Source organism: Ceratotherium simum, chromosome 33 (genome assembly GCF_057802395.1).
Source record: "Ceratotherium simum simum isolate JZ-2026a chromosome 33, ASM5780239v1, whole genome shotgun sequence".
NCBI lineage: Eukaryota > Metazoa > Chordata > Mammalia > Perissodactyla > Rhinocerotidae > Ceratotherium > Ceratotherium simum.
In genome coordinates this window covers 142,403-211,980 of record NC_141932.1, presented here as the reverse complement: position 1 = coordinate 211,980, position 69,578 = coordinate 142,403, and the positions used below count along the sequence as shown (strand labels likewise).

Sequence of the window (69,578 nt, the reverse complement as noted above, 5' to 3'; positions counted from 1 at the left end):
CCACACCGTGGCCTGCTAGCCTCTGTGGCCACCCGCCCAGCCCTCCCTCTGGCCACTCCATCCCTGCTGGACTTCCCCCCTCACCTGTCCCAGGCTTCCTCCTCCCCCCAGGCCCTGGTGGCTGTAAACACGGTGTGGGGAGGGGCGGCCTGGTGTGTGTGTGTGTGTGCGCGCGCGCGCGGGCCAGACTTTTGTCCTCTCTTCTGTAAAATGGGCGACAATAAACACTCTACTTGCAGGGAGAATTCATTAATCCACAAGTTATTTATTGAGCGCCTGTCGTGTACCGAGGGATCACTGGGGGCGCCTCGGGTACAAGGAGGGACCTCACATGGCAGACGAGGTCCAGACGGCTGAGCAGAGGAGCCATCATACTGGCCGCACTGCCTCCCCCGCCACGCTCCTGGGGGCCCCAGCTCCCCAAACTTTTCTCGGTCCTCCCTAGCTCTCCTCCCCTCACCCCTGGAGAGGCGCCAGGTGCTCTGTTCTAGGGCATCTGGCCAGCCTCTCGCACTATGGTCAGAGAGGCCCCTGCCCACACCACCCCCGTCCTGGGCCATCGGGCATCCTCTTGTGCGCAGGCCGAGAGAACAAGGGCCACGGGGGGCCTCGCTGGACCCTGGGAGCGGCAGTGTCCAGATTGACAGACGGGAAAACAGGCTGGCGGGCAGCGCCGGGCGTGGATTCGAACCCGGACCAGAGAGCCTTCTGCAAAACCCCTTCTCCCCTCAACTGCACGCCCTGGACAGGCAGTCTCGGTTTTCCCTGGTCCCCGGCCCCGCAGCCGCAGTTCTCCCCTCCTCCTTAGTTCTCAGCTCCATCCTTCGCGCCCTCCTTCCTCGCCATGGCGCACCAGGCAGGGAACCCGAGGAGGAAGCGCGGACCAATCCGAGGCCGCATCGGGCTGGGGGCGGGACTGTCATTGCCATAGCAACTTGGCCCGCCTTCGCGTCGCAGCTCTGTGGGGCTGCGCGCGCATTGTACCCCTGCGCAGAGCCTAGTGGGAGGAGCTGGGAAAGCGCGCCAGAACTGATGGCCAATCGGAAGCCTGAGGCCGCCGTTGCTATGGCGTCCCCGGCACTCCTGGTGGTACAGCTGCGCGCGCATCGTATTCAGGCTGCAGTCTAGGGGAACTGGGAGACGTGCCAGAACTGGTGACCAATCAGGGGCCTGAGGCCGGCGTTGCTATGACGACCACCGGGGATTGGGAGAGCTTCCTGCAACCCCGGCTGCGGGAGGGAGGAGTGAATGGCAAAGGGAAGATCCAGACTCCTCAAATGCCTTGACCTAAGAAAAGGGGCACGTGGTGTCCTGGCGTTTGCTGCGCTTCTGCTGTACGCCAGGTCTGTGCACTGCGCAGTCTCCTCCCGCCCAGGCAGGGCTCACCCGGTGGGGGGCGATGGACGAGGAAGAAGTCATGCCTTAATGCCCCGGTGTAGGGGCTCTGACCAGCTCTCCCTGAGGCTAACACCTTTCTGGACATGAATGCTTCCACTTTAGTGGTGTGGAAAACACCACCTTGGGTATGGGACTTTTCCATAGAATCTTCCAGAAATACACTCGTTTTTATTTTTTTTCCAGTTATTTTATTGAGGTCATAATGGTTTATAACTGTGTAATTTCTGGTGTACATTATTATTTATCAGTTTCTGTATAGACTGCATCGTCCTCACCACCAATAGTCTAATTTTTATCCGTCACCATATATATATTCCCCTTTACCCATTATGCCCACCACTCAACACCCTTCCCCTCTGGTAACCTCTAATCTGTTCCCTTTATCCGTGTGTTTATCTTCCACATATGAGTGAAATCATATGGTGTTTGTCTTTGTCTGGCTTATTTCGCTTAACATCATACCCTCAAGGTCCATCCATGTTGTTGCAAATGGGATGATTTTGTCTTTTTTATGGCTGAGTAGATTCCATTATATATATATATACCACATCTCCTTTATCCATTCATCAGCTGATGGGCAATTGGATTGCTTCCACGTCTTGGCTATTGTGAGTAATGCTGCAATGAACATAGGGGTGCATAAATCTCTTTGAATTGTTGATTTCAAGTTCTTTGGATAAATACCCAGTAGTGGGATAGCTGGATTGTATGATATTTCTATTTTTAAGTTTTTGAGAAATCTCCATACTGTTTTCCATAGTGGCTGCACCAGTTTGCATTCCTACCAGCAGTGTATGAGGGTTCCTTTTTCTCCACATCCTCTCCAACATTTGTTATTTTTTTGTCTTGGTAATTATAGCCATTCTGACAGGTGTAAGGTAGTATCTCATTGTAGTTTTGCTGTTTTTTTTTTTTTTTGCTGAGGAAGATTCGCCTTGAGCTAACATCTGTGCCAGTCTTCCTCTATTTTGTACGTGGGTCACTGCCATAGTGTGGCTGATGAGTGATGTAGGTCCATGCCTGGGATCCAAACCCGTGAACTCAGGCCGCCAAAGTGGAATGCACTGAACTTAACCACTGTGCCGCAGGGCCAGCCCCTATCTCACTGTGGTTTTGATTTGCATTTTCCTAATAATTCGTGATGTTGAACATCTTTTCACATGCCTGTTGGGTGTGTGGACCAACTGGGCTCACTGGGAGTGGGGCCTGAGCTAATACCATAAATCACCGGACCACCGTAGGCCTCCACTTTACCTCCTGGGCCACAGCAGTGTTTTGAGTCCCAAGAGTTAGTGTCAGTTCAGTCCTGAGGGTCTGAGCACATCCTTTTCCCCAGTTCACCGTCACTGTAATAAACAGCTGCAGGTCCCATTGGGAAGGCTTGGAGGCAGATTTATGGTATGTACTTTTGACAACAGTGCAGGGTCCTCTCTCAAGGGGACCTGGCCTCCCCTCCAAGGTGTTTTGGGGCTGTGAATTGACTCAGGTCTGGAAACTGTGTGAGAGGCTCTGACTCTCCACTGTGACAACTAAGTCAGGCTTTTGGCACCAGACGTAGAGCTTTTCTTAGTATGTAGATCATGCACTGCTCAGGTAGGCTGCTCATGTATTTCTTTCCGAGGAACACTGTAATCAGTTAACCGCTGCCAGAGACCTCTCCAGGCTCAGGCATTCTGATTGCCTGATTCCACATTCTGCTCCCTGTTAAGGCAGATGTGCCACCTTGTAATTGGTAGTTAAGTCTGCCACTTGGCCTCTGCTACTCATGAGCCATCCCGAGGAAATCAGAGAGCCCATCTCAATGGCAGCATCTCCTGCAGTCATAGCTTCTTACAAGAGAGAGCAACCACAGGGATTTTCCAGGCTGCAGCTCCCCCTCTCACTAATATATTTCTCAATTACTTTGAAGGGAGTGTCTTCTTCTTCTTCTTTTTTTTGTGTGAGGAAGATCAGCCCTCAGCTAACATCTGATGCCGATCCTCTTTTTGCCGAGGAAGACTGGCCCTGGGCTAACATCCGTGCCCATCTCCCTCTACTTTATATGGGAGACCGCCGCAGCATGGTTTGACAAACGGTGCGTCGGTGCGAGCCCAGGATCCCAACCTGAGAACCCTCAGGCCACCAAAGCGGAGCGCGCACACTTAACTGCTGCGCCACCGGGCCGGCCCCAGGGAGTGTCTTCTGATCTTCTTGTGGAACATAGTCGGGGGATGGTGTTGTCGTTTTTATGGCTGCTGTAACAGATTACCACAAATTTAGCAGCTTGTATAACACAAATATAGTATCTTACAGTTCTATGGGTTAGAAGTCCAGCATGGGTCTCAGCGGGCTAAAATCAAGGTGTTGGTAGGGCTGCCTTCCTTCCTGGGGCTCTAGGGGAGAATCCATTTCCTTGCTCATTTAGGTTTAGAATTCAGTTCCCTGAGGTTGTAGGACTGAGGTCCCCATTTCTTTGCTGGCTGTCCACTGAGGGCCATTCCCAGCTTCTGCAGGCCACCTGCGTTCCTTGGCTCATGGTTCCCTTCCTCCATCTTCAAAGCTAGTAATGGCAGTTTGGGTCCCTTTCATGCTTTGAGTCTCTCCTACCTCTTCTTTCATTGTTACCTCACTCTCACTTACTCTTCTGCCTTTAAGGGCCCATGTGATTATGGGCCCATGTGGATAATCCAGGATAGTCTCCATTTTGAGGTCAGCTGATTAACAACCTTGATTTCATCTTCAAAATCATTTTTCCACCTAAGGTACCATATCCACATGTTCTGGGGATTAGAGCAAAGATGTGATTATTCAGCTTACCCTAGGATTATGGGTCCCATATGATAAACCCAGTCCAACATACCTATCTCCCTAAGCCTCTGGATTCCTTCTTCCATGTCATGCCTGGGAAGTGTGGGCATCTCAATCTCACTAACTTCACAATTGAGTCTAGGTTTCAGTTAAGTTGTTAAACCACCTCCGGCTGCTCAAGCTAAAACATCAAATCTGGAAATTGTGGTAAGTGCACCAATGAATTCAGCCCAATTTGTTAAATTCACTCTCCCTGACCTTTGAACCTACTCCTATCCATGTTCCCCAGGTTTCTGCTGATATATGCATATATCAGCAAAGTCTTGAAATTGCCTAGTGTGTGAGCCATTTCCTCCTGAATCGTAATATGGAACTCTTCCCCACGGAGTGTGCTGAGATTTGATCTACTTATGAGTCTACAGCAGTGGGTCTTGTGGAGAATGGGCATCTGCCTCCAGTGAGCTTATGAGGGGCTTTTAAGCGGAGGAAGGCTGGTCTCCTCAGATAGCGGAGAGCAAGCTCCTTCTGGTGAGGGAGGCTCAGAGTGACTTGGGGATTCAAGGTTGTCATTTTTGTCTGAGTCTAATCAGATGCTCCCACTCCGAGTTTCATTGTCCCATTCTCTATCAATCAATGCCCTAATTTTCACACGAGAAACTTGGCAAGACTGTGATTTAAACTGCACAACTGAATTTTGTTTTTGATTTTCAGCAACATCAGCCCTGCAGCTACAAGAAGTTCGCTTCTTTTAGGGCTGTCATGGAAGCTCTCTGTTTCTCAGACGGGCTTGAGCTGAGAGCTTCAGAACCTGCATGTACTGCGTTCCTTATGTAAGCGCTCCTGGGACTCAGGACATTGTCCACACTGCAGTCTGCAGTTGTCATTACTGCCACAAAAGTCACGTGCAGGAGCCACACGGGCTCCCAAGGCGCGTGCATCAGTTGGCACTTTATCACAATCACCCAGGGGTGATAGTTTGTTTAATAGACACCACTGCATGCCCTGGCTTACTGTCATCCTATTTCCTTCTGGCAAGGAGCTCTGCATTGTGCTCAGGCCCAAAAACATAACGAAGCCAAAAGCAAAACATAACGATTCCATCTTTGCAGGCTATCTCCTGGGACCATTCCCAGTATCAATTTCAGGCCAGTCAGCAGAGAGAAACCACATGGTGCTTTGAAGAGCACAGGGCACAATTAGTATAAAGAATTCTTGACGTCACGAGGGGTAGGAGTGATGAGTCCAGGGGCCGGGCGCTGGAGAAGCTGTGAGCACTGGGGAAGTCGCACAGACTGCAGCAGACCGCCACGGGAGCACCAGCAAGCGGGGCGAGACCCTGTTCATCCTGCAGTTTCTTTCCTCAGCGCTCTCTACTGACAAAGCTTAACATTCATGCCAGCTGGCAAAGGGAAAGTATTTAAAGAGTCCAGTTCCATTTTCACAAAGCCGGCAAATGAGTGACTCTGGAGCTGAGACACAGGAAAGTGCAGGCAGCATGGTGCCTCTGCAGAGCAGTCCAATACTGACTGTCTCTGCCCAGGACACAGTCACACTTGAGCACCAGCTACTCCATTGCAATTGTTTTTTTCATGGGACTGGACACCCACCTCTTCACAGTGCTTGCTGTCACCAGCAGCCAGGGCCCTGCTGAAAGCCTTTGCAGAGGAGTGACTTGGAGACCCTGACTCTGCTACCTCTGCTGCCCCCCATCTTTGTGTCCTCGTCTCTGTTAAGGTCTCTCACTTTCTATCATCTGGCTGGGCCCTCTATCCAGAACCTTCCACAATCCCATGGACTTCTCCTGAGTGTGTTGACATGCACTGGTGATGAAGGTGCCTCATCCTCCAACCCAACACTCAGTTCACTGACATTTCTCTGCTTTCTGGTTATCTGTGTGGCAGGGAGGATGAGGAGGACCATCTGGAGCAGGCGAGGAGCTGCAGGGTCCCCCCATCAGCAGAGCCCTTCATGTGCGGGGAGTGTGGCCCAGACTTCCAGGCCAGCTTGGGCCTCTTCCAGCAACAGGCCACTCACAGTGTGGGGAAGCCACAGAGGAGACCAGGGAGACCTTACCTCACAGCTCCAGTCTCAGGCAGCACCCAGGAGTCCACACCGGACAGAAGCCCTTCAGGTGCAGCAACTGTGGGAAATCTTTCCCAAAGACCTCTGCCCTCCTCAACCACCTGAGATTTCACACTGAATTGAGATCCTGTAGATGCCCAGCAAGTGGAAATGCCTTCAGGGAGAAGTCAACTCTTATTACTCAGAGAAAAATTCACATTGGAGAAACGTCCCATGTGTGTGAGGAGTGTGGGAAGGCCTTCAGTCACCCATCTAAATTGAACACACAGCAGAAAGGTCACACTGCAACCATTACAGGTGCAGCGAATGTGGGAAAGCCTTCAGCCTTGCATCTATGCTTATTCGGCACTGGAAAGTTCACGCTGGGGAAGGCCCTGTAAGTGCACTGAATGTGGGAAATTCTTTAGCCAAAACTCCAACCTCATTTGGCACTAGAGAGCTCACACTGGAGCAAGGCCTTACGAATGTGTCAAATGTGGGAAAGCCTACAGCAGAATCTCTTGTCTCAGTTGGCACCAGAAGGTTCACGTGAGAGAAAGGCCATAAGAGTGCCGCCAGTGACACTTCATTGAGATGTCCACCCTTGTTTGGTACCAGCAAGTCATCAACACAGAAAGGCCCCATATGTGCAGCACATCTGAGAGCTTTTAGCTGCATCTCTAAACTTATTTAACACCAGAAATTGTAGGAAAGCCTTCAGACATAGCTCCAACCTCATTCAGCACCAGAAAGTTCACAGCCCGAGAAAGCACTTGTGAGTGTAGTTAATGTGGAAAACCTCCCCACTGAAGCACCAAACTTGTTCTACATTCAAGGTTTCATGCCATAGAAAATCATCTTTAGTGCAGCCAATGTGGGAAAGCCTTCAGTTGCAGCTGCAACCTTATCCCATACCAGAAAGTTCACACAGGAGAAAGGCCTTAGGAATACCATGAAAATGGGAAAAGCTTTAGCTATGGCTGTCACCATGTTCAACCTCACACCAGAGAGAAGGCTGAGGACCCAGACTTTGTGAGGGAGCCATCTGCCAGAAGTTCAACCTTGTGGTATTTTCTATTGCTGTGTAACAAATTACCACAATTACCAAATCACCCATTTATTAGCACACAGGTCTGAGGTCAGAATTCTGGTGCAACATGGCTAAGTTCTCTGCTCCTCCTAAGATGAAGGTGCTGGCTGCAATGAGTTCTCATCTGGAGGTTCTGGGGGAACAATCCACTTTCAAGCTCATTCTTTTGTGTGTGTGTGTGTGTGTGAGGAAGATCAGCCCTGAGTTAACTTCTGATGCCAATCCTCCTCTTTTTGCCAAGGAAGATTGGCCCTGGGCTAACATCCGTGCCCACCTTCCTCTACTTTACGTGGGACACTGCCACAGCATGGCTTGACAAGTGGTGCGTCAGTGAGTGCCCAGGATCCGAACCTGCAAACCCCGGGCCACCGAAGCGGAGCATGTGCACTTAACCACTACGGCACTGGGCTGGCCCCTCAAGCTCGTTCTTGTTGGCAGAATTCACTTCCTTGCTGTTGTAGGACTGAGGTCTCTCTTTTCTTGGTGGTTGCCAGCTGAGGAACACTCTCAGCTCCTATGTGCCACCTACTTTTCTTGACATGTGGGCCCTTCCATCTTCAAGCCAGCAACAGTGCATCAAATCCTTTCTATGCTTTGAATCTCTGACTTCCTCTCCTGCTGACAACTGGAGAAAATCTGCTTTTGAAGGGCCCATGTGATTAGATCAGGCCCACCTGGATAATCCCCCCTTCTTACAATCAACTGTGCCACATAACATAACCTAATCATGGGAGTAAAATCCATCATATTCAGTCTCATGGATTAGGATGGGAAAATCTTGGGGGCCATCTTAGAACTCTGCCTACCATGCTTGTATGTCCCCCCAGTCCTATTGGGGAGATTCCCTGTGAGTGCAGGGTATGTGGAAATTTTTCAAGAGCTACATTGCACTTTCTGACCAGCCCTGGCCCAGTGCCTGTGGTGGAAGCCATATAACCTTTCTCAGCCGCCACAGCGAGCATCAGTCACCTAACGTGTTCAGGGGAAGTGGACCTCAATGCTCCCTCTCTCATTTCTCAGAGGGAATCATGAGTGCTCTGAGCCTGTTAGGGGACTCATTGCCTCCTCACTGATAGGTTTAGGCATGGACATGACCCACCCTCGGCCAAGAGGACCTGAGCTGGGGTCTGCTCAGGGCTTTCAGAGAAGGTCTCCCTTCTTCATAGACATCGTTGACCCCACACACGATGCCCGAATGAAATCTATCCAGCATCCCATTCTTCCAGCCCAGGAACTGCCTGCTCCACACTGCCCTAGATTGTGGATGACAAATGGTTTAAGTCGCCTTTAACCCTGAGGTATGGGCTGACAACAGAGTTGGGCCCTGCTGGCCTGAGGGGGAGTGAAGGCTTTTTATGGGCAGTCTTGAGGTTGCTTCAGAGGGACAGCAGGATGGTAGGCAGCAGTTCTACATTCAGGTTTGGGATCCTAGATATTGCTGTCCAAGATCTTGGAAAGAATGAAGAGTTCTGTAGGCCAGATTGGCCAAGATGTCAGGGCTACATGTTAGACCCAGAGCTCAAAATAGATCCTAGACCTAAATGTGAAGCACAAAACTATAAAACTTCTAGAAGATAACATGGGAGAAAACATAGGTGACTTTGACTTTGGCAGTGGGATGACTTGGATACAACACAGAAAGCACCATCCATGAAATAAAAAATTAAGTTGTGCTAAAATCTGAAGTTCTGCTCTGTGAAAGACACCACAAAAGAATGAAAAGACAAGCCACAGACTAGGAGAAAATATTTGCAAAACACAAATCTGATAAAGCACTTCTATCCAAAATATACAAAAAAACCCTCTTCAAGCCCAATAATAACAAATCAATCCAGTTTTTTTTTTTTTTTTTTTTTTGCTGAGGAAGAGTCACCCTGAGCTAACATCTGTTGCCAATCTTCCTCTATTTTGTATGTGGGTTACTGCCACAGCACGGCCGCTGATGAGTTGTGTAGGTCCATGTCCGGGAAGCAAACCTGGGCTGCTGAAGTGGAGCGCACCGAACTTAACCACTAGGTCATGGGGCCAGCCCCAAAATCAACCCAATTTTTTAAAAGGCAAAAGATCTGGACAGATACCTCACCAAAGATCATACACAGATGACAAATAAGCATGTGGAAATACGTTCAACATTGTATGCCATTAGGGAATTGTAAATTAAAACAACAATATCACTGCATACCTATTATTTATTTTTTATTTTATTATTATTATTTTTGTGAAATCAATCCTGTGCTAACATCTGCCAATTCTCCTCTTTTTTTGCTGAGGAAGACTGGCCCTGGGCTAACATCCGTGCCCATCTTCCTCCACTTTATATGGGATGCTGCCACAGCATGGCTTGCCAAGCAGTGCGTTGGTGCGCGCCCGGGACCCGAACCGGCGAACCCCAGGCCACTGCAGCAGAGCGCACGCACTTAACTGCTTGCGCCACTGGGCCGGCCCCAACTGCATACCTATTAGAATAGCTAAAATCCAAAATACAACAGGAGGAACCAGAACTCTAATTCATTGCTGGTGGGAATGCAAAATGGTACAGCCACTTTGGAAGACAGTTTGGCAGTTTCTGACAAAGTTAAATATGGTCCTACCATATGATCCAGCAACCACACTCCTAGGTATTTACCCAAATATGTTGAAACTTATGTCCACACAAACATAATTGTTTGTTTCTGCTCTCTCGTCCCTGCTCCTGATGAGCTGGGGCTTGGGGTTGTCTCCTTGTCCAATGTCTACCAACCCGAGAGGCACCAGAGGAGGTTCTTCAGGCTGAAAGTGTGACCTCAGACAATGATTTGAATCCACATGAAAAAATAGCACTGGTAATTATGTAAGTATGAAAATAATTGCTCAGAACTGGAATCAACTCACATGTCCTCCAATAGGTAAATGGATAAAGAAACTGTGGTACATCCATACAACAATATTATTCAGCAACAAAAAGAACTCAGCTATCAAGCCACAAAAAGGCATAGAGAAATCTTAAATGCATATTGCTAAATGAAAAAGTCAGTCTGAAAAGGTACATACTGTATGATTCCAATTTAATGACATTCTTGGAAAGGCAAAACTATCAAGACAGTAAAATAGTCAATGGTTGCCAGGGACTCAGGGGGAGGGAGGGATGAACAGATGGAGCTCAGGGGATTTTTCGTGCAGCAAAACTACTCTGCATGACACTGTAATGATTGACGCGTGACATTATGCATTTGTCAAAACTCATATAATGTACAATGTGAAGGGTGAGCTCTGATGTAAACTATGGACTTTAGTTAATAATAAAGTATCAATATGGGTTCACCAATCATAACAAGTATATCACACTAATGATGTTAACAGTAGGGGAAATTGCAGGGAGAGACGGGGAATATGGGAATCTGGTCAATTCCCCATAAACCTAAAACTGCTCTAAAAATAAGGTATATTAATAAAAACTAGAGTAATATTGGTAAATAAATGTCAGAAATTAAAAAATGAGCCAGACTAGAAACATTCATTGGCACAATCATGTGAGTTCATACTGGGCTACTCAGAGTACAGCTGGCCAGCGTGTAGAGTGTCTGTTCAAATTTAGGACACAGTTCTCCCACAACAGCCTCAAGGATTCACACAGTGAACTTAGGAGCTGCACCGTTTTGAGGGAAAGTTGTCTAACAATAGGTCACTACTGCAAATAATTAGGGTATTTCCACTGAAAAATGTTGGCACTGAACATGGATTACGTTTATAATACAGCAAATACACTCCTAATAAACATTCTTTGATAAACAGAAAACTTCGTGTGCTTGTTAAGTAGTGGACAGAGCCCTAACTCAGGCTTGTGTCCTGGTGACTTGGAGGTTTCTGCTCTCTCGTCCCTGCTCCTGATGAGCTGGGGCTTGGGGTTGTCTCCTTGTCCAATGTCTACCAACCCGAGAGGCACCAGAGGAGGTTCTTCAGGCTGAAAGTGTGACCTCAGACAATGATTTGAATCCACATGAAAAAACAGCACTGGTAATTATGTAAGTATGAAAAGAAATATAAACGAATATTTCTTATTTTAAAAGCAATTGTATAAAGCCATATACAGTCATCTGTCACTTAATGATGGGGACGCGTTCTGAGAAATGTGTCATTAGGCAATTTCATCGTTGTGTGAACATCATCGAGTGTACTGACACAAACCTAGATGGTGTAGCCTACTACACACCGATGCTCTATGGTACTAATCTTATGTGACCTCCATGGTATATGAAGTCCGTTGTTGAGCAAAATGTCATGAAGTCCATGACTGTATAAAATTATACTGTTTGGCCTATAACAAAACATATTTGCCAATAACAGCACAATGGAGGCGGGTGGGACAAAGCTGTACGGGGCTACGGAAATGACTCCAGCGAGTAACTTGAATCCAATACGTGGGTGTATTTATTTGTCCAGCCTCATCAAATTTTGTGCTTGAAATAAGTGCATTTTGTTGTATATAAGTTATACATTAGTAAAGCTAAGAAAATTTCAGTTAGAAAATGGGGAAAACTTGAGCAGACATTTCACTAAAGAGGATATATGGATAGCAAATATGTACATGAAAAGATGTTCAACAGCTATTGCTGGTGGGAACGTAAAGTGGTACAGCTACTCTGGAAAACAATTTGGCAGTTTAACATGTTAAACATACACTTACTGCACAACTCTGCAACTGCACTCCTGGGCATTTATCCCCGGACCCCCATATGAAAACTTGCCTTCACAGAACACTCTGAATACAAATGCTTGTAGCAGCTTTATTTGTAATAGCCAAAAAAAGAGTAAATAACCCAAATGTCCTTCAATAGGTGAGTGGATAAACAAACTGTGGTACATCCATACAATGGAATACTACTTAGCAATAAAAAGGAACAAGTTATTGATACACACAGCAACTTGGATGGATCTCAAGTGCATTATGCTGAGTGACGAAAGCCCCAAGTAGAGCCAGCTCATACTATTTCATTTACGTGACATTCTTGGAGTGACACAATTAGAGTGATGGAGGACAAATCAATGGTCAGAGTTGCAAGAGGGTTTGACTATTAAGGGGCAGCATAAAGAGTTCCTTTGTGGAGATGACACAGCTCTGTGTCTGACTGTGGTGGTGCTAACATGAATCTACACACCTGATAACATTTCACAGAACCACCTAAACAGTGCATGTGTAACTGGCATAATCTGAATAAAGGTCTGTAGTTGAGGTTAAAGTATTGTACTAACACTATTTTCCTCGTTTTGACAATGTACTACGGTTATGTACAATGTTATCATTGAGGGAAGCCGGATGAAGGGTACATGGGAAACCTTTGTAGTATTTTGCAACTTCTTTCAAACTATTTCAAGATAAAAAATATTTTAAAAATTCCTTGATCGTAAATGTCCAAGTGAATGGCTAACTGCAAATAAAGGCACCATGAAATGCCAGTCCACATCTATGAGGATGGCTAGTGTAAGGTAAACATACACTTACACGTTCCTCTGCTTACAACAGGGCCAGGCACACAGTTCCTGAGGGGCCACGAGGGCTCTGACTGGGATTATTGTTGCCACAAGACCCTCATAGACACTGATGGGGTTGGGGGGTGTAGTAGGTCACAGACACCTCCCTGCAGGGTCACTGGCCTCATCTGTCAACCTATAAAGCACACTGACCCCTCAACCGGCAGGGAGACTTACATGGACTGTTTGTACTTTGACAAGGGAGCACAGTGTAAAATACAGGCAAGTCTCTTGCCCAGGGATGCATTCAACATGCCACCCATTCACAGCTGGAGGGAGGCAAGAATAATTCCCTCTGGACTATGCAGAGAGAGGGGTTTACACTGTTCCAAATTAATGCATAAATGTGATGTTAGGAATTCTGTATCTCACATTTTCAAATCCACATACTTCAAACTTGCATCAAATATAATCACCATGCCCTGCTAGATGCAAATGTAACACAGAGGCAGAGGGGTCAGAGCTCAGGGGGTCAGGCTGACCTGAGTTTGTACCGGGGTTCCCATGTGACTGTGAGTACAATGCCTCACCTCTCTGTGTCCGTTTCCTTATCTACAAAATTCGGAAATTATAATCTCAGCCCATGGTTGGCGGGAATATCACCATTTGACGCTGCCACTGGAAGCTCAGCATCACCACTCAGGCCTTCTATGGCTGTGGGGACACTCTCCCTCTGGTCACTCCACAGCCCTTCACAACTGGCCAGCAGGAAGTGTCTCCTAAGTACCTACAGCCTCCCGTACTGCGCTGTGATTCGCAGTTTCAGGTGTCCACCTCCTGCAGCAACTCCAATTCACCCTCCTCTTGTCATCCATCAGGCAGCCAGCCCCAGGGAGACGTCCTGCAGTTTAGGGTCACCCTGTACCCTCCCCAGTAAGACTCCATCATCTCATTACCTGACCTTGTAGCCCCTAAAGAGGCACTAAACCTAAAATCTGAAAAGTGAAACTACTGAGGTCCCCGAAGGTGACCTCAGGAAGTAGCACAAATGAAACCATCACGAGCTGTGAAAGCCAGCCCAGGAAAGGTGAGTGGTGGAGGGGGGCGCCTTCAGTGTGAGCCCACCTGGGATCAAAGTGCAGTGCTGACTCCTACCAGCTGTGACCCAAAGTAAGCACTGGGCCTCTGTGGGCCTCAGGCCCTGGAGAATCCATGCCTGCCCACACCCATGGAGGGAACAAGCCTCCCACAGAGGAATGGGCTTTCTAGAACTATTTAAGGATATGTATCAGCCCAGGACATGGTAATGGTAGCCAATGTCTTAGAACCAGACAAAAAGGGGACAAGGGGAAGTGAGACGTGGAGGACAGGCAGGGTACAGGACTCAGGGGAAGTAGGTGAGAGGGTGGGCTGTCCAGCAGGGAGGTGAGGAAGATAGAAAAGTCACAAGGGTGGTGGCCGTGGCACTTGGACACCAGAGGTACAGCTCAGGCTCGAGGCACGAGAACAGCCTAACCCCAGGGATACTCCCACCCTTCCAGGCAATCTCCATGGCTGAGCCTCTTCAGGAACTCTCATGCCATCCATGGTTTCAAGTCTACCCCGTCCATCAATCAGTGCTCTTGACTGCACTCCAATCTGGTGACTTCATGGGGTGTAAACATGACAATCGTAGGGAATACAGTCACGCACCACATAACAATGTTCCAGTCAGTGATGGATCACATATACGACAGTGGTCTCATTAGACTGGTACCATACAGCCTAGGTGTGTAGCAGGCTATACCATCTAAGTTTGTGTAAGTACACTCTGTGATGTTCACACACCGGTGAAATCGCCTAACGATGAATTTCTCAGAATGTGTCCCGGTTGTTAATCGATGCATGATTGTAACTAGCATGGTGAGACCAGCCTAGGGCAGGACAATCCACCTGATGACTGCCATGGCTACCAGTGACAGGCATGTACCACGTGCTGGGGAGCTCGCACCTGTGCCTGCCTCCTTGGAGAGAACACGCAGGTGTCACTGAGGAACAGGATTGCAAGGACTATCTGACGATATCTGATCAACTCAGGACAGGTTAAGGGGAGGTGAACACCACACAGCTGGGGAGAGAGTGAGCGCACAGCCAGAGGACTGGAGTCAGGGTGCTGTCAAGAGGGGGAAAAACCAGTAGGTGGTGAGGGAGGCACCAAAACCTGAAAGGGCATGGGCCAGGCACCAGCTATGAGAACAGCCCATCCCTGGGCAGCCACCAGGGCTGGTCTCTTCACCAATTCCAGCTGGGTAAGCACAGGAAATGTGGAAGGCCCCAGAGCTATGGGGGCTGACCAGGTTTGTAAGAATCCAGCCTAGGAGAAGCCAACCCACCCCATAACAGACCCTAGCCGGTGAGGATAATCTGTACAGAGAACACTAAACTTCACAACCTGAATGTCCAGGGAAGGTCTCCAAGACAGAGCCCAGTGGTCCCACAAACAATGGCCATGTCAGAGCACGAAGTGCTTGGCTTCTTACAGAAAGTGACTGAGCTGGACAAGACCTGCTGCGAAGACTTAGAGACTTCTGACTCCGGATCGCGGCCACTCATAGCCCCTGGGTAGAGTTCCCTGGTTGCTTACAAAGCAGCCTGGGAGAGGAGGTAGCACGGCCTGGGCCTCAGCGCCAAGACCAACAGCAACTTCCAAGGAGTTCAGACATGGAAAGAGCAGAGAAAACAGCTCTGGTTTGGGGAGTGAGGAAGTCTGCGGCCTGACACAGCGAAGCCGCGAGTGCAAACTTCTCCAGCACCACCCTGGGCGGACGCTCCTCTGGAACTTCAAGCGCTCCGTCCTTCCTAGGAGACACGGGGCCACGACATCCAAAATGAGTGCGTCTGAACAGAAAGCAAGGCGCCTAGGAGCCGGGTTCTCCTGCCAGCCTCCCACTCCGATGTGCCCAACACCCTACCCCCTGACACCGCCAGCCACGCGCTCACCCTCCTCCACCGGACCCTGTATCTGAGGGGACCATGGCCCGACCGGGGTGGGCCACGAGCCCACCGGCCCCTGAACATTCGGAAGCCGACCCGTCCCGGCGCCGCAGCCCCTCGTGATCCGGCGCCCACACAAGCCTTCACCGCGGAGCAGCGCAGACTCCACCCGCCTAAACCCGACTGCTCCTCTTCCCCGACGCCGCCGCCTCCTGCCGAGGCCCCGTGCCGCTCCGGGAACTCGGGCAGGGGAAGCTTTTCTCAGCCTCCGTCTCCCGCTCCGTAACGCGGGCAAAAGCCAAAGGCGGCCACTCCTGGGCGGCCGCGGAGGCCCCGGCGGACACCCCCGCTGTGAGGCCGCACACGCCGGCTCTCTACGGCCGGAGACCCGCGGTCATGACGCGGACGGAGCGTAGTAGGACATCCCACTCTCGTGCCGTCCCCGCTCGCGTTCCCGCGGGCCGGGGGAGCCTTCTGGACGCCGCCCACGGCGCAGCAACACCTGCTTTCCACCAGGTGAGGTTCCAAAGCAACAGTCGGAGTCCGACGCCGAAAGTCCCTCCCCCACCGGAGCGACTCGCCCGGAAGCACACCTCCTGGGCCGTCATTCGCTTCATCTGTACGGACGCACTGCGAGATCACTTACGGGAAATGTAGTTCGCGCGCTCCCCTGTCGCCTGGGCAACAAGCAAGCGGCCCCGCGAGGAGAGCTGGGAAATGAGGTCACAGCGCGGCGCGGCGCCGAGTCAACGAAGGCGCAGGACCGGGTGCGAGCCGACGCCGCCGCAGCAGGGGCGGGACTTCCGGCGTTGCCGTCGCCGCGCTCGCTCGGCCGCCGGTGGTGGGCGAGCACCTGGGATCCGCGCGGCGAGGCGGCCTTCCTGGAGCCCGCAGGGGCGGAGAAGGGCTGGGGCCCGCGCCATGACCCCGAGAGCGACGCCCTCTTCCTGAGACCCGGTGTCGCCCACTGCGGAGCGGGCGAGAGTCCGGGCCTCCCGGAGGCGGCTCCCTAGCGCGTGGGCACGTTGTGTACGGAGGCTTGAGGGTTCCGCGGTCGGCGGAGGCGTCTGCGGGGTGGCGGGTGCGGAGATCGGCCGAGTCCTCGAAGCTCCGCGCCGGTCCGGGTCAGCGCCCCCCGTGGCCCCCGCCCCCCCCGCCCCCGCAGGTCCGATGGCTGCGGAGGCGCAGGTGAGCGGAGGGTGCCCGGGCTCTGAAGGGGCCCGCGAGCAGTGAGGACGGCGGCGGCCGGTGCAGGGGCGGCCTGTGCAGGGGCAGAGATGGGAGACTGTGCGGTGCCGGGCGGCCGGCGCTGCCGCTGGGCACAGGTCCGGGTGGGAGGTCTTCAGGGCGGGGCCGGGGGCGCCCGTGGCGGTGGGCCGTGGGAGGTGTGGGCAGGACTGGGGCGGATGGCATGTGGTTGCTCTCTGGGGCGCTCTGGAGACACCAAGTGCGGAATGGCATGAGGGGAGTCCGGGGAGTCGCCAGTGGGGTGAACGGTGAGGTTGTGCTGGGGGTGTGGAGTTGTCACGTCTGTGGTCTAGAGTCCTGTGCCTGGCTGGCCCTAGGGCAGATGCAGGGCCCTGGGCCGGGTACGTGGGCCTAAGAGAAAAAGGTGAGCATAGGTTTGGTTGCCTCTGACAGGTGATCTTTGGGACACAGAGGGAATTGGCGGGAAGGAGATAGGGTGGGGCCTGTGTGCCTGGCCAGGTATGTAGATGGCATCTTTCTGGTCACCAAACTGTTGTTGCTGTGGGTTGGACGGAGAGTCCAATAGTACATGAGGAGCGAGGCGCCAGTGGTACTGGGGTCCCTGGTCATCCTTTGAGGTAGGGGTCTTAGGAGGAGGCAGGTATGAGGGTGTGTGTGGGGTCCGGATGGCAGTGGGGCTCAATGGGAAAGATGATGTCAGCGAGAGATGTGGCAGGACCCTGGGACACAGGTCAATGGCCCGGATGTGTTCCTCTGCCCATATTTTGGTTGGCTTTTCTGCCCGCTATTGACTGGAAGACTGAATCCATCGTTACAGGGCACAGTGACCTTTGAGGATGTGGCTGTGTGTTTCTCCCTGGAGGAGTGGGGGCTTCTTAATTTGACCCAGAGGAACCTGTACCGTGATGTGATGCTGGAGAATTTTGCGCTCATTGGCTCGCTGGGTAAGTCTCTCACACTCTCCCCCTGCCTTTTCCACATGGGAAGTTCTGCCCACTCTAAAGCCCCACCACAGAGGCTGCTTCCTTCCCAGGTTCCCTGTGGTGAGTGCTGTGAGTGCTGGCACTGGGCTGTGTGCTCTTCCCCTGCCTCTCTGAGCCACCCTGATAGCAGCCTCAACACCTGTTGCCCCACGGCCTCCTGAGGGAGGGCTTGGGGTTCAGATGTTTACAGTTTACCCAGAGACTCCCACCCAGCGCTGCCTCTCTTTGGTCTCTGACTCTGCGGAAGCCATGGGCCCTCTGTGCTCTGGGTTTTGCCTTCTTCCTCCAGAAGAAATTTTAGAGGGCCCTCCCTATGCTGGGCTTGAGCCATGAATTCGAATCAGGAGATCAGTTTGGGGAGTATTGCCATCTTAATATCTTTCATCCACGAACATGGGATGTCTTTCTATTTATTTATTTATTTATTTATTTTTATTATTATTTTTTTTTTGTGAGGAGATCAGCCCTGAGCTAACATCCGCCAATCCTCCTCTTTTTTTGCTGAGGAAAACGGCCCTGGGCTAACATCTGTGCCCATCTTCCTCCACTTTATATGGGACCCCGGCACAGCATGGCTTGCCAAGCAGTGCGTCGGTGCGCGCCCGGGATCCGAACCAGCGAACCCCGGGCCGCCGCAGCGGAGCGCGTGCACTTAACCGCTTGCGCCACCGGGCCGGCCCCTTTCTATTTATTTAGCTCTTCTTTAATTTTTTCAACAGTGTTTTGTAGTTTTCAGTGTACAAGGCTAAATTTATTCCTAAGTATTTTATTCTTTTGGATGCTATTTTAAGTAGAATTGTTTATTTAATTTCATTTTAGATTGTTCATTGCTAGTGTATAGAAATATAATTGATATTTATGTACTGATTTTGTATCCTGCAACCTTGCTAAACTCATTTATTATAATAGTTCTAATAGTTTTCTTAGTGAATTCCTTGGTATTTTCTGTATATGTAATGTCATGTCATTGCAAACAGAGATATTTTTACTTTTTTCTTTATTATTATGTTTTATTTATTTATTTATTTTTTTGGTGAGGCAGATTGGCCCTGAGCAAACATGTGTTGCCAATCTTCCTCTTTTTGCTTGAGGAAGATTGTCCCTGAGCCAACATCTGTGCCAATCCTCCTCAATTTTTTCTATGTGGGACACTGCCACAGCATGGCTTGACGAGTGGTGTGTAGGTCCATGCCCAGGATCTGAACCTGTGAACCCCAGGCTGCTGAAGTGGAGCACACGAACTTAACCACTACACCACCCGGCTGGCCCCGATATTTTTACTTCTTCCTTTGCCTAACTGACCTGGCTAGAATCTCTGATACTTTATTGAATAGAAGTGGCAAGAGTAGACATCCTTGTCTTGTTCACAATCTTATGGGAAAGCATTCAGTCTTTCGCTAGTAAGTAAGATGCTAGCCATAGGTTTTTTGCAGATGCTCTTTTCAGGTGAAGAATTTCCCTTCTCTTCCTAGTTTGTTGAGTGCATTTATCGTGAAAGGTTGTTAGGTTTTGTCTAATGCTTTCCCATGTCTGTTGAAATGATCATTTGATTTTTGTCCCCTATCCTGTTAACATGGTGTATTACAGTAATTGATTCTCATTTGTTCAGCCTTGCATTACTAGGATAAATTCCACTCTGTCATGACTCGTAATCCTTTCTATGTATTTCTGGATTTGGTTTGCTAGTATTTTGTTGAGTTTTGCATGTATGTTCATAAGAGTTATCAGCAGTGTAGTTTTCTTTTTCTTCTAATGTCTTCGTTTGGATTGAGTATGAGGGTAATTTTGACTTCAATGGATGACTTGGGAAATGTTCCCTTCTCTTTTGTTTTATGGAAGAGTTTGTGAAGTACTGGTGTTAATTCTTGTTTCAACATTAATATTCACCATTGAAACCATCTGGGCCTAGGCCTTTTTTTTTTCCCTATAGGGGAAGTTTATTTTATTTTATTTTATTTATTTATTTTTTCTTATTGTCAAATTTTTATTGTACATTATTGTTTATCAGTCACCATATAAGTCCATCCCTCCACCCCTTGTGCCCACTTCCCAGCCCCCTAGCCCCTGATAACCACTGAACAGTTCTATCTGTGCGTGTGTTGGTTTATCTTCCACATATGAGTGAAATCATGCCCTGTTTGTCTTTCTCTTTCTGGCTTATTTCACTTAACATAATACCCTCCAGGTCCATCCATGTTGTTGCAAATGGGACGATTTTGTCTTTCTTTGTGGCTGAGTAGTATTCCATGGTATATATATACCACATCTTCTTTATCCATTCATCAGTCGAGGGACACTTGGGTTGCTTCCATGTCTTGGTTGTAGTGATTTATGCTGCGGTGAACATAGGGGTGCATAAGCCTCTTTGGATTGTTGATTTCAGGTACGTTGAGTAGATACCCAGTAGTGGGATAGCTGGATCATAAGGTATTTATATTTTTAATTTTTTGAGGAATCTCCATGCTGTTTTCCATAGAGGCTGCACCACTTTGCATTCCCACCAGCAGTGGATTAGGGTTCCCATTTCTCCACAGCCTCTCCAGCATTTGTTGTTTTTTGTCTTGGTGATTATAGCCATCCTAACAGGTGTAAGGTGATATCTTAGTGTGGTTTTGATTTGCATTTCCCTGATGACTAGTGATGTTGAGCATCTTTTCATGTGCCTATTGGTCATCTGTATATCTTCTTTGGACAAGTGTCTGTTCATTTCCTCTGCCCATTTTTTGATTGGGTTGTTTTCTTGTTATTCAGTTGTGTGAGTTCCTTACATATTATGGAGATTAATCCCTTGTCAGATATGTGGTTTGCAAATATATTTTCCCAGCTGGTGGGTTCCCTATTCATTTTGATCCTGGTTTCATTTGCCTTGTAGAGGCTCTTTAATCTGATGAAGTCCCACTTGTTTATTTTTTCTTTTGTTTCCCTTGTCTAAGTAGACATGGAATTCAAGAAGATCCCTTTATGGCTGATGGTGAGTAGTGTACTACCTATATTTTCCTCCAGGAGTTTTATAGTTTGAGGTCTCACCTTCAGGTCTTTGATCCTTTTTGAGTTAATTTTTGTGTATGGCAAAAGAAGATGGTCTACTTTCATTCTTTTGCAAGTGGCTGTCTAGTTTTCCGAGCACCATTTATTGAAGAGACTTTCCTTTCTCCGTTGTATGTCCTTAGCTCCTTTGTGAAAGATTAGCTGCCCATAGATATGAGGTTTTATTTCTGGACTTTCAATTCTGTTCCATTGATCTGTGTGTCTGTTTTTGTACCAGTACCATGCTGTTTTAATTAGTGTTGCTTGGTAGTATGTTTTGAAGTCAGGGATTGTGATGCCTCCAGCCTTGTTCTTCTTTTTCGGGATTGCTTTAGCTATACGGCGTCTTTTGTTGCCCCATATGAATGCTAGTATTCTTTGTTCTATTTCTGTGAAGAATGTCCTTGGGATTCTGATTGGGATTGCATTGAATCTGTAGATTGCTTTAGGTAGTATGGACTTTTTTTTTTTTTTAAAGATTTTATTTATTTATTTTTTCCCCCCAAAGCCCCAGTAGATAGTTGTATGTCATAGCTGTACATCCTTCTAGTTGCTGTATGCGGGACGCGGCCTCAGCATGGCTGGAGAAGCGTGCGTCGGTGCGTGTCCGGGATCCGAACCCGGGCTGCCAGCAGCGGAGTGCGAGCACTTAACCGCCAAGCCACAGGGCCGGCCCAGTATGGACATTTTAACGATGTTTATTCTTCCAATCCACGAGCATGGAATGTTTTTCCATTTCTTTATGTCATCATTGATTTTGCTCAATATTGTTTTATAGTTTTCATTGTATAGGACCTTCACTTCCTTGATTAAATTTACTCCTAGATATTTTATTCTTTTTGTTGGAATTGTAAATGGGATTGTCTTCTTGAGTTCTCTTTCTGTTAGTTTATCATTGGTATACAGAAATGCAACTGATTTCTGTAAGTTGATTTTGTACCCTGGCTCTTGGGTGTAGTTGTTGATTATTTCTAATAGTTTTCCAATGGATTCTTTAGGGTTCTCTATATATAAGGTCATGTCATCTGCAAACAGCGAGAGTTTCACTTCTTCGTTGCCTATTTAGATTACTTTTATTCCTTTTTCTTGCCTAATTGCTCTGGCCAGAACCTCCAGTACTGTGTTGAATAAGAGTGGCAAGAGTGTGCACCCTTGTCTTGTCCCTGTTTTTAGAGGGATGGCTTTCAGTTTTTCCCCATTGAGTATGATGTTGGCTGTGAATTTATCATATATGGTCTTTATTATGTTAAGGTACTTTCCTTCTATACCCATTTTGTTGAGAGTTTTTATCATAAATGGATGTTAGATCTTGTCAAAAGCCTTCTCTGCATCTATTGAGATGATCATATGGTTTTTATTCCTCTTTTTGTTAATGTGGTGTATCACATTGATTGATTTGCGGATGTTGAACCATCCCTGTGTCCCTGGTATAAATCCCACTTGATCATGGTGTATGATCTTTTTAATGTATTGCTGTATTCGGTTTGCCAATATTTTGTTGAGAATTTTTGCATCTATGTTCATCAGGGATATTGGTCTGTAGTTTTCCTTCTTAGTATTGTCTTTGCCTGGTTTTGGTATCCGGGTGATGTTGGCCTCGTAGAATGTGTTGGGAAGTGTTCCATCTTCCTCTATTTTTTGGAATAGTTTGAGAAGGATAGGTATTAAGTCTTCTTTGAATGTTTGGTAAAATTCTCCAGAGAAGCCATCTGGTCCTGGACTTTTATGTTTTGGGAGGTTTTTGATTACTGTTTCAATTTCTTTACTTGTGATTGGTCTCTTCAGGTTCTCTATTTCTTCTTGATTCAGTTTTGAGAGGTTGTATGAGTCTAGGAATTTATCCATTTCTTCTAGATTGTCCAATTTGTTGGAATATAGTTTTTCATGGTAGTCTGTTATAATCTTTTGTTTTTCTGTGGTGTCTGTTGTAATTTCTCCTTTTTCATTTCTAATTTTACTTATTTGAGCCTTCTCTCTTTTTTTATTGGTGAGTCTGGCTAAGGGTTTGTCAATTTTGTTTATCTTCTCAAAGAACCAGCTCTTTGTTTCATTGATCCTTTCTACTGTTTTCTGAATTTCAACTTCATTTATTTTTGCTCTGATTTTTTATCGTTTCCCTCCTCCTGCTGACTTTAGGCTTTGTTTGTTCCTCTTTTTCTAATTCTGTTAGGTGTAATTTGAGGTTGCTTATTTGGGCTTTTTCTTGTTTGTTGAGGTAGGCCTGTATTGCTATGAGTTTCCCTCTCAGGACTGCTTTTGCTGCATCCCATATGAGTTAGTACGGTGTATTTTCATTTTCATTTGTCTGCAGATATCCTTTGGTTTCTCCTTTAATTTCATCAATGATCCATTGGTGGTTTAGTAGCATGTTGTTGAGTCTCCACAGCTTTGTCACTTTTCTTGGTTATTTCCTTGTAGTTGATTTCTAACTTCATGGCATTATGGTCTGAAAAGATGCTTGTTATGATTTCAGTCTTCTTAAACTTATATAAGCGTGCCTTGTTTCCCAATATATGGTCTATTCTTGAGAATGTTCCATGCATGCTTGAGAAGAATGTGTAATCTGTTATGTTTAGGGGGAGTGCTCTGTATATGTCTTTTAAGTCCATCTCATCTCGTTTTTCATTTAGGTCCGTTATTTCCGTATTTATTTTCTGTCTGGATGATCTGTCCATTGATGAGAGTGGGGTGTTAAGATCCCTTACTATTATTGTGTTGTTAATATCTCCTTTTAGATTTGTTAATAGTTGCTTTATGTACTTTGGTGCTCTTGTATTGAGTGCATATATATTTAAAAGTGATATGTCTTCTTGGTGGAGTGTCCCTTTTATCATTATATAATGCCCCTCTTTGTCTCTCATTACTTGTTTTATCTTGAAGTCAACTTTGTCTGATATAAGTATGGCAACACCTGCTTTCTTTTGTTTGTCATTAGCTTGGAGTATTGTCTTCCATCCTTTCACTCTGAGCCTGTGTTTGTCTTTAGAGCTGAGACGTGTTTCCTGGAGGCAGCATATTGTTGAGTATTGTTTTTTAATCCATCCCACTCCTCTATGTCTTTTGATTGGAGAGTTCAGTCCATTTACATTTAGAGTAATTATTGATATATGGGGGCTTGTTGTTGTTATTTTATGACTCTTTTTACAGTTCTTTTGCATTTCTTTTGTTTCTCATCCCATGTGTTTTGGACTGCCAGTGCAGTTTGGTAGTTCTGTATGGGGGTTCTCTTAGTTTTCTCTTTCTTTATCGTGTGTGATTCTGTTCTGATTATTTGGTTAGTGGTTACCATGAGGTTTGTATAAAAAATCTCGTGGATGTGATAGTCCATTTTTTGATGGCCTCTTATTCCCTTAGACTAAGTCGATTCGATCCCTTTCCTCTTCCCCTTCTATGTTATTGTTGTCACATCTTATTCCTTCTTGTGTTGTGAGTTCGTGTTTAACATGATGAGCTTATATTTATGCTTGGTTCTTACCTTCCCTTGATCTTTGGTTTTACAATCAAGTGTTTGCTAATCTATTTTGATAGAGGACTGCAATTTTTCTGGTTTTGTCGACTTGTTTTCCTCCTCGTTCAAAACTTTGAATCCCTTTTGTCTTTTTTTCCTCAGGGATTTGGGCCTTCTTGAGCACTTCTTGTAGTGGGCATCTTGTGGCAATGAACTCCCTTAGCTTTTGTTTATCTGGGATAGTTATTATTTCTCCATCATATCTGAAGGATATTTTTGCTGGATAGAGTATTCTTGGCTGGAAGTTTTTGTCCTTTAGCATTTTGAATATATCGTTTTGTTCTCTCCTGGCCTGTAAAGTTTCTGTCGAGAAAGCAGCTGAGAGCCTGATAGAAAATCCTTTGTATGTTATTTTTTTTTTGTCTAGGTGCCCTTAATATTTTTTCTTTGTCGTTGACTTTTGCCAGCTTTACTACTATATGCCTTGGAGAGGGTCTTTTCGTGTTGATGTATTTAGGAGATCTATTGATTTCATTCACTGGTATTTTCAGCTCCTTCCCCAGGTTTGGGAAGTTCTCAGATATTATTTCTTTGAACAAGTTCTCTGCTCCTTTTTCCCTCTCTTCTCCCTCTGGAATACCTATAATCCTTATGTTGGATTTCCTAATTGAGTCGGATATTTCTCGGAGAGTTTCTTCATTTCTCTTTAGTCTTAGTTCTCTTTCCTCCTCCATCTGTATCACTTCTGCCTTGCTGTCCTCGATATTGCTAACTTTTTCCTCCATATTGTCAGCTCTGGTGCTTAAGGCTTCCAGATTTGTCTTTATCTCCTCTACTGTGTTTTTCACCTCTATGATTTCTGATTGGTTTTTGTTATAGTTTCAATGTCTTTTGTGAAGAAACTCCTGATTTCATTAAATTGTCTGTCTGTGTTTTCTTGTGTTTCATTAAGCTTCTTTATGATAGCTATTTTGAATTCTCTGTCATTAAGGTTATACATTTCTGTGATTGCCGGGTTGACTTCTGGGTGCTTGTCATTTTCCTTTTGGTCTGGAGATTTAACATATTTTTGAATGGTCCCTGTGGTGTTGGCGTACCTTTCCTCATCATGAAAATATATGGTGGCAGTTTCCTCTTGCTGCCGCTGGGTGGGGGTCAGGGGCTGTGTATTCTGGCCCGCCTCAATCCGTGGGCACTCTTATCAGCCCCTGGCTGATCTGTGGTGTGGCTGAGTGGAGGCTGCTGGGGGGAAGTGTGGAAACAGCTGGAGCTGGAGGGCAGCTAGGCCGAAGCAGCTGGGGCTCAGGTGCGGGTGGCTTGATGCATCTGCAGCTGCAGTGCCGCTGGGCCGAAGAAGCTGGAACTGGAGTGTGCTGAGCCGAAGAAGGAGGAGCTGGAGTGCATTGGGCCAAAGAAGCTGGAACTGGAGTGTGCTGGGCCAAAGAAGCTGGAACTGGAGTGTGCTGGGCCGAAGAAGGAGGAACTGGAGTGCTCTGGGCCAAAGAAGCTGGAACTGGAGTGCGCTGGGCCGAAGTTGCTGGCGCCAAGTCAGCTGTAGCCTGCGCACAGGCCAAGCCCAAGCAGCTGGAGCTGGGGGGATGGAGGGCGGTCAAGTCGAAGGAGCTGGGGGCAGGGCACATTCCAGCCGAAAGAGCTGGGGCTGTGGCACGGTGGAGCTGGGGAAGCTGGAGCCATGGCTTGGGCCAGCTGGAGCAGCTGGGGCTGTGGCGTGGTGGGGCCTAAGCTGCTGCTGCCTCTGGTGCCGGGGTGCAGGCTCACCCCACTGCTGGTCACGCCGGGTGCCTGGGGGCCACTGCCTCTGGGGACAGGGCTGAGCTGAAGCACCTCTGTGCTGAAGCATCAGTTGGGCGGGCCGGGTGGCGAAGGGGCGCTTACTCTTGCCTCCCTGATCTCAGAGGTTTCTCGCCTTGCTGCTCTCTCTGCTCTCCTGAGGGGCTAGCTTTTTGAAACTACCCTCACTACAGTTCCGCTCCCTCTGTAAGGGGATCCCCTCAGGCTGTGAGGGGTCTTGGAGAGCGCTGTTTTTCACGCCGCAAGCTGCCCCTCCTCCGAGAGCCGCATGGTCTCAGTCTCTGAGTCGCAGTCCTTGGGGAAGGAAGGGAGCTCCTCTTACCTCCTTCCATTTACTCTGGAGATTCCAGAAGCTCAGTCCTTGGGTGTACGGCTGCCTGGGTGCCTCTTCCGTCCCCTGTGTTGTGTGAATAGCTTCTGTTGGAATATGAATGTCATTTTTGTTGTGTCTTAGAGGGGGAGAGTTCAATGGGAGAAGCTTACTCTGCCATGATGCTGATGTCACTCAGTTTTTTTTTTTTTTTTTTTAATCAATTCAGACTTTCTGTTTCTTCTTGAGTCAGTTTTGCTGGGTTTTTTTTTTTTAGGAATTTGTCCATTTTATTTAAGTTATCTAATTTATGAGCATACAGTTGTTCTTAGTATTTCCCTACAATCCTTTCTGTTTTTGTAAGGTTGTTAAGTGATGTTCTCTTTTTTCATTCCTGTTTGTAATAAATTGAGTCTTCTCTCTATTTTTTCTTGTCAGTCTAGGTAATGGTTTGTTAATTTTCTTGATCTTTTCACAGAACCAAATTTTGGTTTCATTGATTCTATTTTTCTAATCTCCATTTCATTGATCTCTTCTTTTTTTTCTTTTTTTGGTGAGGAAGATCAGCCCTGAGCTAACATCCATGCTAATCCTCCTCTTTTTTTGCTGAGGAAGACTGGCCCTGGGCTAACATCCGTGCCCATCTTCTTCCACTTTATACGGGACGCTGCCACAGCATGGCCTGACAAGTGGTGCTTTGGTGCGTGCCTGGGATCCGAACTCGGGCCGCCAGTAGCAGAGTGCGCGCACTTAACCGTTAAGCCACGGGGCCGGCCCTGAGATCTTTTTTAATGTGGGTGTTGTGATTGTCAACTAAACAATGTAAATTGGACAGTTGTTTTACCTGCAGAATGACTTTATTTGGGAACAACCAAAAGAATTCCTATTCAGGATATACCGGCTGTGGCAAACTGTGGGCAAATCCAAGAAAAGAGGAGGGGAGCTTCCTTTTATAGAGAAAAGGGGGAGTTGGGAGGGGTTGTAATAAACAAAAAGTCCACTGGTGGAAACTGGGAGTCCAAAGTTTAGAGGCTTCCCATTGGTTGGGTTGGCACAGTCTGTCATTGGCTGGGCTGCAAGGGGAGAGAAATCTTCCCTCCTCCTGCTGAGTAGTAAAATAGAAAACAGCCTTCCTGTCAGAGATGCAAGCTGATCTCTTCCTGTTTGCAGTAATTGACCACAGATGATGGGGCATGAGAGCTCCCCCTACAGGCCTTCCCTTCTCTAATTTAGTTGAGGTTTCTTTCATTACTTTCATGTGCCATAGTAAGAAATATATGTTTTGTTTTTGTTCCCAGTTCCTGGTGCACAGCTCCTAACATCCTTGGAATCTGTGGAGTGATAAGAGTGTCTTTGGTGTGTGAATGTGATGACTGGTGGCAGGGGACCCCTAGAGAGCTTCAGGATGGGGGCTGGTCACCAGAAAGACCAAGGCATCATTGGAAGGTTGGATTTTCAGCCACCCTACCCCCCATCCTCCAACTCCCCACCCTGACCTCCAGGGAGAGGAGAGGGGCTGGAAATTGAATCAATCACCAATTGTCAGTGATTTAATTAATCATGCCTATGTAATGAAAACTCCTAAATGACAGAGTTTGGAGCGCTTGTGGGTTGGTGAACCCATGCAGGTGCTGGGAGAGTGGTGCCACTGGAGGGCATGGACTCCTCAGACCCCACCTCCTCACCCCACCCCACCCCACCCCAGGTACCTTGCCTTTTGCATCTCTTCCACTGCCTCTGTTCCTGAGTTGTATCCTTTATAATAAACCGGTAATAGTAAGTAAACTCTTTTCCTAGTTTCTGTGAGCCCTTCTAGCAAATTATTGAACCTGAGGAAGGATCAATAATTGTGGGAATCCATGATTTATAGCTAGTTGGTCAGAAGTGCGGCATGCCTGGGATTTCCAATTGATATCTGAAATGGGGGCAGTCTTGTGAGACTGTGCCCTTGTCCTGTCAGGTCAAGCACTAATTCTGGAGAGTTAGTGTTAGAACTGAATTGAATCCTGGGACACCCTGTTGGTGTCAGAGAGTTGGAGAAATGGTGTGGAAACCCCCCGCCCCCACATTTGGTGTCAGAAGCATTGTGAGTAGAACTGCACAGAGGTATTTATAAATTTTCTAAGTGCTAGTTTTTCTCATAACTTTTGGTGTGTTGTGTTTTCATTTTCCTTCGTCTCAAAGTGCTTTGTAATTTTCCTTGTGGTTACTTAGTGTTTTATTTAAATTCTATAAATTTGTAAGTTTCTTAAATTTCTTTCTGTTGTCGATTTCTATTTTAATTTCTTTGTGGTCAGAGAATGCACTCTATATGATTTCAATCCTCTGAAATCTATTGAGGCTTGTTTTATGTCCTAGCAAATGGTCTGTGGTGGAGAATGTTCTGTGTGCGTGTGAGAACCTGTATTCTGCTGTTGCTAGGTGGCATGTTGTACAGATGGTCTGTTAGGTCTGGTTGATTGTTGTCTTTGTCTGTTTTCTGCCTAATGGTTCTGTCCATCACTGAAAGTTAGAAACGGAAGTCTCCAACTGTCGTTTGTCTAAGTCTTTCTCCAGTTATGTCAGTTTTGCTTCACAGGAGGTTCTTTTTAAAAAAATTGTGGTAAAAAACAGAGCACGATCTACCCTCTTAACCAATTTTTAAATGTACAGAGGAGGTTCCTTTTCTAACGCTCCGTTTCCTTCCTGATGGTCATGATGACATGAGTTCCTATGGTGTGTGGCAGGGTGGGTCAGCCTCCTTTCTTCTCCTAGGATTTGCACCTTCAAGGTCCTGTGTGGTTGCCCAGCTGGAGGATGAGGAAGAGCCCTGGGTGCCCAACATGGTGGACGTGACTCTGGTCAGCAGAGCAGAGGCCAGGAGGGGTCCTGGTCCTGGTGAGTGGGCTGGGGGTGCCTTGTTGAGTGACAGGCTCCCACGTGCTGGGTGTCTGTGTGTACTGGTGTTGTGGTGCCGAGGCCAGGACTGCATTTATCCCCACCTTTCCTCTCCCTTCTGGACACACCGTATGGTCTTGCCATCTCTACTGTTACTCTCGAACCGTGGATGACCCACCTCTCTGGCCTCTGTGTCTTGTGATTTCCCCTTCTCTGTGCCAGCGCAGAGCTGTCGACTAGTGACGTACTCTGTGTGTGACTTGAGATGTACACCTGTCCTTAAATAATCTCTGAACACTGGCTACTCTGTTTCATTGTCCTTTTCTTCGAGTAGACATATCCTCTTCACAATATTTGCTGTCACCAGCAGCTGAGCCCTGCTGGAAACCCATTGCATTGGAGTGGCTCAGAGACCCCAACTCTCCTCCCTGCATTGCTCCCATCTTTGTGTCTTCGTCCCTGCTGAGGTCCTCCCTGTTCTGTGGTCTGCCAGAGCCCTGTTCTTGGCTAGCCCTTGCTCACCCAGACCTCTCCCAGTAGCCTCCTGGTAATTCTATGGACTCCTTTCTGGGTGTGTCTGGCATGCATTGGTGCTGAAGGTGCCTCCGCCCTCTAATCTGGCTCTAAGTAACTGACTTGTCTGTTTCAGGTTGTCCATGTACACTGGAGGATGAGGAAGCCCCTCCTGAGCAGGTGAAGAGCTACAGAGTCCGCCTGTCCGAGAAGCCCTTTCTGTATGGGGTGTCTAGGAAGGCTGTCCCAGCCACCTTAGGCCTCCTCCTACACCAGGCCACCCACAGCAAGGGGAAGCCACACGGGAGCACCGAGCACAAGGAGGCCTTCCCGCCCAGCTCCAATCACCAGCCGCAGCAGGGTGTCCACGCTGCACAGAAGCCCTTCAAGTGCAGCGACTGTGGGCAGGCCTTCCTGAAGGCCTTCATGCTCCTCGACCACTTAACTCACTCTGAAGAGAGACCCTTTAGATGCCCAAAAGGTGGAAATGTCCCCAAGGAGAAATCAACCCTTGTGAATCACCAAAAAATTCACACCGGAGAATCATCCCATGTGTGTAATGCGTGCGGAAAGGCCTTCAGTTACCCATCTAAGCTGAGGAAGCATCAGAAGGTTCACACGGGCATAAAACCTTTCAAGTGTGGTGAGTGTGGGAAAACCTTCAACCGCAAAGACGCACTTGTTCTGCACCGGAGAATCCACACCGGAGAAAGGCCTTATGAGTGCAGTGAATGTGGCAAAGCCTTCAGCGTTCTGTCCACCCTCATTCGGCACCGGAAAGTTCACGTTGGAGAAAGGCCCTATGAGTGCAGGGAATGTGGGAAGTTCTTTAAATACCACCATAGCTTTATCCTTCACCAGAGAGTTCACACCGGAGAACGGCCCTATGAGTGCAAACAGTGTGGGAAAACGTACGTGACCCGCTCTGGCCTCTATCAGCACTGGAAAGTGCACACCGGAGAACGACCCTACGAGTGCAGCCTGTGTGGGAAAGCCTTCACGACCAGGTCCTACCGCAATCGGCACCAGCAGTTCCACACGGAAGAGAGGTCCTATGAATGTACAGAATGTGGGAAGGCCTTCAAGCACAGTTCCACTCTCCTTCAGCACAAGAAGGTCCACACTAAAGAAAGGCCATAGGAGGACAGGGATGTGGGAGAGCCTTTAACCAGGGCTGACCCCTTGTTCAACGTGAAAGGTCTCACTCCAGAAAGGAGATTAGGAGAATGGGGTGGTGCCAGGTATGTGGGAAGCTTTTGGGAGCTGCGTTGCACTCTGACCTGCCCAGGCTATTGGCACTGTTAAGTCACTGCCAGTTTCTGTGACAGAGCCATCCCACTTCTACCACTGGTAGGTGCCGGTGGTGTGTATCAGTCCCTGCAGCATGCTCAGTGACTGCAGACCTCTGTGTTCCCCACTCTGTATGGGAGAGCATCATGAGTGATAGGGCGCATAATGGGCCTTATTCCCTCCTCCAACTGGTTGAGGTGTGGATGTGACCGAATTCTGGCCAAGAGTGGCTGAGCAGTGTCTACTGGGGGCTCCCAGGGAAGAGTAACCATTGTCATGGCTGTTGATACTGCATGTGGTACCTGTCATGGGTTTATCCAGCCCCAGCACTGGCTCGCTGCTCTGGAATGTGTGGTAATGAAGGCCTCACTGTTTAAGCATGAAGCCTTTATTATCGGGGGTTCCGATCCCTGTTTGTGGAGGGATTGAGAGCAGAATTGGGCTCATAAACGGAGGGGATGGCATCTGTGGGGTACCTGACTGCTGTCTGCCTCAGTAGGGACAGCGGGACGGCAGAGAGCAGCTCTGGTCAAGATTGCCTAATGTGCGCTGGTGTCTGAGGCCCCGCGCAAAGACTGAAGGACTCTGTGGGTGACTCTTGTAGCCTGGAGCTCACGTTTATTTGTGGGTCCAGAGCTCGTGGAGAATGGGGTCATTGGCATAAGATCCCCCGTGTGTGTAAGGACAGCAGAGCTAGGTCCCTTGTTCCCAGAGAATGTTCCATAACCTGCAGCATTGGTCAGAAGAAGCTGTTTCCACAATCAGCTCGGAAACCATGTTCTCTGAAATCTAGAGTGTGGAGGTAAGTTCTAGACTGACCCTAAGACCTGCAGGGCCTGTTGGAAAGAGTAAGCGGGCACAGAAACACTGAGTGGAGTGATGGGCGGGGGGCAGTGGGCGTCTGGTAAACTGGAGGGTGTGAGCTGCATCTGTAGAGGCCTCCACAAGTGTTCCTGTGCCCGTGGTTCCACGGGGCGAGGACTGCAGGGTTCCCTGTGGCCGAGGTCACTGTCAGCAGATAACCTACAGGTTTTCTGGAGTCTCATCACCTTCCTGGGCATGGCCGTCACCCTGGGACTGGGGAGAAAGGTCCCTTAGTCCTGGGATGTGGCTTTAGTGACCCAGCCAGCATGCCTGGTGCGTCTGCACACGGTGGCCTTCGTGGTTTCTGTTGCCGCTGTCCCAGGGCTTGAAGGAGAGAAGTTGAATCAACATATGGATCCATATCTGGTTTGTAGGGCCTTTTGATTTAAAAAATTTGGAAACTATTTTCCCAAAAGGTAATAAAATGTTAGTTCAGCAAAACTTGTATGTTGGTTGTAGCTGTGTTGCTGGTCCAGAAATTGTGCTTCCTGCAAGAAGAGACTGTTAGCGGGGAGGCCTGTTTCAGGAGAGCACCAGTGACCCTGGACTTGAGGGGTTTTGGGCCGCAGGGCTCAGCCAGTACCCCGTGTGGGGTTGGAGCCCACTGCTGCCTTCTCTAACTGGGGCGATTCTTCTCACCCCCCCCCCCGATGGTGGGGTGATGACCACACGGCTGGAGCCCCAGGCAGGCTTGCAGTCAGGGCAGTTTTCAGCCAGTCTGCTCAGTTTCTCCCCAACACTGTAGGTATACAGCCCCCTACTGGGCCTGCTCAGGCCCTCCTCCCTGGGTGTGATAATTATCTGCCTCCAGCATGGGGGTCCGTGTCCAGCTGAGCCAGGCAGGGCTCAGATCTCCAACCAAATAGGGGTAGGGTGACATTGGTCGTTAGAGCTCGATCCTTGTGCCCTGTGTGGGTGGTCTTGGTTAGAGCTCAGAAGATGGCGCCCAGCATGAGGTGAAGGATCCTGCACTTGCCCTGCACTGGCCTGCTGGTCTCCCACCAGGGCTCCGCACGCAGCAGCCAGCCTTTTGGGGGGGGTGTGGGGGTGACGTTTCCCTAGTGACGCTGGGACATTGGGAACAAAGCCCGGTGGCTCTGACTCTGACCTGCCCGGGTACCGTTCTGGGTGGGGCTCGCTCACCCCCTCACTTTAGCCCAAACCTCGCCTGGCAGCAACGCCAGCAGCCCCTGTTGCAGACTCCACCCCGGCAGTGGCAGCTCCCCTCTGGAATCCTCCGAGGTTCCCAGCCCCTGGGCATATTCTGGTGCCTCAGCCTATCAGGGATGCCTCCCCATCCTCGCTGCCTCTCCCAGTAACACCCCTTCAACAGTGAAGCCAAGATGTTTCCTCTTCATGAGTCCCCTCATCCCTTCCTCTTTCTCTGTCCTCCATGCCTTGATGGCAGGCCGACTCCAACCCTCTGCCACCCTAAGTTTGTCCTCGTGGCTACATCTGCATGTCAGCAATCAAGGGATACATTTGTGCTCATTAAAGGCTTAGCAACATGCAAGCAAGGGCTCAAGTCTTCACTGATCTTGGGAACTTGTGCCAGACAACATGATTCTAGCTGTGTGTGTGTGGGTGTGGGTGTGGGTGGGTGTGTGGGGGAGATCAGCCCTGAGCTAACATCTGTGCTAATCCTCCTCTCTTTGCTGAGGAAGACTGGCTCTGAGCTAACATCTATTGCCAATCCTCCTCCTTTTTTTTTTTTCTTCCCCGAGGCCCCAGTAGATAGGTGTATGTCATAGTTGCACATCCTTCTAGTTGCTGTATGTGGGACACGACCTCAGCATGGCCGGAGAAGCGGTGCATCGGTGCGCGCCCGGGACGCGAACCCGGGCCGCCAGTAGTGAAGTGCGCACACTTAACCGCTAAGCCACTGGGCCGGCCCCTGATTCTAGCTTTTTAAAGTTCATCTACAGAGGCAAAGTGCATATGCTTTCACTGTGGTGTGTGACGTGCTTCCTCCCCTTGTCAGCAGGGCAGGTGTCAATTTATTAAACAAAATAGTGACAGTTATGACAAACGTGCACGTCTCCATATTAATTAAGCAGGAGAGCAGGATTGAAACTCTGAATTTTCTCAGTTTGAAACCTTGTCTTCTAAGACTCTATGAACTTGTTCAGGGGGCCAGGTACTATCTTGTTCTGCAGATGCCTGTGAGGGAGTGCTTTTCTCATCTCTTGGTGAGTGTCTCAGTCCGTTCGGGCTGCTATAACAAAATACCATAGACTGGGTGGCTTAAACAGCAGAAATTTATTTCTCACAGTTCTAGAGACTGGGAAGTCCAGGATCCAGGTGCAGGCCAATTTAGTTCCTGGATGAGAGCTCTCTTCCTGGCTTGTAGACGGCCATCTTTTGCTGTGTCCTCGCATGGCAGGGAGAGATGAAGCTCTGGTATCTCTTCGCCACATGGAGGCTCCACCCTCATCTAAACCCAGTCACCTCCCCAAGACCCCACCTCCTGACACCGTCACAGAGGAGGCTAGAGCTTCATTACATGAATTTGGGGAAGACAAACATTCAGTTCATAACGTCTTTTTCTTAATATTGGTGACTTTCATTTCAAAGCCATGCTCTGGAATTTAGTCATTCAGCACCCTAAGCCCTACGCAGACAGTACAGCTCCCCTGCAGTGGTCCCTACATATCAATGCCCGCTCTCCACCTAGGACGGCCCAGGGCAGGGCTTCCCGGGGTCCAGCAGACTTTTCTGCCACACCATGGAAGGGTCAAAGCTGCGTCAGTCTCCCTCTCGAGGCTCAGATCCCACCAACATGAAGGTTCCTCATGTGTCCACTCCGCCTTCTTACCCGGAATCACCCTCCCTGCCCTGGGACGCCCCCGGCAGCGCTGCACCTGGACAGGGAAGTCGGCCTCCACCACAGCGTCACCACACTCGGCCCAGGCATCTCGGAGCAGCACGTCCAACTCGTGGTCCCAATGGGCTGAGAAGAAGCCACGCTCCCCCCCAGCTTACAGTGCCGGCGTGACCCAGTTCCCAACCCCGCGCCCTGCTTCTCCCCCACACGGGCCAGGTGTCCTCATTGCTCTCAGTTGCTCCAGCTCACTCCTGCCCGGGGCGTCTGCACTCAGTTCCCTGTGGCCAGAATGCTCTCCTGGAGTCACCTCCTCAGAGAGGTCTTCCCAACCATCAGTCTGAAGTAGGTCGTCGCTTCCTGTCCCTGTCTCACTTCCTGCAGAGCTCCAGCCACTCTGCAGTGGCCCTGTTCTTTGGTCTGTTTGCACGTTAAGTCTCTGCATTGCACATCGGATTGAGATGAAATGTGTCTACCCCAGAGCTCGGGCAAGGGCCTGGCACACAGTAGACCCCAGGGAATGTTGAGTGACTATTTGGCTGCTCTGCAGGACTGTGCTGGGCCCAGATCACAGCCCTGTCATCACAGCTGACTGCGGAGGAGGCAGAGAGGACACCAAAGGGAAAGAGCAGAAAATCCCTCTTCCTGCACTCAGCAAGTTCCTATATATCCCCTGCCTTGTGAACTGCTACTGCGTGCTGGAGACTGAACTCGCCCAGCAGGGACAGAACACATAGGGGCCTCCTGCATGGAACTGACATTCTAGGGGGGGATGCAGACTGAATGTTTGTGTCCCCCCAAAATACAGTGGGTAAAACTTATCCCCATTGTGATACTTGGAGGTGATTAGGTCGTGAGCATGGACCCCTCATGAATGGGATTAGTGCCCTTATAAGAGACCCCCAAGAACTCCCTCCCTCCTTCTGCCATGAGGACACAGCGAGAAGAGGCCTGTTAACTAGGAAGTGGATCCTCACCAGACACCAAATCTGCTGGCACCTTGATCTTGGACTTCCCAGCCTCTAATACCGCAAGAAATAAATTTCTGTTGTTTCTAAGGCCTCAGACTATGGTGTGTTGTTATAGCAGCTGCAATGGACTAAGACATGAGGAGACACACGTCCCTCAGGAAACCACACAACTGGACTGGTGACGAGGGCTACGAAGGGGCATCCTTGGTGTGTCCATTGAGGCCCCTCTCGATTCTCTGCATTTCAGGACCCCTGGTCTGTCCTCGTGTCTGTCTCTTGGGGGCTTAGGTGACCACTGCACTTGGCGTTTACCTTTTAGTGAAGGGAAGTCATCAAGGCTGCTTCTTTCGTGTAGTCCTGACTTTTTTTTTTTAATCTAACATTTAATGATTCTACTTTTTTACAATCCACAGAGCATATTCAGATTTCACGTTATATGTTCATGCACGTGTGTGTAGTGCTGTGCAATTTTATCACGTGTAGCTTCATGGAACTTATCACCTCAATCAAGATATAGAACTGTTCAGACACCACGGAGGCCTCCCTCAGGCTACACTTTTATAGCCAATTCCCCAACCCTAACCCCTAGCAGCCACTAAGCTGCTTCTATAATTTTCTCATTTTAAAATGATTTTGATGTGATCCAATTTTTCTTTTTATGAATTGTGCTTTTCTAGTCAAGTCTAAGAACTCTTCACTTGGTCCTAAGTCCCCCAAATTTTCTCCTGTTTCTTCTAAAAAGTTTAGTTTTCTGTTTTATATTTAAATCTGTGATTCCTTTTCATTTTTGTGTAAGGTGTGAGATTTAAGTTATTTTTTGCCAGTGGTTATCCATTTGTTCCAGCACCATTTGTTTAAAAAGTTATTCTTCCTCCATTTAAATGCTTTTGCACCTTTGTCAAAAATCCTTTGGGCCTGTATGTGTGGGTCCATTTCTAGGTTCTCTGTTTTGTTCTATTGATCTATCCCTCCACCAGCACTGATGACTAATTTTATTTATTTTTATTTTTATTTATTTTTTTTAAAGATTTTATTTATTTATTTTCCCCCCAAAGCCCCAGTAGATAGTTGTATGTCATAGCTGCACATGCTTCTAGTTGCTGTATGTGGGACACGGCCTCAGCATGGCCGGAGAAGCGGTGCGTTGGTGCGTGCCCGGGATCCGAACCCGGGGCCGCCAGCAGCGGAGCGCGCACACTTAACCGCCAAGCCACGGGGCCGGCCCTGATGACTAATTTTAATATCTCTATTTCCCCACAGTTTGAACTGGGTGGAGTGGACTGTGAGACCTGGAAGAGTAGCTGGATTTTCTGTCCCCCTTCAGCTGGAACTCAGCATGCTCAGGGAACCTTCCCCTTCTCTCCATGCAGCAAAGGGTCCTTCCCAAAGGAGACTGGAGATCCAGCCCCATGGTTTCCCATTTCCCTCAGGACCTGACCCTTCTCCCCCTGGGGCCCATTTCTAACCAGGGATGGCCTGGGGGCTTCCATCAAAGATTTCTCTTTTTTTATGGACATTGTTGACTGTACATATACCTATCCTGGATTTGTACAGCCTTCACATCACTCATCCCTGAAACGTGGTACCTTACACTGCTCTAAATTAAATAACACGTCTTTTTTTTTTTAAGCCACTTGTAATCTTGGGGGTTGTGTTCATTTTGGGGGGTGTGTGAGAACACAATTGTGCCCTATGTACGGAAAGGCACACATTTTAATCCAGATGCCTTTTCTTTTTCTTTCCTTATTGCACTGACTAGAATCTCCAGTGGAATGTTGAAAGGAAGTGGTGATTATTGATGTTCTAGTGCTGGTAAGGCACCCAGTCTATGGTATTTTGTTGTAGCAGCCCAAGCTAAGTCATACAACCTTTAAAATTGTAAGAACACCTTGTTTAGCACTAGTCTCCAAGGTCAACGATGCCGTGAGCCATTTCTGTTTCTTTCAGAAAAACAAATAAACCCTTGAGATTTGAAACATTTGCATCTGTGGGTGCAATCATGTGGGAAAACATAAGGGTAGCAAAGGGCTGGTGTCAGACCGAAGGTTCAGGCATCAAAGAGAAGAGAGAAGCTGACACCAACATGGAGAAGGGATAATGCAGCTCAGTGGGAGAGGCAAAGTTGGGAGAGATTGAGAAGACAGTGGAGGGTGTCCCTCATGGGAGAGGGCACAGGCAAAAGCCCAAGGGCAGGGAACTGCTGGATGGAGCCAGAGGAGAAGAGTTTCCACTGGCTAGGGCTGAGTGCACAGTATCAGTCTATCGACTACATCGAAGGCCCGAAGGCCCCTGCCTGTTGGATTGAGAGTGGGCTGACATCAATGGAACTACTGAGCCCCACATACTGGTATCCTGGGCAGCTCAACAGTCAGAGCCATCAGGCCTTTGCCTGGAGTGTTCTAACATCACTGACAAACATCTCCCTTTCCCAACAGATCGGCTGCTGGGTACTGAGCCATAATGGGAGACCAGAAGGCTGGTTCAGAGCAACCACAGAAGACTCTTTACCCATGAACTGGGGGTCATCTTATGAGATCTAACCATAGCTATCCATACAGGAAATAAAGGATTGAGCTCTGATGACCAGTGTCTGTCCTACCCCAATTTGCTTGGAGGCCTGAATCCCATGTAGCTCAGCTGGCTTATAACTCTGATCCAACATGAGCTTCCGTGTTGGGAGAAGACAATTATTACATCCAGGAGAGGCCTGAGCAGGGTGGAGGATCCACCAAACACTCACAGTGCTGGGGAGTACTTGAGCAGTCCTGATGTAAACTCTGCTGACGGCAAGCCTGCCTTGGGTTCTGCCCCTAATGTGGTTATCATTCCTTGTCCCCTCAGGGGCTTTGGGGAGAATCACCCTGGGAAGAGGTGACAGTAGCAGTGGCTTCTGACCCACCATGCAGTATGGATGGATGCTGTAGGCCAAAGCCTCCTGTGTCAGAGGACTCCTGGTCTTTCTCCCTCCAGGACTCATGGAAGGGCCCAGGGGAACATATATAGCCTACTTATAGGTTTCAGTAAACTGCTTTTGTACTGGTATGTTTTTGGAAAAGGATCCAACATTTATAAAATCAAAAGCCACATAAAAATCCAAATATTTGGCTCTTCTTGGAAAGCCAGGAGGTCTAGGAAACCGATATTAACTCCACTATGTTGTCTCCCCACCCCTTAGGGACAGACCTGCTTGGTGGCAGCCAGAAGTAGAGTAATGATAGCCATAGCTGTGTGATTCTCTAGAAAGCCTGGGTACTCACATACACCACTCCCCATACCATGAGCTCTGTCTCCCCTTAGTGTTGGGGTTCCTACCTGAGCAGTGACAGCCATGAGGTGAACAGCCCAGGGAGGTTAAAACATTTGGATTTCAATTGTGGGTGATACACAGGTCTGCGGGTCCTGAGTTCCGCACACTGTTATCCCACTTGGCCAGAGGCACTGGAGGAGTTTTTGATCCATCTTTAGAACAGCTAAGTCGTCTCTAGTTTATAAGTCTTCTCAACACCACCCAGTGTTTCTTTTTTTTTTTTGTGAGGAAGATCAGCCCTGAGCTAACATCCATGCCAATCCTCCTCTTTTTGCTGAGGAAGACCGGCCCTGAGCTAACATCTATTGCCAACCCTCCTCTTTTTTTTTCCCCTTTACTCCCCAAAGCCACAGTAGATAGTTGTACGTCATAGTTGCACATGCCTCTAGTTGCTGTATGTGGGACGCTGCCTCAGCATGGCCAGACAAGTGGTGCGTTGGTGCGCGCCCAGGATCCGAACCCAGGCCACCAGTAGCGAAGCGCGTGCACTTAACCACTAAGCCATGGGGCTTGCCCCCACCCAGTGTTTCTGTACTAATGATGCTCCTGCATGGCCCCTATGGGTCTCAGATTAGTGTTAGGGGTCTCAGATTAGTGTAACTGCCTTTCCCTGCACAGCCACAGCTGATGGAGAACTGTGCCTGCTCCTCTGACCAGGATGGCATGGGCCCACAGTTTACCAGTCTCCCCAACTCCCTATTACCCCACACCGTGTTTCTCTATCCACAGAGAGTACCCACTGGGCCTCCGCTGGTCTCCCAGGGTCATATCTCTATCAGGAACCAGAAGGCGGCTTCTCCTCAGACAGATGGAAAAACCCAGACTTCTCCCTGGGAACTAGGGACCTGCCACCCAATCCAACATTCTAGTGTTGCAGACTAACATTCTCCCTCCTCAGGGTGAGCTCTGCGCTCAGGTAACTCTGAAACAGACAACCATGTTCACTCCACGAGCCCTTCAGACAGCAACGCAAAGTAGGCCACAATAGGACAGAGCAACTTTCTGCATTCCCACCGTACTCTGAGCAGATGCTGTTGGGTGTCCCCTACCAGCCATCCCCCACACTACCCATTTCTTTTCTCAACAAACCCCAACACAACCCCCAAAATTAAAGGTGACTTGACCAATAAAGTCTTTCTTATCACACAGTATAGAGCAGACCAAGTAGATGATCCCAGGGGAGGGTGATTTGTGGGCTCACTGGACACATCACTGGGATTACATGCAGACTTGATGCCATCCATGAGGAACAGGTATCTTCTTGAGAAGCCCAAACTGGCCATCCCTCAAGGCTCCTCGACCAGCGTGGGGTCAGCTCATTCCCTAACCCTCTCAGAGGCAATGGGAATGAAGCCATTCCAATGGGCCCAGGACAATCCAGATTCCCTCCAGGAAAGAGGAAGGGAGGCACAGGGAGCTGTTTTCTCCATGCATATGTAGTTGACTGCTGCAAATATTTGGATCCACGCACACTGGAAAGAGGTTTATGCTCCAGGGGGGAAACAGCTCTGCCCAGCTTCCTGGACTGCTCAGAAAAGGCAGAGCAGCTTCTGAAGCCTTTCCCATATTAATGGTACATGTAGGTAATTTGTGAGTATTCTGCTGCATGAAATTTGACTTGACTTAAGATTTTTCTCACAAAGGCCACTTCCATAAGGCTCCATTCAGGTATGAATCCTTTTATGCTGAGCAAGGTTGCAGAGGCGGCCGAAGATTTTCCCACAGTGGCCACATTCATAAGTCCTTTCTCTGGTGTGAACTATCTGGTGTCGAACAAGTGTGGACCTTTCAGTAAAGGCTTTTCCACACTGGCTGCACTGATACGGCCTTTCTTGTGTATGAACTCGCTGGTGACGAACCAGGTGAGAGTTATTGCTGAAGGCTCTCCCACATTCACTGCACTCATAAGGCCTTTCTCCGGTGTGAACTCTCCAGTGATAAATGAGGCTAGACTTTCGGCTAAAGAACTTCCCACATTCGCTGCACTCATAAGGCCTTTCTCCAGTGTGAACTTTCTGATGTTTAATGAGAATGGAGTTTTGGCTAAAGAATTTCCCACATTCACTGCACTCATAAGGCCTTTCTCTTGTGTGAACTCTCCAGTGCTCAATGAGACTGGAACTGTGAGCAAAGGCTTTCCCACATTCACTGCACTCATAAGGCCTTTCTCCAGTGTGAATTCTCCAGTGCTGAATCAGGCTGGAGCTGCGGCTGAAGGCTTTTCTACATTCACTGCACTCATAAGGCCTTTGCCCAGAATGTACTTTTTGGTGCTGAACTAGAGTGGAGCTATTGCTGAAGGCTTTCCCACATTCACTGCATTCAAAAGGCCATTCTCCACTGTGAACTTTCTGATGTCGAAGGAGGTGGGAACTTTGGCTGAAGTCTCTTCCACATTCACTACACTCAAAAGGCCGTTCTCCAGTGTGAACTTTCTGGTGCTGAGCAAGGTTAGAGTTATTGTTAAAAGCTCTTCCACATTCACTGCACTCATAAGGTCTTTCTCCAGTGTGAACTCTCCAGTGCTGAATGAGAGCAGAACTGCGGCTGAAAGCTTTACGACACTGATTGCATTCATAAGGTCTTACCTGGGTGTGAACCTTCTGGTGCCGAAGGAAATTGGAGCTTTGACTGAAGGCTCTTCCACATTTGCTGCACTCAAAAGGCCTTTCTCCAGTGTGAACTTTCTCATGCCGAGTGAGGTGTGACCTGTTACTGAAGGCTTTCCCACATTCACTGCACTTGTAAGGCCTTTCCCCAGTGTGAATTCTCTGGTGATGAACAAGTGTAAGTTTGTGGCTGAAGGTTTTCCCACAGTCGCTGCACTCATAATATTTTACTCCACTGTGAAATTTCTGGTGCTTCCTCAGTTTAGATGGGTGACTAAAGGCCTTCCCACACTCCTTACACACATGAGATGTTTCTCCAGTATGACATTTTTGGTGATTAACAAGGGTTGATTTCTCCTCTAAGGAATTTCCAACTGCTGGGCATCTAACTGGTATCCCTTCAGAGTGAGCTCTCAAGTGGTTGAAGAGGGCAGAGCTCTTCTGGAAGGCTTTTCTACAGTCACTGCACTTGAAGAGCTTCTGTGTGTTATGAAGTTCTGGGAGCTGCCCAAGACTGGAACTGTGGGGAAAGGCCTCCCGGCACTCTGTGCTCCTACGTGGCTTCCCACTGCTGTCAGGGGCTGGGTGCTGGATGAGGTCATGGCTTCCTGAGACCTCCTTACCACCTTCCCTGCAAGTGAAGGGCTTCTCTGACAGGCAGACTATAGAGCTCTTCACAGACGAGTTCCTGCCCTTGTCCCATATGAAAGGGTTCTCTCCACTGTGCTCCTTCTGGTGCTGGTGAAGGTGTGCACATGCTCCACAGGCACAGGGGGTCTCCTCAGGAGGTGTTCCTTGATGTTCGTCCAGGTGCAAAATGTCTTTTAAGAATGGGCCACACAAGTCACAGGTGTCAGCCTTTGGGGTGGAATACTGTGCACTGGGGATCCTGACCTGTGAGACCCCTTCTACAGAAGCATTTGGCTTGGAATGGGCTTCCTCATCTTCCACTCCATGCCAACAACCTGAAAGCAGAGAAATTTCCAGTTAACTGAGTGTTCCACTGGTGGAAAGCATGACTCATTAGAAATGTGTGACTGACACATACAGGAATGGGTCCAAGGGATTGTTGACAGGTCACAGGAGCCAGAATAAGAGTGAAGGGCCCACTGGGCAGGATGAGGGCCAGCCAAGCCACAGACTAAAGGAGGCCTCATCAGAGGCAAGAACACAGAGACGGGGCAAAGGACTTGAACAGATATTTCTCAAAAAAGATACAGTCATGTGCCATACAACGACCACTGCATATATGACGGTGGTCCCACAAGATTAGTACCACATAGCCTAGCTATGTAGTAGGCTACACCTTCTAGGTTTGTCTAAGGACACTCTACGATATTTGCAAAATGATGAAATTGCCTATCAATGCATTTCTCAGAACACAGCCCTGTTGTTAAGCAGCACATGACTGTGTGTTTGTACATACATATATACATATATATATATACCTATATGTAAACACATATATATACACAAATGGCTGATAAGCATGTGAAAAGATGCTCAACATCATTAGTCATTAGAGAAATGCAAATCCAAGCCACAATGAGCTATAACTTCACACCCACTAGGATAGCTGTAAGAGAAAAGACAATAACAAGTGTTGAAGAGGCAGCAGAGAAATTAGAACACTGGTAGACTGCAGTGGGAATGTGAAATGGTGCTGCCAATTTGAAAACAGTTTGGCAACTCCTATGTATCTACCCAAGAGAAATGAATACATATCTACACAAAAACTTGAACATGAATGTTCACAGCAACATTTTTCATAACAGTGAAAAAGTGGAAACAAGCTAAATGCCCATCAACTGATGAACAGATAAGCAAACTGTGGTATAGCTATACAGTGGAATGTTATTCGGCCATAAAAAGGAATGAAGTACTGATATGTGCTACAACATGGATGAACCTCAAAAACATGCTAAGTGAAAGCCAGTCACAGAAAAACATATATTGTGTGATTCCATTTATATGTAATGTCTAGAATAAGCAAATAAATTTATATAGTCATGAAGTAGATTAGCAGTTGTCTAGGACTGGGGGGGGGAAGGGATAAGGGAGGATAGTAATGGGTACAAAGTTTCTCTTTAGGTGATGAAAATGTTCTAAAATTAGATTAGGGTAATATTTATGCAACTATTCAAACATACTAAAAACCACTGAATTGTATACTTTAAAGAGGTGAACTTGGGCCGGCCCGGTGGCTTAGCGGTTGAGTGCGCACACTCCGCTACCAGTGGCCCAGGTTCGGATCCCGGGCACGCACTGATGCACCGGTCCTCCGGCCATGCTGAGGCCGCGTCCCACATACAGCAACTAGAAGGATATGCAACTATGACACACAACTATCTACTGGGGCTTTGGGGGAAAAAAGGAGGAGGACTGGCAATAGATGTTAGCTCAGAGCCGGTCTTCCTCAGCAAAAAGAGGAGGATTAGCATGGATGTTAGCTCAGGGCTGATCTTCCTCACAAAAAATAATAAAATATAAAATAAAATAAAATTAAAATAAAATAAAATAAAATAATAAAATAAAATAAAATAAAATAAAATAAAATAATAAAATAAATAAAATAAAATAAAATAAAATAAAATAAAATGGTGAACTTTATGGTATATCTCAATAAAGCTGTTTTTAAAAAATGTCTCATGCGGGAAGGGACAGAACCTAAGCATGGCCCCACAATGGGTCACCCAGCTAGGAACTGGTCAAGCTCAGTCGGATCCATTAGGCAGACCAGAGATGCCTGATCCCTAGCCTCTGCTCCCAGAAGGCCCTTGGGCAACAGTTATAGGATTGCTCTTGAGGCTGCTCAGGGGAGATAGGGGTAGTGCACACAGCCCAGTTCCAGCATCCACAGCACCTACAACAGGAAACCTGGGAAGCAAGCAGCCTCCATGGTCTGGCTTTGGGATGAACAGAACTTTCTATGGGCTGAAGGCATAGGGCAGAAGCTGGTCACCATGCTGGGGCAGGCCATAAGGGCCTTACCAAGTGAAGTCATGAGCTCAAAGTTCTCCAGCATCACGTTGTGGTACAGGTGCCTCTGGGCTGCATCAAGGAGCCCCCACTCCTCCTTAGAGAAGTACACGGCCACATCTTCAAAGGTCACTGGACTCCGAAATGGTGGGACAGCTGAGCCAGGGGGCCAGCAGGTGAGCTGAAAAACAAACAAAATAGTCAAATGGACACATCCAGGCCCTTGGCCTATGACCCAGAGTTCTGCCACATCTACCACTGGCACTTCCTCTTCTCATGACCCCCTCAGCTCCTCCTCCTTCTCAGGCCCCCACCTCAGAGGAGATAACAGGCCCTGACACCACTGGTATCTTTCTCTCCATGTAGTTCCACTGGTCCCTGTATCGAGGCCAGTCCAACCCGGAGGAACAAAAGGAAGGTGGGCAGATGGACGCTGTCTGAGCTCTGGGCTGGCATGCAGCAGCCACACCACTGGCCAATTTCCCTGTGTCCCCCAGATCACCTCCCAAATACAAGACAATTTGGGCTCTCCTTTCTTCCTTGAGCCTCTAGTACCAGGGCCTTGGACCCACTGGTTTACATTCCCTTACCTTGTACATATCACTCTTTGGACCACACCATCCTCATATCTCCACCCTCCTCCCCACTATCACCTGTCCACACCACAGGCATCTCCCTAGTGTCCCCACATCCCACTGTGCACATGGCATACCTGACAAAGGCAACCAGGATCCAAACCCACCCTAGCCTGCCCAAGATCTCCAAGAACTCCCACTGCCAGGGGCAGCCATCACCCCTCCAGCTAATGCCTCCCCTCCTCGCCCTTCACTTCAGCCTTCACCTCCCAAGAAATACAAGTAGATCTCAAACACCCCTGCTCTCTTCACCTCTGCCCTTTCACATGCTGTCCCCTCACCAGTCATAGCTGTCCTTGTTCCTCCTAACACATAATACCAGACCCACTAGCCCCATCCTCGGCTTGGGGACTCTTAGCTTGGGCTGACCCTTTGTCTTGACATGAGTACAGCCATGTTTGGCCGCTCCATTGACCTACAGCCACCAGCACAAGAAAGAAATACAAAGCTGCTTTCTGTGTGGTGGGAACTGGCCTTTTCCCGGGAACTGGCCTTTCTCCCACGGAGAGAGTGGCAAGTTGTAACATTTCAAGGCTCTTGGAGCGTCGTAGCCCGGAATGGACTGGCCATCTGTGCCGGGCTGAGACGATAACCAAAGAGAACAATGCACGTACACAATTACTGGGCTGGGACGTTAGCCAGGGGGCTCAGTGCACGTACGCCACTGATAACCATTTGTGCATGGAAACACTAAATGCTTGCTCCGCAAACTCTGTAACTGCTTACTCTGAAAATTACTGATGGTATAAAAACTGCTGGAAACTGAGCCCCGGTGAGAGTTCCACCTGTGGAAGGGACACCTTGCCCAGGACGTGTGATCCTTGCCCAGCCGCGTCGATTGACAGAGCTCTCCCGGCAGTGGGGCGTGGATGTTGTGAGTAACTGATTTGATGTGAAGTAATTGATTTGATATGAAGTAATTGATTTGATGTGTTCTCTTTTCGGTTAACCTGGTGTTTCTCTTTCTGGTTGATTTGTGTCATTTCTCTTCAGCCGATGTGGGTGTTTTCCCTTTCCAGTCGGGCTGATGTTTTTTCCCTCTTAATATTTGACCTATTTGGATCTGTTTGCAGACTGTCACCTTTACTATCCTCTATATAATAAAATATACCTTCAGTCCATTTGTTTGGAGTGGAAAGTGTCTTTTACGTCTCCGATCGAATCCCCGAACCTCTCATAACATATTCTGGCTGAGAACAACACCCTTTTATGCCCCTGCTCCTCCAATAGCATGACAAAAGCCCCAGGCCCCAAGGAGGATGGTCATAAAAACCTGGTGAGCTGTAGAGAGGTAAACCAATCTAACCTCAGGCCCCACTGCCATCCTACCTCTATTACTTCCATGCTTCATTTTTTTGTCCCAGGTCTACTCTCTGCTCAGAGGTTTGGTCACCATCCTGAATCCAACCCACAGCTGCACAGCATCCACACACAGCCTCCACTCTTTGAATGCCTCCAGCCTGGACCTGGCATAAATCCATACCCGCATGTTAAGAGGCACACTGGCACCTCAATTTGGCAGTCTTTGGGACATCTCAAATACAGTAAGGCCAAAACCCAACTCTTTATCTTTCCTCTGTAAACTACTCCTCATACCAATCCACATCTGAAAACCTATCAGGGTCAACCCTGATCTCTCACTGCCCCACATCAGGAAATCTAGCGACCCTACTTAAAAAGCAAATCCAGGAGCCAACCATTTCTCCCACCTCCACAGGCTCCCCTCCGGCCCAGCCACTGGGTTGCTGCAGTCACCTCCATGATGGTGTTTCTGCCTCCAACCTCACAACCCCTCAACCCCACCCAGTCTGTTCTCCACTCACATCCAGAGGCAGCCTGTTAAGAGTTGAGTCAGATCACCTCCATCCTCTGATTTAAACTTTCCACAACTCCCACCACACTCAGAAAAGAGGCCCAGCTCCTCAGCCTGCCATTCCATGCCCGACTCCGGTCCCCCTGCTCTCTATTTCCACCAGACGAAACAGAGACCTGCGGTTCCCTGAACACTTCCACCTTATACTCACTTCCAAGCAGTTTGCACACGCTGGTCCCTGTGCCTGGGACACCCTTCCAGACCTTATCCTACAGGATTCCAGAAATGTGAGCCCCTCCATACAACCTCGGGCCTGGATTCAGGATTCGAGGGAAAAGGGACCCTCAGGGCCGAGACTCATGTGTAGGCGACGAGGCCAGGACGTCACCACTCCCTGCACCGCGGCTCCAGGATCACGAGGGCGGGGGCACTCACACTCACTTGCGCCACATCCATCAGCGACGCCGCGGCCCCGTCGGAACCTGTAGGCGGGGCGGGGCCGTGGGAGGCGGAGAAGGGCCGAGCCCCGCGTGCTCCTACGAGCCCCACGCCCCACTGAGCGGGTGACCGCGGGCCGAGGTCGCACTCAGGGCCTCAGTCTTCACCGGGAAACATGCGCCCGAAGACCGTGGGAGGAAGGCGGGGTGCAGAGACTCGCGGCGAAACCGGGAAACCGGGGCTCGGGAAGGAGGGCTCATTGGCCGGGGGTGAACACGGGTGCAGAAGTGCGTTGACGCTCCCGGCCCTTCCCCGCCCCTTCTCCCGCAGTCCCAGCGACAGCCCGCGGACCGGCCCCACCCCCGCAAAATGAAGCCTGCAATGGCGACGACGGAAGTCCCGCCCCATCCTCGGCGGCCCGCGCGGAAACGCCCGTACCGAGCCTTCATTGGCTCAGGGCCTGCCGCCCACTGTGACGCTTTTTCCTCAGCGTGTCGCGGTGCAGCTTGGTCGTTGTTTAAGTGATGAGAAAGGGCGCACTCCGCGTCACGGCTCACGCGACGCGAACTACGTTACCCAGAAAGTCGCTCGCCGTGCGTCCTGTCCTGGCCAATGAGGGCCCAGGAGAGGGGGGCGTACGGACTTTGGCCAATGATAGCCTAGGGAGGAGGGGCGTTTCCGGAACGGCAGCGCCGGGGGGCGGGATTTCCGGTGTCGGACCGTCGCTTTGGTGTCTGGCTTTTTTGTCTGCATGAGGCGGAGGGGCGGAGTTGGCGGGCTGGTGTCGGCGTCCGGCAGGCTCCTCGGGCCGGCGGAAACGGGAGTGGGGAAGGCACGAGCGTCGAGGAGGTCCTGCCTCCGTGCTCTATACGCCCCGTGCCCGCAGCGAATGTCCCGCCTCCCAGATCCCTCACAGCGCGGGGGTGTCGGCCCGGGCCTCTGCCGAAGCCCGTCCGTACCCCTGGCCGCCCCGGATTCTCGCCCTTGGCGTTGTGTCCGCTTTACGGAGCGGAATGGAGGCTCAAAGCCCACTTGTTCTGAGGTCATGACCCAGCATGTGGCTGGACTGAGGGTCATCACTGTGATCAGTGAGCCGATGGACCAGGCACGGGTGAGGAAGTCTCCTGGTCCCGCCCGGCTGGACTCTAGCCCCAGTGTCCAAGTCCCCGATTGAGCCCCAGGCCTCGCTGTTCAGGACAGCGGAGCCTTCACAGGTGGGATTTCCATTTCAGAATCCGGTATGATAAGATGTGGAGAGTACAGGCAAGAGGGATCTGCACGTGCAAAGACTCGGAGGTGAGGCTGACCTGAGAACATCAAGGAAAGTTCTCATGTCTGCACTGCAGGGAACGAAGAGCATGAGGAGAAGAGTCCTGTCTCTGTTGACGGGCTGAATGTGCTGGGAGCCAGACAACATTTTGAATAGAAGAGGGATGGCGGCGATCCGAGTTACAGTTCTGAAAGCATCCCAGTGGATGCTGAGTGAGCACACTGAATGAACACACTGGAGGGAGAGGGGTTGTGGCCGGGTTGAAAGCAGAGAGATACATGTGGATGCTGCTGCAATGTTCTTCAGGCAGTTATGATGGTGGCCTGTCCAGAACAGAAGCAAGAAAGGTGGGAGAAGTGATCAGATTCTGGATAGATTTTCAAGATGGAGTTGATGGGATTTCCTGCCACATCTGTGGAGTGAATGTAAGTGGGGGATGATGGACTGTCCCAAGGGTTTAGGAAGAATGAGGTGCTGCCCGTGGAGATCAGAGTTGGCAGGAGGAGGATGTTTTGGGGAAGATTAGCAGTTGGATTTCGTGGGTGTAGAGTCTGACCTCTGAGTGGAGGTGACACATCCGCTCGTGAACACGCGGAGTTCTGGTTTGCCCTCCATATGTCCAGCCTGCGGTGCACTGGTGGCCTAGACCAGGGATGAGCCTGAGAATGGGATTTTGGAAGGAGTGTCTTAAGTTGTGGTTAAAATGGATCCTGAGGTGAGCGTGGGGCATCCAGACTAAGGTAGTGGAGGAGGTGGGTGCAGAGAAAGAGAATCACTGTCCAAAGACCAGTGGATCTGGGGAGCGTGCACCTCCAGGAGGAGGGCCCATGCTGTCAGATGTGAGAGGGCGCAGGTGTGTCAGGGGACAGGGCTAGGGAGATGTAAGGGCAAGCGGCTGGCATGGTAGAGACTGGGGTCCCAGGTCCCTTGCCCAGTGCTTAGATCGCATCCATCTGCCCCCAGCCCGGTGTTGCAGGGCCCAGTTACTTTGAGGACAAGGTCACATATTTTTCAGGAAAAAAGTGGGCTCCTTTTTTGAGGAGCCCAATAGCTGGTGCTGTCCTCAGTGGGTCAGGCCGCCGTGTTCCCTGGGAGCGGTGCTGCTGGCCCTGGTGCTGGCCCACGTCCTGCTACCTCTTCCAGACTGCTCTACAAACAACCCCAACACCTTTTGCCTTGGGACCTTGACCTCCACGGTCCAGGGTCAAAAGTTTCACAGCCCAAGTAGCAGATCATAAGAATTACTGCCTTCATCCCGCCCACCCCCAGTGTGGTCACCCAACTTGAACACAGCCAGGAGACCTGGCTGGCGGACAGGGCAACGTGAATCAGTCCATGACCAGAGAGGCCCATGGAGCACCAGTCCTGGTGAGTGCAAGACAGGAGTGGGAGGGCCTGTGGCAGTGGGCTGGTCTGTCACCTGGTACCTGACCTGTGCCTTCTGTTGCCCTGGTGCTGGAGTCAGTAGCCATGGCTTTATTTTATCTTTCTGACCCTTCTGACTCCATCCTGCTTTCCTCTGACTCCCATCCCCTGGTTGACCCCTCTCTGTTCTCTGCCTCTCACCCTTTCTCCTTCTCCCCTCTTATGGCCAGGTCCTCACCATTGGCCTCCCCTTAACATGTCCTAGGCTGATATGTAGCCTTAAATAGTTCATGAAACCTGTTCGTCCAGGAGACTGGCTTGTTCCCTCTGAGGAAGGTGGGCAAAGGGTTGATAGTCTGAGGCCTGGACTCCCCTCAGTATACAGCACCTGCCTGTCACCAGACCCTGAGGCCCTGCCAACTCCACGTTTTGCAGAACCCACAGAGAACTGACACTGAAGAGACACCTGATAAACGCATAGCATATGGAGAGTGTTCAAGGAGAAGCAACCCTTTCTACCACCAGAAAACTTCAGAATGGGAAAAAAATCCTAAGTACGTTGGGAACCTGGGAAGACCTTCACCTTTGTCTTCATCCTGAGAAAGTGGGAGTGTGTTCACATCTTTGAATGTTCCTAGTGTGGTAACATGGGAAAGCCTCTAGCCAGAGCTCTGTTCCTTGTGAGCACCAGAATGTTCGCCCCAAAGAAAGCCCTTATAAGGGCAGGGAGTGTGGCCTAGCCTTGAGCAAAATTTTGCATTTCCCCCTGCACCAAAACATCCCCAGTAATAAAGGACTCAGAAGCGCAGAGAATGTGGGCACCTCCATTCAGAGCTCCTCTCTAATTAGCACCCAGAAATTCACACCAGAGGACACTTGTATAAATGCAGTAACTACGTGGAAACTTTCAGGAAAATATTGAACCTGTTTCACACAAGCCCTATTGGAGAAAGGCATAATGAGTACAGCTAATGTTGGAAAGCCTCGTCTCACAGATTTAATCCTATTTTGCAGCAGCAAGTTACTAAGTTGTGAGTGTAGTAAGTAGGAGAGCAGAAAACTGCAGTTTCTGCTTTGTTCTGTGTAGAATGACACACTGGAGAAAGCCCCCAGGAGTACAGCCAGTGTGGGGGAGCTGTCGCCCACAGCTCCCGCCTCGCCCAACACCAGAAGCTTCACTCGAAAAAAGCTTTTTGAGAGCAGTGAATGGAGTCAAGTTTTCAGCTGCCTTTTTTTTTTTTAACATTTCATTTTAAATAATCAGCTTCTTTTTTTTTTAAATTCATTCAGTGAAAAAGAGTTAACACCCAAGAAAGACCCTATATGAGTAGCCTTCAGCCACAAGCTGACTTCATATAGAAGAACCTCCACCTGGGGAGACACTTCATGACTGCTTTGCATGTGGGGAAGCCTGTAGGGGCCACATTGTACTTTGTGACCTGCTGAGGGACTTTGGGAGAACTTTCGCACTGCTGGGTCCTGTGGAAGAAGCCTTTCTGTGTTGATGGTCACCCCCCAACAGCGTAAGCAGACCCTGTTCCCTGCTTGCACTCCCCTGGAGGGATGGTGAGTGGCCCTGGACTCACTGGAGTGGCGTCGTGCTGCTTACCCGTGACTGAGTTTGGCATGGACATGACTCCCACTGTGAGCGAGGGGCCTGATGGGATGGTTTCTGGGGGGGCTTCTGGGTAAGTTGCCTGTTGTTCATGGACATTGTGAAGTCTGCCTTCATTGAGCTTCTTCTAGTTTGCATGACATAAAGGTTTTCTGCAGTCCTGTCATCACCCAGCCCTGGTACTGTGACCTCAGACTGCTCCGAACTGTTTGATAATGAATACATCACCAATTAATTCACCTTTGATGCTGGATTCCTGTTTAGCAGATGGAGTAAATTGAGAACAGAACAGAGGTGCTCCCAGACTGGCCATCAGGGCCCCTGGAGCACCTGACAGAGGACACAGCAGCAAGGTATGGAGCATCTCTGTCCAGCTGTGACCCAGTTTGCATTTCTACCCCATCTCCCCTGGGAAAGAATGAAAGCCTCTGTGTTCTGAAGCTTCTGACCTAGAGTTTGCCTGGGGAAGGCAGTGGTTGGCCTGGAAGAAGCAAGATGATGGTCTCTGTTCCGGGGAGTGTCTCCCCCAGCAGTGTTGAAAGGAAGTCCTCTGGAGGCCAGGCCCTGGTAGTGTATCACCCCCTCGTATTCCAACAAGGACCAGGTAGGTACTGTAAGTGGGTAAGTAGACACTGGGTGTGAGGAAGTAGGGCATGGGGGAGCCTGGCAAACTGCTCAATGGTTGGGCCCTCATAGGATGAGGGTGTGCACCGGGTCTGAAGGCCTGTAGCCATGTATGTCTCCCACAGCTATACTCGTAATGTAAAGGTTTTATGCATTCCTGTTGTCTCCCAGAGGGCTGGATACTTTTAGTAATCACCACATGGTCAGGAACTCCTGGACTATGAGAAAGAACAGCCCATAGTCCTGTTTGTTAAATAGCTTTATTGAAGTACAATTTATATATTATAAAATACACCCATTATAAGTGTACAATTTAATGATTTTTAGTAAATTTATAGAGCTGTGCCACCATTATCATCTCACTCCATTGCCATTGCCGCAAAAAGTTCCTTTGGACACTTGTAGCCAAAACCCACTCCTACACCCAGCCCCTGGCAACCACTAACTTTTATATCTCTATACATTTACCTTTTTTGGATATTTCACATCACTGGACTCATACAATATGTAGCCTTTTGTGTATAGTTTCTATCACTTAGCATAATGTTTTTGATGTTCATTCGTGTTACATCATGTGTCAGTATTCCATTTTATTGCTGAATAATATTCGCTTGTATGGATTGTCTTGACATGAGTACAGCCATGTTTGGCCGCTCCATTGACCTACAGCCACCAGCACAAAAAGAAATATAAAAGCTGCTTTCTGCGTGGTGGGAACTGGCCCTTCTCCCATGGAGAGAGTTGCAATGTGTAAAAATTTCAAGGCCCTTTGGGTGCCGCAGCCTGGGGCAGACTGGCCATCTGTGCCGGGCTGGGACGATAAGCAGGGTAAACAATGCACGTACACAACTATTGGGCTGGGACGTATGCCACTGATAACCATTTGTGCGTGGGAATGCAAAATGCTTGCTCTGTAAACTCTGTAACTGCTTATATAAACTGCTGAAAACTGAGGCCTGGTGCGAGTTCCACCTGTGGAAGGGACGCCTTGCCCAGGACGAGTGATTCCTGCCCAGCCGTGTCGATTGACAGGACTCTCCCAGCAGTGGGGCATGGATGTTGTGAGTAATTGATTTATTGTGAAGTAATTGATCTGATGTGTTCTCTTTTCAGTCAACCTGGTGTTTCTCTTTCCGGTTGATTTGTGTCATTTCCCTTCAGTCGATCTGGTGTTTCCCTTTCCGATCAATCTGATGTTTTTCCCTGTTCTTATATGACCTATTCGAATCTGCTGCTATCTCAGCCGTTGAGGATGTTTTCCCTTTCCAGTCGAGCTGGTGTTTTTTCCCTCTTATTATTTGACCTATTCGGATCTGTTTGCAGACTATCGCCTTTACTATGCTCTATATAATAAAATATACCTTCAGTCCATTTGCTTGGAGTGGAAAGTGTTTTTTACATCTCTGATCGAATCCCTGAACCTCTCATAACATGGATATACCACATTTTCTTTATCTACCATCCGTTGGTGGACTTTTGAATTGTTTCCAGTTCTTGGGTATTATGAATAATGCTGCTAGGAACATTTGCTTACAAACCTTTGTGTAGACGTATATTTTCATTTCTCTTGTGTCAATTCCTAGGAGTGGAATTGCTGAGTCATATCATAAGTTTATGTTTAACTCTTGAAAAACTGCCAAACTGTTTTCCAGAGTGGCCGTACCATTCATATTAGCACCAGCACTGTAGAACTATTCCAATTTCTCCACCTTCTTATCAGCACTTGGTGTCGTTTGTCATCCTAGTGGGTGTGAAATGGTATCTCAATGGATTTTTTTAAATTGTGGTAAAATATGCATAGAACTTATCATTTTAACAATTTTTAAGTGTACAGTTCAGTGGCATTAAGTAAATTCACACAGTTGTACAACTATCATGCCTATACATCTCCAAAACTTTTTCATTATCCTAAACTGAAACTCTGTACTCATTAAACTGTAATCTCAATGGGGTTTTAATTTACATTTTCCTAATGAATAATGATGTTGGGCATCTTTTCATATGCTTATTAACCATCTAGTCATCTTTGATGAAATGTCTGTTCATATCTTTTGCTCATTTCTAATTGGGTTGGCTTCTTCTTACTGAGTTGTACAACTTCTTTATATGTTCTGTATTCAGAATCCATAATATATGTACAAGCATCTCATTCTGTGGCTTATCTTCAGTTTCTTAATTGTGTCTTTTGAAGAACAAAATTTTACATTTTGATGAAATCTAATTTATTAGTTTTTTCTTTTATGTATTATCTTTTGGTGCCCTATCTAAAAGATTCTTTGCCTAACCAAAAGGGAAAATTTTTCTCCTGTGTTTTCTCCTATAAATTTTATAGTTTTAGCTATTATATTTATACTTATCATCCATTTCGTGGTAACTTTTATGTACAGTGTGAGGTAAGGGTCTAAATTCATCTTTTCACATGTGGATATCTAATTTTCCCAGGACTATTTGTAGAAAAGACTATCTTTGCACATTGTACCTTTGTTGAAAATCAATTGAGTAAGGGAATTTTGGTACTCTCAAGTCTGTCAAGATCTATATGTCTGTCCTTGTGCCAGTACTACACTGTCTTGATTACCACAGCCTCATAGAAACTTTTGAAATTAGGTAAGGTAAATCCAACTTGGTTCCTTGTCAAAATTGTTTTGGCTACTGTAAGTCTTTTGCATAATCTACATGAATTTAGGATCAACTTGTCAGTTTCTACCCAAAACATCACCTGTGGTTTCGATAGGGATTGCATGGAATCCGTATATCCATTTAGGGAGCATTGGCATCTTAAAACATTGAGTCTTGTAATCCATGAACATGGAATGTCTCTCAGCAGTGTCTCCTCACACTGTCTGATAGTTCTCAGGGTACAAGTGTTGCACATCCTTTGTTAGATTTACTCCTATCTTATTCTCCTTTAGGCCACTCCAAACGGAATCATTAATTTCATTTCATTAATTTCATTTTCATATTCTTTCTTGCTAGGGTTTTGGTTTTTATCCTGCCAGCTTGCTGTACTTGTTTATTATAGTAAGTTTCTTAAAATGGATTTTCTTTGAAATGGATTCCTTGGGGTTTCCTACATACAGGATCACATCATCTGCAAATAAGGACAATTTGACCTCTTCCTTTCCAGTGTGTATCCTAATTTGCATTTCTGCTCCATGCCCTCCTGGGAAAGGCTGAAAGATTCCATGTTCTGTATCTTGTGACTTGGATACAAGAGCTCACCTGGGGAAGGGAGAGGTGGATCCAGGAGGAGAGGCTGCTGCTCTCCTGCTCTGGAGGTGTTTTGCATCACATCCCAGCAGCAGTGACAGGAAGCTCTTTGCCCTCTGGACACCAGACCCTGTTAGGCAGGGTCACCTCCTTGTATTCATTTAAGAGCCAGGTGGGTATATTAGGTGGTAAGGAAACACTGAGTGTGAAGAAGTCGGGAGTGGGAGAGACTGGCCGCCTGGAGTGACTGCGCCCTGTCTACAAGGCAGCCACGACTCTGCCTTGATGACTCAGTCCCCTGGGGGAGGGGGTGCAGTTTCTCAGGACCTGCAGATCTGCCACAACCATACAAATCATCAGTTAAATATAGGGAAACGGGATCACGGAGACTTTGTAACGTGTCCAGGAGCACACAACTAATTTTCTGGGGTCGTGGGACAGGACTGTACAGGGTGCAGCTCCTGAGTTTGTGCTCTTAACTGCCTCACTGTCTCTGGAACACCAATGGGGTGTTGTGAGCTCGAAATAAAAGAACACATTCTGCATAGAAGCCACGTGCTTATTTGCCATCTATGTGAAGTGAATGTTCAGGTCACCTTCGCCCACTTTTAAACATTAGGTTGTCTTTTAAGATGTAGGCGTTCTTTATATATTCCAGATTCAAGTCTTTTGTCATAATTTGTTTTGCAGGTCGTTTTCCCAGTCTGGGCTTGCATTTTCATTTTCTTGAGAGTGACTGTTGAAAAGTGAAAGTTTAAAATTTTGATGAAGTCCAATTGATTTATCTTTTTATTGTCATGTTTTTTTATGTTATATTTAAGAAATCCACCAAATCCAAAGTCACTGCTTTCTTCTAGAATTTTAATGGTTATAAGTTTTACACTTATGTCTGTGATCAATTTTGAGTTAACTTTCCATGTGACTTGAGGTTGCATATGGTAGAGGTGTGTTATTGTTGTTATTGTGTATGGCTATCTAGTTGTTCCAGCACTATTGGTTGAAAAGATTATCTTTTCCCCATTGAATTGTCTTGGCCAGTTTTGCTGTGTTGAAACCAAAAGTCCACTTGGCATCTGGCTTCAGGCAGTAAGTGGATCTAGGGCTCAAGTGATGTCAAAAGGGCTGCCTTGGGGCTGGCCCCGTTGCTTAGCGGTTAAGTGCGTGAGCTCCGCTACTGGCGGCCTGGGCTCGGATCCCGGGCGCACACCAACGCACAGCTTGTCCGGCCATGCTGGGGCGGCGTCCCACATACAGCAACTAAAGGGATGTGCAACTATCATGTACAATTATCTACTGGGGCTTTGGCGAGAAAAGGGGGGAAAAAGAAGAGGAGGAGGGGGGCCGGCCCGGTGGCGCAAGCAGTTAAGTGCGCGCGCTCTGCTGCGGCAGCCCGGGGTTCGCCGGTTCGGATCCTGGGCGTGCACCAGCGCACTGCTTGTCAAGCCATGCTGTGGCAGCGTCCCATATAAAGTGGAGGAAGATGAGCGTGGATGTTAGCCCAGGGCCAGTCTTCCTCAGCAAAAAGAGGAGGATTGGCAGATGTTAGCTCAGGGCTGATCTTCCTCAAAAAAAAAGGAGGATTGGCAATGTTAGCTCAGGGCTGGTCTTCCTCAGCAAAAAGAAGAGGATTGGCATGGATGTTAGCTCAGGGCTGATCTTCCTCACAAAAAAATAAATAAATAAAAATAAAGGGCTGCCTCTGGGGGCCAGCCTGATGGTGCAGCAGTTAAGTGCGCATACTCTGCTTTGGTGGCCCGGGGTTCGCAGGTTCGGATCCCAGGCGGGCACCGACGCACCACTTGTCAAGCCATGCTGTGGCTGCGTCCCATATAAAGTAGAGGATGATGGGCAGGGATGTTAGCTCAGGGCCAGTCTTCCTTAGCAAAAAAAGAGGAGGGTTGGCATCAGATATTAGCTCCGGGCTGATCTTCCTCACACACACACCAGAAGGGCTGCCTTTGGCTGTCAATCAATGCTGCCGTCCTCTGTGGCTGGTTCACAGGCTGACCTTCCTGTAGAGTCAAGATGAATGTTGGTAGCCCCAATTCATAGATACTCAGAGCCACGAGGGCTTTCTTTTGGCTGTTCTGGCACATGCACACATACAGTTACACAGACACAGACGTGTGCCACACACACAGCAGGCTGGCTGCCTTACACAGAGCCCTGTTGGAAAGACCAGAAAGCAGGATGAAGTCAAGGACACTTCACCAAATCAAGGTCTCTTCACCAAAAGACTTAATTTTACAAGGTCTACACATAGTTGACCACTCAGGATTAGGGGATTGAGCTCTGATTGAGGCCTGAGTCTAAATGGCCCCAGGCAACTCTAACACCCAGGGGAGGGCCTGTGCAGGCTGAGGGTCCCTGGACACCTCACGCTGGGGAGAACTTCAGCTCCACATAAATTGGTACTCTGGAGAGATCAAACACTCAGAACCAACAGGCCTTTGTTTGGCATGTTCTGGCATCACCAGGAAAATGTTAAGGTTCTGGTAAGTTGGGTGGTGTGCAGCGAGCTCTGGTGGGGAGAGCAGAAGGCGGGTAAAGACTTCCCCCATGCATGGGGGCAGTGTTATGAGGGCTGTCCAACCATAGCTGACCACATGGGTACAAGGAGTTGAGCTCTGGCTGATCCATGTCTGTCCTTGCTTGGATTTCTGAGGCCTCAAGGTTTACCTGGACTTTAACCATGATGCCAAGCCCCCCATGTTGGTGGAAGACAATTATTATACCCAGAAGGTATGGCCTGAGTTTAGGGGTCACCTTGATGTCTTGGGATGCTGGGGAGAGCTGAGACAGACTCACCGCACACTTGGCTGACCACAAGCCGGCTGGGATGCCACCCTGGTGTGGTCAGCTTAAGGGGACTAGGGGGAAGAGTCATCCTGAGTGGAGTGGCGGCTGCAGTGCCACTGCCCCTGCCACATGCTATGGAGCAAATACTGGGCCAAAAGCCTTCGCATCTGGAGATACCCTACATGTCTGGCCTCCCTACAACCTGGTTTGCTTATTTTCTGAGATTCACAAGTGTTGACCCAGGAACACATGTGCAGCCCACATATATAGGTTGCGTATAATGTGGACTGCACGTGTTCCTGGGGGTGTGTGTGTGTGTGTTTGTGTGTACATATATATACACACACACACATACACAACTTTGTATAGAAATTTTTGGGAAATAGCTTTCAACATTTATAAAATCAAAAGCCTCCACATAAAAATGTAGATCTCTCACTCCTCTTGGAAAACCAGAAAATGGGGCAACCATATGTTGCTTCACCATCTCTGACCCCTATACCTGGGGAAAGCCCTGCCTCAGTGGCAGCAGAAACCAGCAGATGATGAAGGCCATGGCCACCATGCTCATGGGAATATTGGCTGGGCCACAAAAATCCTGGACTACAGAATCTCCCTTCTCTCAGTCCCAGGGTCCCTGGCTATGCAGTGATGGCCTTGAAGTGAACAGCCCAGGGAGGCTACAGGAATCCACACCACCTTTAGATTATTTGCTCTGGCAGTGAGCAGCACACCACTGATTGTGCCCATTCTAAAGGGATGTCACACTTTTCTAGAGGGCAAGATGAGGAGGTGAGTCTCTCCTGTGGCCACGGTGACTGTCAGCAGATTTGGCAAACACTGCGTATCAGGTTCATTTGCTTTTTGCAGAGAGCTATTGTTTTTTTGAAGCTACCCATGTGATGTCACTGAATGTGGAGTTGAGCAGTCAGCTCTTGTGAGTGGTGTGATGCAGCCCAGGCACAGCACGAGCCATACCTCCTCCATTTGCCAGTCTCCCTGATTCCCTGACCTCAAGCCCAGTGTTTCTGCACCCACTTATGGTTCCACTTGGCCCCTGCAGATCTTACATCCAGTGACACCTACCTACAGATTCTGGATCTCAGGTGCCTTACTCATGGGCAGGTCCCAGGAGACAGTGGCCCCTCAACACCACTGGGGAGTATGAGACATTTCCAGGAACAAGGGACCAGGAAGTACTGGAGATTGCCACACCAAATACCCAATTCCCAAAGCTCTGGGCCCAACAGGTAGTCCTTGCATCTGGGACACAAGACTGCAAACTATTCCTTACCATTCTACTGTCTATGTTCGGGCCTCCCACAAAGCCCTTCCCCGCTTTGGACTGTTAGAGCTCAATTTTGTTCTCAGTCTCTCCCCACACACAATAGATGGAGTCACAAGATTAAAGATGGCTCCACCAATAAGGCCTTTATTATCACTCTCTATAGAGGCAGGCGATTCCAGGGTTGGGTGATTTGAAGGCTGGACAAATCCATTGCAGGCATCATCTGTAGACTCAACAATGCCCACAAAGAAGGGAAACTTCCTCTGGAAGTCCTCAGACTCCAGATCCTCCTGGAGAGAACTAGGTCAGGGCAACCACTGGGACATGGGAGAGGTGGAAAATGAAGCCACCCCAAAGGGCTCCCATCACTCATGGCTCCCTCCAGGGAATGAGAGAGCACAAGGTCTGCCATCCCTGAGTATGTTGAGATGACAGGCACATGCTGTGGCGACCTGCCAGCTGGTAGAGGTGACATGGCATCTGGCAGTGATGTAATCTGGCAAAGCACCTGGACAGGTTAGAAAGTGCAGTGTAGCTCCTGAAAGCTTCCCACGTATTGCACTCACAGGCTATTTCCTGGTAGGGGTGTTGGGATGTGCAAGTTTCAATTTTTGGCTGACAGCTTCCTCGTAAAAGTTCCTTTCACAGAGGTTTCTCTCATAAAAGGAGTGAGTCCTTTTATGGTGAACAAGGAGAAAGCCCTGGCTAGTGCTCTTCCACCTTTGCCACACTCCTAAGGCCTTTCTCTGGTATGACCTTTCAGGTGCTGAGTGAGGCTGGAGCTCTGGCTGAGGGCGTTCTGACGTTCACTGCACCAAGAAGGCTCTTTTCCAGTGTGACCCTTCTGGTGCTTAGAGAGGTTTGAGCTGTAGCGGAAAGCTTTTCCGCATTTGTTACATGCATAAGGCTTTTCTCCAGTGTGAACTCTCTGGTGCTGACTGAGGATAGTGCTTTCACTGAAGGCTTTCCCACACTGGCTGCACTCATAAGGCCTTTTTCCAGAGTGAACTTTCCGGTGCTTAACAAGGTTGGAACTATAGCTGAAGGCTTTACCGCATTCACTGCACTCATAAGGCCTTTCTCTGGTGTGAACCTTCTGGTGCTGAATGAGGGCAGAGCTCTGACTGAAGGCTTTCCCACATTCAGAGCACTCATAAGGCTTTTCTCCAGTATGAATTCGCTGGTGTGGAACAAGGTTGGAGGGGCAACTGAAGGCTCTCCCACACTGGTTGCACTTATAAGGTCTTTCTCCGGTATGACTCCTTTGATGCAGAATAAGTTTGGAGGTTTGCCGGAAGGCTTTTCCACATTTGTTGCACTCAAAAGGCCTTTCTGTGTTGTGAACTTTTTGGTGCCGAACAAGATGGGAGCTGTTAATGAAGGCTTTTCCACATTCATTGCACTCATAAGGCCTTTCTCCAGTGTGTACTTTCTGGTGCTCCACAAAGTTGGAGATACAGCTGAAGACTCGCCGGCACTGTCTGCATTCATAAGGCCTTTCTGTGTTGTGAACTTTCTGGTGCCGAACAACATGGAAGCTGCGAGTGAAGGCTTTCCCACACTGGCCACACTCGTAAGGCCTTTCTCCAGTGTGAACTCTCTGGTGCTGAACAAGTGAGTGTTTGCGGGTGAACGCTTTCCCACAGTTGCTGCAGCTGTGATGTGTTTTTCCAGTGTGAACTTCCTGATGGGTCCTCAGTTTAAGCAGGTCACTGAAGGTCTTCCCACATTCCTTACACACATGGAATGATTCTCCAGTGTGAATTTTGGGGGGATGAACAAGGGTTGATTTCTCTTTGGGGGCATTTCCACCTTTCAGGCATCTAAAGGGTCTCTCTTCAGAGTGAGTTAAGTGGTCAAGGAGCGCAAAGGCCTTCAGGAAGGCCTGCACGCAGTCGCTGCACTTGAAGTCGCTGGCACTGACTCCCTGCTGCAACTGGTGACTGGGGCTAAGTGGGAATGCCTCCTTGTGCTCAGTGCTCCTGCATGGCTTCCCCTTGCTGTGGGTAGCCTGGTGCTGGAGGTTGTGGCTGTCCAGGACAGCCTTACCACATGCCTTGCACGTGAAGGGTTTCTCTCCACTGTGCTTCTTCTGGTGCTGGTGAGAGTCTGCACTGAGCAAGAAGCCTCTCCCACATGCCTCACACTTGTATGGTTTCTGCCTGGGGTATATTCCCTGGTGCTCAGCCAGGTGCAATACATCTTTCAAGATGGGGGCACACATGTCACAGGTATTGGCCTTCTGGGTGTAAGGAGGACCTGGCTTAGGGGTCCTGAACTGGAGCACTCCTTCTACAGAAACACCCCGCTCAGGAGGGGTGTCCTCCACTGCACACCAATAACCTGAAAGCAGAGAAATGCTCGTGAAGTGTATGTAGGCTTTGTTGGGAGGGGGCCGCCCCTTCACAGATGTGTGTCTGACACATTGAGGAATGAGTCTGTAGGATCAAGTCACGGTGAGGAAGAACTAGCGGTGCAGGACTGGGCCCAGGAAGGCCACAGAAGGCAAGGCCTCAGCACGTGTGAGAACAGGGGTGGGGTTCAGGCTGGGAGAGGCAGGGTCTCCAACTCACTCCTCAGCTTTCAGCAGGACCCAATATAGGCAGGTCCCAGGAGGTCTCTGACAGGAAAAGGAGACACAGAGTGGTGTGCACAAGCCCAGGAAAATCCAGCTGCAACTGGGCATCTGGTGCTCAAAGTCTGTATGAAGATACTATATATGGTGTGCACATCTCATAATACACTCACTGTAGGCTAATGCAGGATGGCCCTGCAAAGGGAGGAGAGGAGGGGAATGGGGGAGACACGGAGATCAGAGTGGTAGGATGGTCTGTCATCTGGGGCCCAGTGCCAAAGTAGAAATGGCAAGAAGGTAGAGTGTCTCGAATGAAGAAGGAAAGTGCTACTGGCCCCAGCAACAAACACTACTGGCCACAATGGGGGTGGTGCCCAGTACAATGTGAGCCCAGCCCCAATGTCACCTCTGCCCCCAGCTCCCACTCACTGGAGCCAGCCTCCCTCCCACCCTCTCTTGCAGTGGCTGGAGACACGTCCCACCCTGTCAGGCACCCAGGGCTCTTTGCCCTGTTCCAGGTGGGCAACCACACAGGACTTGGAAGATGCAAGTCCTGGGAGAAAGACAGGGTGGGTAAGTGGCTGGCCCAGCTCAGAGCAACCCACCCTGTGACAGACCAAAGGGAGCTTGTGTCATCTTTGCAACTGGGAGGAAAACTCAATGTTACAAAATAAGTCTCTGAGGAGCGTCCCACAGGAACAGCCTAGTGGTCCCCACAAGCGGTGACCATGTCGATGTCTGCAGTCCATGGCACAGCCAGGCTCCTGGAAATGTCTGATAGAAAAAGGGGGCAGAACCTGGGGACTGAGGTGCCACCAATGTGGACAGACTCAGGCAGCCAGACAGAGACTCCTGGCCCTGAGCCCCTCCCCAGAAGGCTTCAGAAGCAGGTGTTGGGGCTCTCTGGGGAGAGGAGCAGGCTGTGCCTGCAGCCCAGCTCTGCCACAGCAGACAGTCCAGGGGAGGAAGTTGCGCCCATGCTGAGCTGTGGGAAGACAAGCTGCTCCTGGGAGAAGAGTAAGGGCAGAGCCTAGAACAAGAGGCTGGAAGGGTGGGAGGGCCTTACCCAGCGAGGCCACAAGGGCCAAGTTCTCCAGCATCACATCACGGTACAGGTGCCTCTGAGCCTCATCAAGGAGGTCCCATTCCTCCTGGGAGAAGTACACAGCCACGTCCTCAAAGGTTCCCCAGCCCTGCCATGATGAGGGTAGCTATGTCAACCAGACCAAAAGCAGCAGAAAAACAACAAAACACCACACAGATGAACCTATCCAGGCCTAGGCCCATGATCCCGCATCCCACCACCTCTCTAGTGAGTAGTCTCTGACCCCTAAACCACCTCCCAACACACTCCCAAGTCACCCTCCTCCCCAAGCTCCAATGCCATGGGTGCCACTGTGTCCTCCTTCAAACAGCAGGCAGGTGGGCAGACAGACTAAGCTGTAGACCTGGTATGTAGGGCCCCACTCTCTCCTGCCAGGCAATTCCCCTGGGTCCCCAGATCCTGCCTCCCAGCAACACCAGACTGGGGCTCACCCTTCTCCCATAGGCCCCCAGTAGCAGGACCCCAGTCCATCGATCCACACTCCCTCTACACATCAGTCTTTGTATGCACATCTCCAGACCCCATCACCATCCTGTGGCCCACACAGTGGGTATCTGCCGGCACATGCCGCTCTGCATATGGCAGCCTGGCTACTTGGTAAGGTCAACCAGGAGCCCATCCTGATCCCGACTTCCAAAAGTCCCAACTGCCAAGGGTGGCACCCAGCCCTTCCTTCATAGTTTCTTCAACTGGTCCTATTCCTACCTTCAACCCTCAGCCATCCAGACCACACATGGATCTCGGGTACCTTCAGGCCTCTCTGCCTTTCCACATGCTGTCCTCTCTCCAACTACAGCATTCTTTTTTCCTCCTAATGCACATTCAAAGCCCAGCCCCACCATCTCCCACCCCAGGCCTGGGACACTCCCAGCTGACTGTCAGCCACTGAGCTAATCCTCCATTCTGACTGAAACCGCCAGGCCCCACAGAGGGTGACCAAGAAAGGCTGGTGAGCCCATTAAGGGGTGAATAAGCACCAGCCCCAGTCCCACTGTCATCCTACCTCAATCTTCAACGTGCCTCAGACTCCGTCTCTGGGACCTTCTGGACCCTCCTCTCCCACACACAACTTCCCTCGCAGCTGCTCCTCCCTTCATCTGACTTTATGACGCCCACCACCCCTGCCCAGGTACCCAGGCCTGCCACCCAGTGCTCAGCTGCCCCGGTAAGGCACCCATCACCATGACCTAAAGATGCCCCCTCTTAAATCTGAACCAGGGCTCCACCTCGGTTCACAGGCTGGGTACTGCTGGGTAGATGTCTCCAAGCAAATCCCTCAGCATAACTGGACCTGCATGTCAGCTGCCCATTCAACACCTCCACTCGGGAGTCTCAACATGGTCGAAATCCACCTCCTGATCTTCCCTGAAACCTGCTCAACCCACCGACTTCCTCACCTCAGTTGATGCACTTCCGCCTTCTAGTTGCTGAGGCCAAAATCCCTGGGGATAGCCCCGCCTTCTCCACTTCTCTATCACCCTCCACATCATAAAGTCTGGCTGGCTTAACTCAAAATCCAACTACTCCCAATTCCAGTCACCACTCTGACCAAGCCACCACCACTCACCTGATCAGCATCCTTCTGGGCCTCCCTTTCTCTTCCCTCACCCTTACCGCCCCCACCCCCGTCTGTTTTCCACTCTGCAGCCAGAAGGATCTCGTGAACATCTGAGTCAGATCACCTCTCTCCTCTGCTCCAAACCTCCCACGGCTCCCACCACCCTCAGATTCCAGGCCTGACTCCTGTCCACCAGACATAAGGGAGACCTGCGGTTCCCTCAGCACTCCGAGCAACTGCACATCCTGGGCCCTATGCCTGAAACAGCTTCCCACACCTGTCCCACTGGACTCCAGAAATGAGAACCTTTCCACATGAACCCTGGCCAGGACTCAGGACTTTGGGCTTGGAGTGACCCTAGGGTCCCCAGTAGCAAAGAAAGAGAGGCGAAGGGGGAGGGGGGGGCCTAGGGACCGTGTGGGTGGGGGTCCGAGTGAGGGCCGCGGGCACCCTCCACTCACCCGCACCAGGTCCCTCAGCGCCGCCGCCATCGGACCCGGGCAGGTCCCGCGGCCTCAGTCGGCCCCCACACCTCCACGGGGCCGGGGCCCGCCCGCCGTACTCAGAGCCTCTGTTTCCACCCGGTAAACGCGGACAGGGGCCAGGGCGCCGCCTCTGGGGGCCGCCAGGACGGAGGGCGGGGGATCACAGAGTGCACGAAGGCGCGGAGGTTGGTCCCATCCTCCTCAGTGTCTCCTCGGCTGGGTCCCGAGGAGGCGCCTGGGGAGCGGCCCCGACACAGCGCTCGGATCCACAAGGGCGGTACGGAACGTCCTGCCAAAAGCAAAGTGAACGTCCATAGTGGCGACGCCGGAGGTCCCGCCTCAGGAAATAGCTCTTATTCTGGGCCGTGATTGGCCCAGAGCCTGCCGCCTTCTCCCGGATCCGTCTGGCCAATGTAGTTTCTGCCCTGCATCCGGCGGGCGTGAGGCGCCCTCACGTTCTCCATGGCAACGCCCACGCGGCACCGCGAGGTGCGCTGGGAAATGGAGACCCGCGAGCAAGAGTGGCAGGGGCGTGTCTTAGCTTTCTCTTAAAGGGGCCGCTCCCAGATTTCCGCTCTCAGAGATGTCAGGCGAGTGAGCAGTGTTTTGGGTGTCCGGCTACTAGCCATAAGGGGACTCCTAGAGAACCGCTTCTCTTCTCTGAGGATATAAAATGACAATAACATCTCCCTTGGAGACTTTGTTTAGTAATATTAAATGTCTCTCTAATTCGGTGGTCCCCAAACTCTGGTCCTTCAATCAGTAGCATCAGCATCACTGAAGAACTTGCTAGAAATGCAAGTTCTTGCACCTCTCACCACCCCCTACCCAACACATGCATCACCCCCCCCCCCAACATACACAGAATCAGAAACTCTGGGGTGAGCCTGAGCACTCCGTGTTTTGACAAGTCCTTCTGGGGATGTTACCGGATACATACCCGGGTTCTTTACCCGCCACACAAGAGGGGCCAAATAAAAACTGGAATGCCAGCCTTCTGGCAAGGAAAGAGTTTTTATTTTGGGTGACATCAGCCGGGAGACGAGAGCTCTCAAATTTGTCCCTTCTCCCCAAAAGATGGGAGACAAAGGGTTTTACAGGTTGTGAGGGAGAGCATGTGGCTGGGGTTTTAGGTAAGGGAGGGGGAGCATGTGGCCATGCTGGTTGGCACCTTCCCACCAGCTTGCGTTTGGCCTTGAAGACTGAATTTCTTTCCCTTGACTGACTGGACTTCTCTGGTTAGTTTTCATCTTCAGCCTGCGTTTGGCCTTGTGAGGCTGAATCTTGATGTCTGGACCTTGATTTCATGGGAAAGACAGCTCACTCATATACTAAGGAGGGACAGAAAGACCTGGTTAGTTTTAAACAACACTTGATTATGCTGAGTATGCACAGCTGCAGTTAGCAAAGCTTATCTCCAAATTTTTGCTCTCTTCCTCAGCCCGGGGAAGATTTTTTAACCTCTTCATGCTTGGTTTCAGGGATTCTGATGCTCACTCAGAATCTGCTGTATTTCAAAGTTCAGTGACAAAATTTGGAAAATACTACAATTTTCCTCATGATTTTACCGCCCAACATGGGGCCTTCTGCTCGCCACAAGACATGCCAATAGTCAAGAGGCAAGGTGTTAGGAGAAAAAGGACTTTTCTATTACAGCCTTGCTAGCAAGAGGGAAGATGACTGACTCATGTCCAAAAGAACCATCTTAAGGGGGCACAAAATCTTACAGTAGTTATATAGGCCATTGGGTTATTGGGGAGGGGGTTAGGAATGTTGACCTTCTGGTGTTACAGACTGGGAGTGCCACACCGGATCTTTCAGTTTTTGCTGATGATGGCTATCAGCACAGACTCTCTGTTCGGGGGGTCATCACATTCCTAAGGAACTCAAAAAAACACAGTTATCATCTTATCGCAGCCGGGAGGTACATGCACAAGCAGGGGTCGTAAAATCTACAGAGCAGTTAGACCTCCTGGAGGGTGCATATCCAGCTGGGTTAGTTTGTCAGAGGTCATTCAAAGTTACAATAGAGTTTTTCTTTTCTACAGTATGGCTTCCCTTATGTCAACCTTGTCTTGAGCTGGTATCAATGAGAGGTGACACGAAAAGTGCTTAGCACAGGGCCAGGCACCTGGTGCTAAATATATGAGAGTGATATTATTGTTATTATTCTTATCATACTCATCATTGTTCTGAGGCTCTCACACACACTGCCAGGGGAGGACAAATCGGAGACGCCCCTCTACAGAGTCGTTGCTGACATCTATCAAAATATAAAATGCACTCATCTTTGACTTAGCAAGTAGCCACATAGGCAACGTTTAGTTTCTTTTTAAAGTCTGCTTACATGCTGTGGTAGGCAGAATAATGCCCCCCACACACACACACAGATGTCCAGGTCTTAATCTCTAGAACGTGTAAATATGTTATGTTACATGGCAAGGGGGAACTATCGTGGTAGATGGAATTAAGGTTGATAATCAGCTGACCTTGAGATGTGGAGATTATTCTGGAAATCCAAGGCAGGGGACAATGTAATCACAAAGTCGTTAAAAGTGGAAGAAGGAAGCAGTAGGGATTGAGAGAGAGAGAGAGCCAGAGCGATGCAATGTGAGAAAGACTCAAGTCGCCATTGCTGGCTTTGAAGATGGAAAGAGCCATGAACCAAGGAATGCCGGCAGCCTTCAGAATCTGCAAAAGGCAAGGGAACAGATTCTCCCCTAGAGTCTCCAGAAGGAATGCAGCACTGCCTATATCTTGATTTTAGAGCAGTTGAAACAAGTGTCAGACTTCTGACATTCAAAACTGTTAAATTTTTTTTTTTTTTTTTTTTTGTGTGTGTGGGGGTACTATCGGCCCTGAGCTAACATTTGTTGCCAATCTTCCTCTTTTTGCTTGAGGAAGATTGTCCCTGAGCTCACATCTGTGCCAATCGTCTTCTATTTTGTATGTGGGACACCGCCACAGCATGGCTGACAAGTCATGTAGGTCCCTGCCTGGGATCCAAACCAGCAAACCCTGGGCCACTGAAGTGCAGTGCACGAATTTAACCACTATGCCACCGGCTTGGCCCCGAAACTGTGAATTTTTTTGTGTGTGAGGAAGATCAGCCCTGAGCTAACATCCATGCTAATCCTCCTCTTTTTGCTGAGGAAGACCGACTCTGAGCTAACATCTATTGCCAATCCGCCTCCCTTTTTTTTCCCCAAAGCCCCAGTAGATAGTTGTATGTCATAGTTGCACATCCTTCTAGTTGCTGTATGTGGGATGCAGCCTCAGCATGGCCAGAGAAGCGGTGCATCAGTGCGCGCCTGGGATCCGAACCCCGGCCACCAGTAGCAGAGCGTGCGCACTTAACCGCTAAGCCACGGGGCCAGCCCCACGTGATATTTTAAAATAGGTGCTGAAATTATAAAAGTAGAAGTTTCCACAAAGGAATCTGAAGCTCCAGCTCCTCCAGAAAACACACACACACACAAACAGAAGATCCGGCAACCGTGTTAAATTTCCTGCTTCCCTTCTCCACCCCTGGTTTGGGCCAGCTGGACCTCAGTGGCCTGAGACTGGACAGCGATGAAGGTCATATCTGCTAAAGTCACCAGGAACCCAATCTGGGCAACAGAAACCTCCTTGGTTTTCTGCTGGAGGGTGACGGCCACCAGGAGACAGCTCAGAAGAGTGCAGGCTGCAGGACAACTTTATTTGTTCAGAGAGTGGCCTCGGCCATGGTAGATACAAGCTTGGCCCCCATAGGTCTCATGGGCAGTGACCTTGCCTGCTAGGCTCTGGTCTCCCCTTTTCCTCTGACCTATACCCCATCATTCTCCATTCACATACGTTCCGACCTGCTCCTGTAGGTCTGCAGTGGTGAGCTTGCCTACAGGGACCTGGTTTTCCTGGCCAGGCACAGAAAGATGGCTTCATCTCAAGCTGGTGGCACCCCGAGACACGCCTGGGATGAGGGGCCTGCTTCCTCATTCTCTCAGACCACCCTACTCCTCAGATCATCTGCTTCCTCCTC

At 49.1% G+C, this 69,578-nt stretch overlaps 4 protein-coding genes across 14 annotated transcripts in view; 2 read left to right on the top strand and 2 right to left on the bottom strand.

The window, feature by feature from the left end:
* RNF225 (ring finger protein 225) overlaps window positions 1–927 on the top strand; it is a 6,060-nt gene extending 5,133 nt beyond the window's left edge. The window contains 1 exon segment of the mRNA XM_087422029.1: window positions 1–927. This exon segment is cut by the window's left edge and continues 3,278 nt beyond it. The gene's annotated coding sequence lies outside the window, so the exon portion shown is untranslated.
* Window positions 928–16,579: 15,652 nt separating this feature from the next.
* ZNF584 (zinc finger protein 584) lies at window positions 16,580–32,535 on the top strand. Of its 6 annotated transcripts, none has more exons than XM_087422024.1 (5): window positions 17,781–17,910; window positions 27,845–27,992; window positions 28,507–28,632; window positions 29,301–29,423; window positions 30,073–32,535. In XM_087422024.1, exons 4-5 carry the CDS (start codon window positions 29,369–29,371, stop codon window positions 31,074–31,076), a joined length of 1,059 nt encoding a protein of 352 aa, XP_087278150.1. In that variant the 5' UTR covers window positions 17,781–17,910; window positions 27,845–27,992; window positions 28,507–28,632; window positions 29,301–29,368; the 3' UTR covers window positions 31,077–32,535. The 6 variants fall into 6 exon arrangements, with proteins under 6 accessions (XP_087278149.1, XP_087278148.1, XP_087278150.1 ...); XM_087422026.1 differs by having other exon boundaries at window positions 28,507–28,652; XM_087422022.1 differs by lacking the exons at window positions 27,845–27,992; window positions 28,507–28,632 and adding an exon at window positions 16,582–16,945 and having other exon boundaries at window positions 17,784–17,910.
* A 1,594-nt stretch (window positions 32,536–34,129) lies between these two features.
* ZNF132 (zinc finger protein 132) lies at window positions 34,130–48,201 on the bottom strand. Of its 5 annotated transcripts, none has more exons than XM_087421976.1 (3): window positions 48,102–48,201; window positions 44,790–44,958; window positions 34,130–42,763 (listed from the first exon to the last, which is right to left on the bottom strand). In XM_087421976.1, exons 2-3 carry the CDS (start codon window positions 44,821–44,823, stop codon window positions 40,854–40,856), a joined length of 1,944 nt encoding a protein of 647 aa, XP_087278102.1. In that variant the 5' UTR covers window positions 44,824–44,958; window positions 48,102–48,201; the 3' UTR covers window positions 34,130–40,853. The 5 variants fall into 5 exon arrangements, with proteins under 5 accessions (XP_087278102.1, XP_087278099.1, XP_087278100.1 ...); XM_087421973.1 differs by lacking the exon at window positions 48,102–48,201 and adding an exon at window positions 47,661–48,040; XM_087421974.1 differs by lacking the exon at window positions 48,102–48,201 and adding an exon at window positions 47,667–48,040.
* Window positions 48,202–57,010: 8,809 nt separating this feature from the next.
* Window positions 57,011–65,878, bottom strand: LOC101399160 (uncharacterized). Of its 2 annotated transcripts, XM_087421994.1 has the most exons (3): window positions 65,534–65,878; window positions 63,476–63,602; window positions 57,012–62,177 (listed from the first exon to the last, which is right to left on the bottom strand). In XM_087421994.1, exons 1-3 carry the CDS (start codon window positions 65,561–65,563, stop codon window positions 60,568–60,570), a joined length of 1,767 nt encoding a protein of 588 aa, XP_087278120.1. In that variant the 5' UTR covers window positions 65,564–65,878; the 3' UTR covers window positions 57,012–60,567. The 2 variants fall into 2 exon arrangements, with proteins under 2 accessions (XP_087278121.1, XP_087278120.1); XM_087421995.1 differs by lacking the exons at window positions 63,476–63,602; window positions 65,534–65,878 and adding an exon at window positions 62,408–63,239 and having other exon boundaries at window positions 57,011–62,177.
* Window positions 65,879–69,578: the final 3,700 nt, after the last annotated feature.

Coding starts and splice junctions, on each gene's coding strand:
- ZNF584 (XM_087422022.1), top strand. Junction 17,911..29,300: donor TGCGCTCATTGGCTCGCTGG/GTAAGTCTCTCA, acceptor TTCTTCTCCTAG/GATTTGCACCTTCAAGGTCC. Junction 29,424..30,072: donor CAGGAGGGGTCCTGGTCCTG/GTGAGTGGGCTG, acceptor TGTCTGTTTCAG/GTTGTCCATGTACACTGGAG.
- ZNF132 (XM_087421972.1), bottom strand. CDS start 47,526: ATGGAGGGGCTCACATTTCTGGAATCCTGTAGGATAAGGTCTGGAAGG. Junction 44,959..47,436: donor CGTGTGCAAACTGCTTGGAA/GTGAGTATAAGG, acceptor TTTGTTTTTCAG/CTCACCTGCTGGCCCCCTGG. Junction 42,764..44,789: donor TGAGCTCATGACTTCACTTG/GTAAGGCCCTTA, acceptor CTCTGCTTTCAG/GTTGTTGGCATGGAGTGGAA.
- LOC101399160 (XM_087421994.1), bottom strand. CDS start 65,563: ATGGCGGCGGCGCTGAGGGACCTGGTGCGG. Junction 63,603..65,533: donor CGCTGAGGGACCTGGTGCGG/GTGAGTGGAGGG, acceptor TCATCATGGCAG/GGCTGGGGAACCTTTGAGGA. Junction 62,178..63,475: donor GGCCCTTGTGGCCTCGCTGG/GTAAGGCCCTCC, acceptor CTCTGCTTTCAG/GTTATTGGTGTGCAGTGGAG.